This window comes from Seriola dumerili, unplaced genomic scaffold, assembly GCF_002260705.1.
Source record: "Seriola dumerili isolate Sdu_G_001 unplaced genomic scaffold, Sdu_1.0 BDQW01000044.1, whole genome shotgun sequence".
In the NCBI taxonomy this organism is placed as follows: domain Eukaryota; kingdom Metazoa; phylum Chordata; class Actinopteri; order Carangiformes; family Carangidae; genus Seriola; species Seriola dumerili.
This window is the reverse complement of record NW_019174299.1, coordinates 7,310,988-7,380,724: the sequence shown is the minus strand read 5'-3', so window position 1 is coordinate 7,380,724 and position 69,737 is coordinate 7,310,988. Positions and strand designations below refer to the sequence as shown.

Below are 69,737 nucleotides of genomic sequence, written 5' to 3'. Positions count from 1 at the left end.
GTGACAACAGTAACTTTGGAGGCTGAAAAACCAAAACAATGAGCTGAAAGAGATTTAAAAGCTCATTGAACTGAGGGGTACTACTGTCAGTCTGATTGATCCCTTCCACATTAAACACATTACACACAGTAAAAATCTGATGAGGTTGCTCATCAGGGTTGGATCAGATATCGACATTTGCCCTGATTCAGACAGAAAAGCAGCAGCTGCTGAGGACACTACAGTCTCTCCTGGATGCTTACAGTGTACTACACTGACACAGTCTGAGGATACTGAGTTATATAAGCAGTGGATTGTAAAGAGCAGGGATTAAATTGGCTGGGAGTTGCAGTAGCAACAGGGAGGTTTTTGGGGTAGACATAATCCAAACACAAGTTCCAAATCCTCATGCTGCCTGACTGTATAAACTTGTGGTTTGTGGTGGGTCATGAATCATCTGTGCACTGATGTAAACACGCCGGTGACAGCTGGAAAAATCTATTCTGTTTGAATGTATTTACTTACATATATTTATCTATGTATTACACATCCTGTTTCCTGTCTTCTTTTCTGGATTTAATTCACTTCCAGCACATTAAACACATTATGTACAGACAGAACACTGTCATCATATGTTATGCAAATAATTTTAATTTATAAATGATACAAAGTACACAATGAATTTACCATATGTGTAACAACATTTCATGTGATAAATCCACATGTTACAGGCTCATGTGACTTTCAAAACAGTTTCAAATTTGAACCACACATGAAACAACATTTCATATTTGAAAAAAAATTACGATACAAACAAATAATTTAACAAATTTTTACATTTGCTTCTTTTTAAACAACAAAATCTATTAATTGATATAACACTGAATAGATTTATATATCACAGTGTCACAAGTGCTGTTAACCAACAACCACAGAGTTACAGTCTTGTTTTGACCTCTGTTTTGAGCTCTGAGAGGCAATTTTTATACTTGCCTTTCAGAGCTCCTGTACAGGGGAGATAAGAGTGCTAATGGTATAAAGATGTTCCTTTAATTAACATATCTAAATTCTGTAATAAACTCTTACTGTTCGCAGTCCTGCAGCCGGATCAGAGCTGGATTAGACTACTGCTAATGCTAAGACAACATTTTCACCTACAGCTAGTGGTATCGAGCCATTCCAGTAGTTTTTAGTTTAATTTGACCATCTTTGAAAAATTATTTAGAAAAGATTTTATAACAACATGTGTTTCCAGAGACCATGCCCCTGTAACCCTTGATAATCCACAGGGATGCAATGACAAGTCACCAGACCTACTTCCTACTGAGGAAATAGACCCTATGAAAACTGCTAACAGTGAGCTGCAACCCTGTCTCCTAACCACTACATTTATTAAATGTTTTTTTCTAATACATATATCAGGAAACACAATTGCTGTGTGGATTATGTTCACTGAGGAGGAGAAAGAAGGTGTTCTTGTACCTTGAAGATGTCGTAGGGAGGTGGTTGGAGTAGTCACTACACATACTGACTTTTGAACAGTGAGCTTTGACTCATGAGGGAGTATTTTACATTGTGTTATTGTTGCTTTCACATAATGATCTAAATACTTTGAACATTTTCTTCCTATTTTTGCAAACTCTCTGCATAACAAATGATCAAACAGTGATCTTCCATAAGATTTGGGTTATCTTTGTTGTCATGGTTACAATAAGAACAACTTGATTCACTTTGTTGAACGGTCATCATAAAAACAATAGAATCTGCTGGTTCCACATGACTTTGTTTCTCTTTACACTACGTCACCACACTTTTCCCTTTGCTCCTGTCAGAATTACTCCGACCACTAGATGTCGCCTAGCAACAAAACGAAAGTAATGTGGGCTTCATTTTTTATTGGCGGACAGTCTTCGATATATCCACAATGTTCTTCCTTCACAGTGAGTATAAACATGTTTAATACAGTTTCAAATACAGCTCAAAAAACAACAATAATAATGATCAAATCAAATCAGTTCAAAGTGAAAAAAGGTGCTACACCATCACAACAAAAAATGTCCACAGATTTTATAAGAATATCACAGCTGACACAGACAGTGTTCTGTACGTGGGTGCAGTTTGGATTCTCCTGTTTGTTTTACATCTCCTTAAACAGATTTTATGGAACAACAGATTGTTCGTGTTCTGGTAATTAGTGCGTTCAAATGTTTAGTTCAAGGGAACAAATTTAATAACACAAGGAAAATTAGTAATGAAATCATAATTTGAAAGCATGAATTATAAAAACAAATTAGCCCTTATGACCCGAACTTCAGAGACCTCTAAAGAAGGATTGTGCTCCATGCTGACCTGCGGGTATGGATTCCTTCTCCCTTCCCTTATCTTGCAGATGAGTCAACTAGACTCCCTCTGATCCATAATACCTCCACAGACGTGATGGATGGACTCTGGGAGCTGTAATGGCCGGCAGAGATGCAGAGTGGGAAGATTAAATAAGCAGTTAAAGCTTCTGTTTCGCTGCAACGCCAGACGTTGTAAATGAGGATGGAGGATTTATAACGAAGGAGAGACACAGAAAGCCTCCATCTTCTCCATTACAACACACAGAGCTGCAAACAGCACAGACACGGGGTGACGCTGAAGGCAGCAGGTGAGGAAACGTCATCTACAGCATTGATTCCACCCAACGGGTTACATCACAGTAAATGATAAATCTCCAAGTCCAAACCGGCTGTTGCTTCAGTCGGAGAAAGTAGCAAAATGTCAACTAATTTATATGAATACACTCATTGATTATTGATCCAGATGACCCACTTTATAAAGTTCATATTTTCAAAATAAGACAAACGAAGTGATGAACTGTGGCACTGACATTTGGAGATGCTTTTACGGTGTATGATTAACACTAGACCTTTTAATCTTCATTAACAGCTGACATTTAATCAGTGTATTGTTATTATCTCAACTTTAAATTCAATTTTGACAGTTTTTTTTTTAATGTTCAGAGTATAGATAGTAAAAGTGTCAACTGGCTAAAATGAACAATGGGTAGTGAGGCTGTTTCCGAGGCCAAATCTGTCATAAAACCCATGGTGTGTTCAAATCCAGCTTGAATTTTCTTAGTTTACCAGGTTGCAGATTTAAATCATAACGCAATCCAGCCAAGACCTATTGGCACACACATTGATGAAATTCTTTGTGAGTAAAAATCAAGCATTAAATTAATTATTGGTCTGTTTTTGGCCACTTGCCATCAGCTCAGAAGGCCATAAACACAACATGGATATAACTCAAAAAGTTGCTTTGGACAACTTCCTCATCCTGGAGATGTGGAACAACATTAACGTTATTGTGAAGTGGTGTTTGTGTCCCCCTGATGAATCTGTTCCCTCTCGTTTAGCTCTGTTTTTTGGTCTCCACCAGCTCCTGAGGGAAATATCTGGCTCTTTAACCTTCAGATGTTTCGCTTTCTTCACCAGGTAGTCTCAAACTGTGCAGCAGGATTTCTGTCTCTGCCCTGATCATTTTGGCCATTCTTTGTCAGATCTGCTTTTTCTCCATCCAGCTACCAGATGTCCTCTGACTTTCCTCCAATCCCAGTCACCTGTCCTTCCCCATTCACTCACACACCTGTTCCCAGTAGCTGTGTCCCAATTCAGGGGCTGCATCCTTCGTGGGACGCGGCCATCGTAGACTGTGAAAGCCAAACCAAAATGAGACGGTCTGGTCTACGGAGGATTTTCACTATGCGTCACCAACTGTGCCCAGCTGTGTCACAAAAACCTGAGGTTTTAAAGCATTTGTTTAACAGTTGTACCACTGGCTCTTGAACTGAGCTGAAACCCAATACTTGCATTTAAAAGTGTAATCCTCAGGCTCTCTGTCAGCGTTGTTTGCAGCCATATTCATTTCATTACCAGCGGAATGAATCTTGGGTTGTGGCCAGTAATGTTCCACCTGCTGGATCCTTCATTGGCCAGGAAAAGAAGGACGAATTTGAGGGAGTCTTTGAAATGGGACAGTCTAGTTGCGCCACTGTTATGCAATCGGTGTTCAAATGCAGCCTCAGAAGGATGCAGCCCCTGAAATGGGACACAGCTGGTTTCGTCATCATCGCATGATCGCTGTGTCTCCCAAGCTGTAATGCTGTGGGCTCTGTTCTTGCCACTTACCATGTTACCTCAGCCTGTTTACCCACCTGTGTTCCTTACACCAATTGTGACACTGTGTCTGTGTGCTGTTTGGGGCTGAGCAGGGAGTGTGCAGTTGTTTTATCAGAGCTTGTCTGATGCAAACTGCCGCCTGCTGCTACCACAAACATTTCTTTTGAGATGAGAGCTGGCGTGAGTGAACCACAGCAGTAACACTGTGACCCATTAAACCGAAACACTCTCCTGAAAGACACTAAAAATGCTGAAGAAAATCTAAAGCGACCTCTTTCATATTAAAAAATAGTAACTTGCGCAACTGTTAAAATAGAATCGTTAATTAGGAGGCTACAGCTTTGAATAATGACAAACATTAGCATATTTGATGACGTGTGGGTAAAGCTTTAATTGTACTTCTTGCAGTAGCAACTAGTTGATACATGATGTATTTGTACAGCAATGAAATGATGACATGAACCTCTTGTTTGCCACTAAATGAGGTACAGCAGAGTCTCAGTCCTTGGAGAATATATTAGATGCATATTTTTGTGCTGCCCCTGGGCTTAATGGGGCTTGATGATAGTAATACTTCATCTCAAGGTGGACCTGCATTTTTCAGTTGGTACAAACAGGCTCGCTGTGCAGTGTGACCTTCTCTATTAACGACAACACAGTATTAAACAAGAGCTTTTACACACACACACACACACACACACACACGGAGGCGGGGTATACATCACTGAGCATTGTTTGCAGTGACATTACCGGCATGACTAATACAAATAAATTGAACACAGAGGATCTAGGAGAAGGGGAAACAGGTTATCTGTTTGCATCAGGAACAAGGAGGCATTTATAATGATACAATTCATTTCCAATGAGACATCACCAGTGATCAATACCCCTTATTCTCATGAACCCAACTGACCATCCTTCACCCCAGACTCACCTCTTCTCCTCTCTCTGTAGAGGGTGATCGATGCATAACTGTTCTCATTAACTGTGACATTTTATGTATCTGGTGAATGGAGCTGGATGTTTGAAACTGAACGACCACTGTTACAGTCATAGGGAGGGGTTGTTGTTGTTGTTGTTGTTGTTGTTGTTGTTGTTTGATTTCATCTTTCTAAAAACATGGATGACTGCGGATCCACTTCCTCTGAATGTGATTGTTATGATGGAGGGATTCTGTAAAGGAAAACACAGTGATGAGACACACATTGAAAACATGAGATAGCAGTGAGTATCATCATTAAAAGTATTGATTATCAAAATCTCGATACAGATACGACATCAACTTTGACTGGACTCTTTTCTCTCTAACATCTCCTGTTCATTCAAACCGTTCACCTGTGTACACGGGTATAACATGAGCATCAACTCATTTACTGATCTCTACTCCAATAGCATTCATTCATTCATTTGCCATACTGCTTATCCTTTGAGGGTTGCAGCCAACCCCAGCTGACTTTGGGTGAGAGGTGGAGTACACCTCACCAGTTAACCTAACCTGCATGTCTTTGGACTGTGGGAGGAAGCTGTAGTACCCAGAGGAAACCAGGCACTGCACCAGCACGCCGCCCCTATATTATTCCAATGGTATATTTTCTTCATTTTGTAAGTCCTGTGACAATCTGAAATGATCTTAAAATAACTTCTTTGATTACTTATGAATTTGCATTTTGATGCACAAAATGCTCCTTCAGTTTCCTGCTTTACATCAAAGTAATGCCTACAATTTCATGTTCATTTAAAAGCATAATCCTATACTACATGTACCAAGATCACAAAGCAGCAAAATCTCAACTGGTCTTATGCCTTTAAAAGTCGATTGGGAAACACAGTACAGCACTAGCTTTACAGATAGACTTTGTGGTGGATGCGACCTTCCCAACAATTAGCAGGTGCTGGAAATCGGTTGACATGTTTAATTGCAATGATATTGCAAGAGGAGGAAACCCAGGTTAATTTGCATAGCATTACTCAGTGGAAACACAGAACATTCACAAATGTGTTTGTCGAAAACGCTTCTATTTTGCACAAATCTGCAACGGAAACGCAGCTACTGTCACGTTGTTTTCATGTTATTTGATGCTCTGTCAGTGTAAAATATGGGCTGTAGACACTTCAAGGATATGTTCAGGCAGTTGGTTAAAGTTACAAGTTAATTAAATCTAGCTTGAGCTGAAGCAAAGCCATGTAAATGCCTTGTTAAACATTTAGCTCAACAATGAGCAAATGATTTGTCCAGACAGACCAGGCACAAGTGTTTGCTGTCAGAGCCAGTTCTACTATCTGGTGCCAAGAAACAAGATCAAGAAAAACAATATCAAAGATGCCTCAGTAAAATGTTTTACTGCCTGATGTGTCGCAGGTACGCTGAGGCTGCTCCATCAAACATCCCGGAGAGAAAAGAGCAGAGCAGCAGTTTAAGAGAGCTTTGAGACAGTCGTGGTGAGTCCCGGAGGACGATTCAAAGTCAGAGAGCAGCCACGGAGCTTGTTCATTAAAAGTGGGACTTTTTACAAGACCGCTCCTGGTACTTATCAACAGTAAAACATCCCGCTGGGTATGTGGCTTTTATAGGAGAGGAGACAGTTGTATATCACCTCCCTTTAAACTCAAGCTCAGGGACATGCCTTTGGAAAGACTGCGTGTCCCGGTGATTTGTGTCCCTCTCCGCTGTATTGACACCAAGTGTTTGTTTTTTTTTGTTTTTTTTTTGTTTCATGCGTCTTTGTTCTTGTATTACACAACAGGTTGACACAGACGCTGGAGACAGATCCATAAATATCCTCAGCGCTGTTCTCCACCTCAGCAAATAAAGCACTTCAGTGTACTGGTGTATGGAAGAGTGTGTATATAATAAATGGCAAACGTCTGCCTCGTGACCCCCGTCTGTTCATCAACTGACCCCACAGATGATCCCAACCCCAGACGGTGACCGAAAAAGTCTATTTGCCCAACAGTCTGCGCCCTGTAGAGTTCTTAACTGCACTATTACTGTGAAGTTGCATCAGGGAGCGACTCTTTGATGCTCCAAGTGTTGTATCATTTTACCAGAGATGAGTATGACAGGTCAGAAGGGGGGGGGGGGGGGGGGGGGGGGGGGGGGGTGCTACTGGTTTACATGTACCAAAAGAAAGTCTATATCTATAGGTCTTCCTTTCGGGGTTCTCTGGGCACATTCAACAGCCTGGGAACACCTCGGGATCCCCCAGGAGGAGCTGGAAGGTGTGGAGAGAGGGACGTCTGGAGTACGCTGCTTAGCCTGCTAAGTGGAAGAAATTGGATGGATGGTTGGATGGATGGTTGGATGGATGGGTTTGTGTGAAGAGATAAAATGGCAACAGATTCAGACAGATAAAAGATCCATAAAATAGATTCAAAAAGTTACAATAAACTATTTTGGCCACTAGGGGGCAGAAGAACACAGAAACGAGACAGTCTGCGCTGCGGAGTTGGTTATAACTCTCTGTGGGTTCGTCACTATGTGAACTATGTGAACTCTAAGTCCAGATCTAAATATCTGGATCTTTTTGAAGACAGAAATGGGCTAGCTCACTGGTGAACACGTCTTTCTTTCCAGTGATGCACCATTGGTTTGTGTTACATGTAGTTTTCAGATTTAAACATCTATTGGAATTTCAAAATTGATTCAATTCAATTCAACTGAAGACACACCAATGAGATTGGTCGTTAGTGCGTCACCTTTGTTTGGACCAATCTGAGCTTCAGACCTTCAGACTGGGGACATTTATGGAAAGTGATGACATTTTGTTGGGTCCTTATTTCCTCAAAATACAGGGAAAGTTAATGGTTTATGTAAATCAGGATCCTCACAGTCATTAAAGTGCAAAATTGAGAGTGTGTGTGTTCGTTCTGACTGACAAAACAAAGCCAGCTGATTGTGTCAAGCCCCTCAGATGGCCGTCTGTATGCCTGATTGGTGTGTGTGTGTGTGTGTGTGTTTGTGTGTGTTTCTCTACTTGTTTCTATTGGAAACACATGACTATATGCCAAAGTTTACTTAATGAAGAACAAAATAAATAAGAGTAAAGGCAGTTTTTGTGTGTGTGTGTGTCAACGTCAGCTGTCGGAGCAGCTGCCCCACCGTGATATAAAGAGTAATGCCACTGTTAGACCAACACACACATACACATACACACACACACACACACACACACACACACACACAGACCCAGCCATCCATTTTAATTACAGCTCCATTGTTGTGGTGAAGGTTTGGGAATGAAGTGCTTGTGATCAACAGGTTTTTTTTCCAGCGTGTCCCGCTCTTTCTTATTCTCTGCACGTCGCTGCAGGGTGAAGGTGTCACAAACGGATGATTAAAGTAGAACCACACTGATAAACTCACGCCTACATTTTCATTTATGTTTAAGTCAAAAGTGAATCGATTGAAAGTAGCTTGTTTTGATAAACGTCTTTATCATTTATCACCTCTGGTCCCCATCATTCAGTATTGATCGTTTGATACGAGCACCTGCCAATTTCACAGATTCCTGATGTCAACACATCTGTTGTTGAACCAGCTAGCGTAGCGTAGCATTAACCCATTCACTGACAGTTTCAAAAGCCACATGGAGATGCTGAGTAAAACAATATAAATATTAAATTATTGTTATTTACAAATGAAATATGAACATGATATAGCAGAATTTGGTTGTTTTACCACTAATAATAATAAATAACATAATCTAAAAATTCTTTTTAGGTACAGTGTAATCTTATAGTACTTTGTTGCTTTTCTCTGCTGTGTATAAACATGTTTATTTAAATTTCATTTTAATTAACAGTTACCAAATTACCACATTATTGTCTTTAAATAACAAACAAACAAACAATATATATATATATATATATATAAACATGAGATAGAAAACTAAAACACAGATATGAAACAGAAAGCTGCAAGTTGTATTGCAAGGTAACGCAAAACTTACTGGGGGTAAAAAAAATCAGAGTTAGTTGGTTTCATCCTCTGGGGACAATAAATGTCTGTACAAATGTTCACAGCAATGCATCAAATAGATATTTAAGTCTGGACCAAAGTGGTGCTATCCTTACAGCCATGCTGCTAAAACCACATTCCACTTCACACTTATGTGAAGGAGTTTTTCTCACTTCTAATGTTCATCTTTTTGTGTAGGCCTCACTCACACTCTAAGAGTTCATGTCATAACAACCTTCACAATGTTAGACAATGGCTCACTATTTAGCCTCTATTTTGACTGTTGATGTCTAGATGAAGCAGTTTTTATCCCTTGTATCTAGGGAAACCAAGGTCTTATAAATAAGGATGCAGGGAAAAGCATAACTTTGAGAGACCTGCCCAAACACAGTTCTAGTGATGGATTAGCTAAGTGGGGGAAAGGACAAGGCACATATAATATTAATTAGGTAAGGACATGTGACAGTGACCAGGCTTAAGTGACCAGTAGAGTTTTCACACATAAAGGTTTAGACTATAGTTTAGCCTTATTCAGGTAAGGTACGGAGGAGTGTTGCAACCATGTGATACTTAGGAATGTCCTGTACATGCCCTGTCAGACAAGACATCGTCAGAAATGGGTGGGGCACTACTCTGATTCACATGCTGATGTGTACTGCTCATCTCCTTGGGACCAAGCTTACAATAAATACTTGAGACATCTGAACTCCTGGTCATCGTCTTTTTCTCAAGCTCACACAATTTCCACCACAACTCGGTATTTCCATAGAAATTGTTTTGTTGAGTGATATTAGGTGTTAAATTTTACATGTGTGACATATTCCTTCATCACCATGAACACGCACACTAATTTATTTTGACTCAGATTTATGTCTACAATAGGAACTAATAGGCTTCAACCTTAAAGTGTTGAGAGACGAACTGACACATTATTTTTTGGTCTTTTCATTGGATTTTTTTGACAATAACAAAAATATAGTATGACACCAGCTTTATCCTTTATATGATTGACATGTTGGTGTAAATTGCTAATGATAAATATGTTATAGGATGAGATTATTTATTAAATGAAATTAAAATTGTATTCGCACTTCATAAATGCCAGTTGGAAATCACAACAAACATAAAGAAGAATTGAAAACATCATCGAACCAAAACATCAGACCACATTTGCCAAAAACATGGAGCTTGGCTTTTGACTCATCCAAAAACACTGTTTACAAAATTTAAGAATTTATAAAACCTTGATGTATTTTTTAAAGCTGGTGCAACAGGAGGTCGACAGACAAGAAGAGATACCGCTGGACTTTAAGCGAGATGTTGCCAACGTTGTGCAGCTGAACATTCATCAGATCAGCTCTGTATCAGGCTGTGAGGTCTCCTGAGGCTCTGTATGAAATGTCAGTTAAATATCAGGAACATCAGTTCCCACTGACCATAATACTCCCTCAGAGCTCCGTCTCTCATATGAGCAGTAATGAAGCGCAGCAAACTGAGCAAGCAACAGCTGGCGTACAGATATTACGGCGATCGTTTTCCACCCCGGAGAGAAGAAACTGCTGGGCTGAGATATCAGACACCGACACAGCCGGAGAGTCTCTGCATTTTACGGTGAATTATCAGTGTTAAGAAAAGTCAGGGTTTAGCTCAGGAGCACACAGAGACACCAGTTTATGAGGAAGGTAAACAACTTCAACACACACGCACACACACGCACAGACACACGCGCACGCACACACACACACACACACACAGCACGACACAGAGGTAAGGGGGTGGAAAGAACACGTCACACAGACCAGACGGCAAGACAGTAGGGGCACACACACACGAACAACACACACAACACATGTCAGGCAGCACACAACACACAACACACAACAGATGGTTTTTCACACACACACACACACGCATACATATCCATAAATGAGCTTCTACTGACATCTTATGGCAAATTCTCATCATCACACCAACCACTACAAAAAAACTGAAACGCAGACCAGCACTGTGTGTGTTCTGGTCCACTATGTTTATTGGCCTAAAGTGCATCAAGTTCTTAAAGGGCACATACAGTCCTTGTGTCCTTGTGTTGTTTGATTATAAAGCAGGTCTAGGTTCTACATTAATACTGTGAAAGTATTAATGCGCTCATTCCACAGAGAAATGCACACAGCCTGTATTCAGAAACTGAGCCTTAAAACCAGCTGTCAGGACTTCTGGAACTTTGTGATGTCACAACAAAGGAGTCACCGCTCTCAGCATTTATTTATTTAGATAGATAGATAGATAGATAGATAGATAGATAGATAGATAGATAGATAGATAGATAAATGGCATCCGTGTTCAGGGACTAGTCCAGTTTACTGTCCAGGTGCACACCTAGGTATTTATAAGTGTGCACCACCTCAGTGTCCTTCCCTCGAATGTTGACTGGCTGACGGGTGGGCCTAGACCTCTGAAAGTCCATGACCATCTCCTTGGTCTTGGAGGTTTTGTTGCTCCATTCACTGAAGGCCGTCGTCAGATACTTCCTGCCCGTTCCTGATACGCACCACAATAGCTGTGTCATCCGAGTATTTCTGGATGTGGCAGGACTCAGAGTTGTATTTAAAGTCAGCCGAATACAGGTTGAACAGGAACGGAGCCAGAGCAGTCCCCTGTGGCCCCCCAGTGCTGCTCTTCACTGTCCCTGAGACACAGTTACCCAGCCTGACGTACTGTGGTCGTCTGGTCAGGTAATCCACAATCCAGGATGTGAAGCAGGTTTTGATCACTCAGAAAAGAGTCAGCCAATCAGAAGAAAGGCTCAGAACCATTGAGATGTTTACTGGTATTTAAAAGCACAAATATATCTTCTTGGATCAACACTTCAAATAAAACACCAGAAAAGTGTAAAATATGGGACCTTAAAGAATGATATAATTTTTGCTGTTATTTTAAGAAATAAAACTAATTACCATGCATAAATGTTCCACCATTTTAAGACTTGGTCTGAACCTCCAAATGCATGAAAAGAGCTTCAGTGCTCTTGAGATCCAGTTAGGAGTGTGTGTTTAATCCACATGTGCTGCGCTAGTGTGTGTTTACAGCAGCAGGATGGTGTGTGTGGGACTGAGTCACAATAAACTACAATGTATGTGTGTGTGTGTGTGTGTGTGTGTGTGTGTTTGTGTGTGTGTGTGTGTGTGTGTGTGTGTGTGTGTGTGTTTGATGGGACATGTCGGCCAGTGCAACAGTGTGGCTCATTCTGGGGATGGGAATATTAGCTGGTTGGTTCACCACTTTGGCCCAGAGTGAAATATCTCAAAAACCTTTGGATGCATTTCCACTCAGACATTTCTGTTCCACAAAGGATAAACCGTACTGACTTTGCTGACCCAGTGATTTTAGTAGGCCTAGCAACAACATTTGGATGAATTGTCATTTGTAAAGACATTCATGTATTTGTATTTTTTGTCTAGCACCTCATCTGGCTAAAAAGGCTATAACCTATTACCTGCAAAACAGGGGTCAAGAGGTCAGGGGCCCAATGGGCCAGAGCTTTTGTTTAAAGTAACTGTTAACATTTATTGTTGTTAATCAAACAACCACAAAATGACTACAAAGATGCAAAAGATGATTATAAAGAGACTTTCAGTCTGAGGGTCTGAAAATGTTTACAGGCTAACATGCTAAACTGAGACGGCTAACATGATAAATACACCTGATAAACATCAGCATATCAGCATGTGAGCATGTTAGCATGGTGTTAGCATTTAGCTCTATACCACTGTGCCTAAGTACAACCTAAACATCAGCTTATCAGCACTGTCATGGTGAGCAGGTTAGCATGATGATGTTAGGCACAGTGGTGCATAGAGCTAAAGGCTAATTACAGCCTCACATAGGTGCTGCATGGCTGTGGATTCTTGTTGTGGTTTTTGGAAACGATGGAGCTCTATGCCACAGAGTAAGAAGATATCAGGCTTTCATAAACACACAATACTTGTTAGTGGGAAAGAAAAATATAGAATATCACCAAATATATCCTTTAATGAAATGAAAACAATGACAAAAGGTCACTTCAGTACTGAAAAAATCCTGAACAAGGATCAAATTAAAAAATGTGTGTGTTTGCTTTTCTCCATATTAGAACACGTTATTATAACGGATACCAATCTACACTGGAACACTGTTCCTGTTTTATGCAGACTACAAACTTTGCTTTAAATGGGTCTATAAAAATTTTCTCCTGAATCTATAATGATATCTTGCTCTAGCTAAACTTACAGCTGCTTCAATTAAAACTCCAGTTAAAGCTAAAGTTAATCATGCTGTCCGTCATCAGTGAGGAAACTATAAAGTCATTACAACCATCACAGAAGGAGGTTGTTGGTCCTGAAGGTAGATGTAAGATGGAGATCACTTTGAAGCTGCTTGAGTATGAATTACATAGAGGAATCATTTATAGACGTCAGGCTTCTGTGTGCTCCGTGTGCTTTGAAAACTTTAACCAAATTAGTTAAAGTCAACAGTCAGTAGGCCTCTTCTTATCCTATTATGGTTGGGCCTTCTCCACTGGATATTTGGAATTTGAATATCCACACAAGCTTCACTTCATGTTATGTAATGCTGTTTGAAGCAAATTGCTGCGTACTGAATGTTCAGGACCTGCAGTGCTGTAGGCTGCCATATGCATCCTGTTCCCATAGCTGACACCAGATCTTCAAGCTTGTGATATCATTAAAGAAGTCAGGTTGACATCTGTAATTTGAAAGTTAAAAATGTAATCTGCAGCAGAAAAGTCATTGTAAAAGGGAAAACATTTTAACCAAAAAGTTTGTGCATCCTATTCAATCAGTTCTCATTCACCTCAGGTTCAGGTTCTGATATATTCAAGTCGGTCCTGCACACACAGCAGGTTTAAGATACACACACAGATGTACACAGATTTTGTGCAATAGCTGGCAAATGTGTGTTTAGGTGTGCCCAAAACTTTTTAAGTTCACAAAATAAAAAAAAGCTTGTTTTTAATGTCTGTTTGCTGTAGGGGGTGAATTTACTTCTTTCACTTCAACTATAAAAGTGACATAAGAAAATTCACTCCACAGTACAGTTACAATGTGTACAGTATTCGGTTTGGACATCGGTTTGGACAGGTGTTCAGGTGAAACCTCACAGAGTCAGTGGAATCAGATTATAAATCTCCATCACATGCAGATCATTAAAGCGTTCAACATTTAAAAACTGCTCTTTTATTTTGATATATTTGCTCCTCTGTTAATCCCCTGAGTGTTGCAGAAATAATAATGAATCAGCTGCTCCTACTGCAGCTGTTTGACCAGCTGCTCGTCCTCAGAGTCTGAAGGTTTTTGTAGATTCAGCACTTTTTCTCTGCCGAGCTTTACCTTTGGTTTAAAGTCCACAGACAGCAGCTCCCTCTGGATCCTCAGCTCTCTCTGCCTCCTCAACAGAGCCAGGATCTCCCTCCTCTGGTCGGCCATGGCCACGTACCTCTGTCTCTCCTCCTGTCTCTGCCGGAGAGCGTGGACACTCGGCGGCTCCAGGGCGGAGGGTTTAGGTCCAGCGGCAGCGGTGCTGCTGCGCTGCGGCCGGGACACCGGCAGCCTCTGTCGGATATCTGCCGACACCAGCCGGGACTCCAGCGGCGGCAGGAGGGATAGGGAGCTCCACAGCTGCCTGGCATGGGACACGTCCTCCGGAGAAGAGCCGTCAAACACGGTGAAGAATTTATCAAACTCGTCCTGCTCACGACGCTCAGGACTGGAAGACATTTGACTTTTAGGACATAAAACTGTTTACAATGACATTAGGAGTAGAGCAAATTAAGAACAAGTGATGTTTGCTGTGGTAACCATGGAAACGAGACTACTACGACAAGCGAGCAGGAACAAACCCTTTGCGTAATCCTTTCAAAATAAATGTAGATCCATGCATTATTTAAAATTAAGTTATATTTTGTGGAAGATGCCCGCCCTCACGAAAAATTTGTCTTTAGTGAAAAGATACAAAACTATTTGAATATGTTTTCAGTATACACACCATCACTAAATAGCAAAAATAAAATACATTACTTTTTGATTTTAGGCTTTTTCTATCAAGCATTTACGCTGAATACACAAGTTAACTTAAAGAGGTTTAACTTTAAAGAGCTCACACATCAAACAAAAATACATTTCAAAATAAAATAACAAAAAACTCAGTTCTGTTCTGGTCAAAGGGTGAGAGGGTTTATTCTTGTATATTTTAGATGTGAGTGGTTTTTGCAGCGATACAACAAACTTCATTGAAGTCCTGCATTCAAAAAACGAAAAGTAAAAGCACAGCAACATGTACTCAAAGTATGAAAAGTAAAAGTTTTCATAATGAAACTGAATGGCTTCTATATTGGCGTGATGTTATTATATATTAGATATTAAGATATTATTATAGACGCATTAATGTGTAGTATTTTCATGTTATTGGTAAGTGTAGAACTAATCTTCTTTATATACAGTTTATAAAAATATATAATATTTTATAAGATAAAGATTTTTTATGTATCTTAAAATCTTAATCTGAAACTAACAGTAACCACAGCTGTCAGATAAATGTTGTGCAGTGAAAAGTACAATACTGTATAATCACACTCATTCAGTAAAAGTAAAGACACAACCTATTTGCTTATAATTCAAGGCTTTTAATTTGAAGGCAGATGAAGTGAACCTCTTGATTGCTCGCTTTTGAGCTGCTGCCAATTTTGGAAACACGGGTTGCTCCACCCCCAGGTGTTGCAGGCCGCTTTAAATAGTTGTGGAGGAGGAGGAGGGAGGACGACATCACCATCATCATCATCAACATCATCATCACTTCACTTACCTGACATGATATTCTCGTTTCCCTGGAGTTGAGCCTCCATCCATCAGAACTGAAGATTGAAGCTCTGCACAGTGAGTATAAAGAATATTTTATTTGACTCCAAACGGCGGAAATTAAACTCAACAGCATTAATGTAGGACATAGGTGGAGGCTTTTACTACTTCTATGGAAATTACCTGTTAAATTAACTATAAAGTTTAATAATGACATTTAAACCTGCAAGATAACGACTATGCATGTTGAGGAAAAACTGAAAAGTAACTTGTTAAAAGCTAAAACTCCCGTTTCTAAAACATTTCTTTAAACCAAAACCCGTTAAAAGCAAAATATTGTGTTAACATTTGCTGTTAAAGAAATGGAAGACAATTTAGCCAGTGATATTCAAAACTAACATTCTGTATGATCCAAAATCTATTGGCAAAAGCTTAAACCTGTGGAATGGTATTTTAATCTGTTCAGTGACTTATTTTCACTTTGAACATTACATTTCCCAGTAAATATGGCAGAAATCTCAATGGGAGATGGTATATGTTGATTCTTGATCACATACCTGCTCCGTTTTGCCTGTGAGCCGGCAGCCACACATGGATGCACCTTGTGACATGTCACCATTTTGGTGTAAACGGTAAGCTTGGCTGGACACATGAGCTGCACCTTATAAGGTAGTATGCCTGCTAAGTCCCTAGCATCCCTCTTTGGGCTACCAAGCTACCAGGAGCAAAGGGTTAGCCAAACATGGGCATTCCAGCATGGCAGCTCACTTGTTTGATTGCAGGGGTTATCTGTCTGCTGCTTTTCATGTTTTATTACCTGCTGTTCAATGGGAGGTCAAAGCAGCCTTGTGACCTGCATGAAGAGACAAGGATAAGTGAGTAAGTAGCTCCATGCAAACCTATGGAAATGTGCCGTTATCAGCAGTAGTCTGTCAGGCAGTTCACTGAAACCAAATGTTAATGATCCGTCTCATTAAGATGCAAAGGCAGTTTGAGTCATAGAAGGAGGAAGAAAGGGAGAGAAAATATGAGCTAATGCGCCTTTTTTATTGATGCTGGTTTGTCCTCATCACCTCTGAGTTGTCTGTGTGATGAGGCGGAAAGAAAGAGGCTGCTTAGGTATCTGCAGTTAGAAACTTTACAGATCTTAGAGAATGTGGCTGATGTGTGTTTTCTCTGCTTGGTGCTGTTTTGTTTTTTTCACCCACAACTGTTGGCTGATTTAAAATGTGATGTATTTGAGTGTTAAGCTCTTACTATGAGTATGTTTTTAAACGGTATATTTGATTGTTGCATATTTATGCATGAATACTCAATATTACAGAGAAACACTGAGGAATCTGGGGTTACAGTTTGTAACTTACTTTGAGTTGAAAGATTGAGTTTGTTTCACCTCTCACCACAGCCTGTAGTCAGCATCGCTGATGGCTGTGGTCAGAAATGTGCTTCGTTGCACCTGTAACCACACCCAACAGTGATGTCACAGGTTCCTGGAGTGCACCTGTACATCACTGTAGCAAAGAAGGAAGTTGAATATCTGTAGGTCAGCAAAAATTTTCAGGGGGTGTTGAGTTACTCTGTAAGATTTGAAACCAAGTTTTCTTCTTTAAAATGCGTCAAATATACTCATTTAAGTAAAGTTTTACAATGTCACTGAATCTTTCTATAGTATTTCAGACATCCCTAAAGTGGACCATACCATTTCTTAACCTTGATGTTAGTTGAATGTCTCGTCTGCCTGCCTCACTCCCATCAGTGGCTCGCGTCCTCTGTTCTAGTAGTAGCAGTAGCTAACTATCTAGCCTGTTTAATACACTTTACTCTCTTACCCTCAGAATATCTGACTTAGATTGTGTCAAGTATCTACAGATGAACGGTAATGTTAGTTAGCTGAGCCTTGAGTTACAGTTTAGCTAACTAATGTTAGCTAGCTGAGACAACGGAGTATTAGTTGTTGTAGATATGTTTTGACATCAATATAGAGTTTATTATTTCATGTTAATAGTCTTTTGTGTCTGTGGTGGTTTAATTAGTCTTTAATACTAGTCTTTAAACTAGTCTATAATAGACACCTCATTTGTTTTCTCTCAGAACTTCAGGAGTTTTTCCTGGTTGGGTAAATGAACAATATCAAAATCCATGTGTGCTGAACGCTAAATAGTTGTATTAGCAGTGGTGGAAAGTTCTTAAAAAAAATGCTAGTTGTAGTTGTCTGTGAGTATACACTAGATGCACAGGTTTACTATGCAACAGGTGATTCTGGAAGCTTTTCATATCATTTCCAGAGTGTCAACCCACTGGTCCTCATTTTCTGTCTTCACCTCAGCTGTCTGTAATATTTGCATGCATTAATTCAACATGGAGCCTCACTAGCATATGTTGGGAAAAGTTATGTACAGTGTCAGGCTTTGGACGACTCAACTTGTGTTGTACTTCCTATTTTCAGTGTGTGTGATTTCTTCCCTGTGTGTTGTGTCAGCAGGCCGGAGGTCAAAAAGAGGTCAGAGGTCAACTTGACTCCCATCACCACACCGGAGGCTGAACCAGTCGACAGTGACGATTCGGACATCAGTTCAACCACCTCTGAACCACCACAGATCGACTCTGCCACCACTGCCTCCTGCGAACCACAGATCCAACCAGCTCCTAACAGTGACATTTCCAACATGGCTGACCCGGCCGCTGAGGACCAGAAGTACCTGTTTCTGGAAAACGATTTTCGCAACAGCGGCGTGGCACAAGCCGACTGGGCAGCCAAGAAGATGGTGTGGGTCCCGTCAGAGAGGGAGGGCTTTGAGCAGGCCAGCATCAAGGAGGAGAAGGGTGATGAGGTAATGTACTCCTGATAATGTCATTGTTAGTGCAGGTACTTTTAAACAAGTATTTAACCATTTAATACCCAGAACAGAAGAAGCTCTCCTTAGTTTCTTTATTAACTAACAGGAAAAATCTCACGAGCACACAGATTATGAGCTTCTGCTAAACGGTTAATGTGTCCATTTACACTAAAAGTACACTTGACATTCTGAATGTCATCATACTGTATACTGCCGCTGTGCTGCAGGTGCTGGTGGAGCTCTCCAACGGTCACAAAGTGACGGTGAACAAGGACGACATCCAGAAGATGAACCCACCCAAGTTCAGCAAAGTGGAGGACATGGCCGCCCTCACCTTCCTCAACGAAGCCTCCGTCCTCCACAACCTGCGAGAGAGATACTTCTCCAGCCTGATCTATGTGAGACACTCACTCATACATACATGTCTGTGAGGACCATGATCCCCTAAAGCTAACATAAGTCTAAACCCAGAGAAGGACCACACAAAGGGGGACATTTACTGGTGATCTGTGGCCTGTTTAGGTACTAAATATTCAAACTGTGTTTGACATTATTGACTTAAGGATCTCAACAAGGTCTGAGCAAGTAAAATAGAAGGAAACACTTTATGCAAACAATGGGAGGAGGGAGTGGAGGTGTATACAAGTCGTCACTACCATATATGTGTTTAAAGCGAAATTATTTAAAAGCAAGTCAACATCAAACAGAACTGACTAAAAATGATGAATTGTCCTTTTCTATCCTTTGAACATAGAGCTACAGAAAAATCCAGTTAGTGGATTCCAGTCCGAACAAATGAACCGTCAATTCAATGTCAGTAGTTCAAATACAAAGTGAATATTTCATGGTCAGGAAGCATTTTTAAAAGTGCACATTGATCGACTTTGTGTGTTCCTGTCTAAAGGTCTGCCTACCATGGGTTCTGGATAACTCACATGTAAAATAATGAGAGTTAAAGTCAAAGTGACACTGTGATGAACTCAGTGCTCTTCCTTAACAAGAAGAGAACATTTCAAATTTTCTGTGGAAAAAGAAAAACCGCAGCACTTTTACATCAACATGTCAGACTTAATATAAGAACAACTCTACTAAAAAGAAGCTACTTAATCCAAGGTCAGCAGGCCAACTCCACGTTCAGGTGGAAGAGTCCTTGTTTTAAGGACTGTGTTCAGACTCTGCTCTCTACTTAGACTTAGGATGTACTTGGAGGATCAACAGCTTATGTTTGTATTTGTTCAGTCAGTCTTACAAAGTCTAATAAGGTACAGGATGTAAAAATTAAAATCCAAGATTATGCATCTAATACAGACGGCCATGAAGATCACTGCAAGTTAAGACCTCCAGTCCCTCCAGTCCATATATGAGCAGACGGTCTCAGAGCAGCCAAAAAAAAAAAAAAAAATCTCATACGCTGAACTCTGGACATGAGCTGTAACTCTGTGGAGTCCCACAATCTAAAGTTAATATGTTTAATAAGCTAAATCTAGATTTTAAAATCCTCACTCTACATATATATATATACTCTAAATATTCAGAGTCTCCAAGATGACATGAGAAATGATTAATCATAGATCAGAGCGTCATGTGTCTTTTTTTATTCATAGTGATTAATAAAGGCTAAATGTTTCAGTGCAGGGGAACTGACTGATGACCTGACAGCTATCGTCATGTCCAAAGAGTCTCAGTGTTAGAAAGACAGACAGTGTTTCGATTTCATTCTGAGCTGAGGATGAATCCATGATGTGTAGCCTAATATTTGAAGGACAGAGAGCACTGTCTGTGAGTGACTCAGAATTAAAGTGATCTCAGTTTAAAGGTCCCATATTGTATAAATGTAGTGTCCATGTGTTGTTTGATTATAAAGCAGGTCTAAGCTCTATATTAATACTGTGGAAGGATCGTAGCGCTCAGTCCACAGAGAAATGCTCACAGCCTGTATTCAGAAACTGAGCCTTAAAACCAGCCGAGAGGACTTCTGTAACTATGTGATGTCACAACAAAGCAGCCACCACCAGGATTTGGTTTTTAGTATTTACCTGTAATCTGCTATGTTTTTATTAGATCACCCAGAAAACAGTCAACCAATCAGAACCTTTAAGGAAATGAAAACTCAAGAGTTTTCACTAAACCTGCTGTGTCGAATTGGCCCCAGACTTATAGTAGAGAGAGAGGGACAGAGCCATATTGAGAGCAACCTGGCTTATACTAAACAGGTGAGACCACTGTAGCAGACCTGAGGTTATCTGGATGAACCTAGATTACAAGATGATGATCTCTCACACGCGAGGTTTGTGCTAGTGTTGGGATTCCTGGAAAATCATGTAATTTAGACAACAGCATTCCAGGAGAAAACAGTGAATCTGTGAGGTTATAAAATCACCACTGTACAGCAGTGTATTTAACTTCAACAAACCAGATAGAAAGAGCAACTAAAGCTCCTAACTGTTCTAACTTGGTGATGTAAAGTGATGTGGATTTTCAGTGTCCTCTCTCGCCCTCCCACAGACGTACTCTGGTCTCTTTTGTGTGGTGGTGAATCCCTACAAGATGCTGCCCATCTACTCTGAGAAGATCATCGAGATGTACAAGGGCAAGAAACGCCACGAGGTGCCGCCGCACATCTACTCCATCACAGACAACGCCTACAGGAACATGATGCAAGGTAACCACGCACATACACGTGTGTGTGCGTGTGTGTGCGTGTGTGTGTTGTGCCTGCATGTTGTCAATATCAGGCTGTTGTCAGAGGTTTTTCACACCTGATTTCATTATAGAATCAATTAATATTCATGTTTGTTATGGACAGTGGACAGTCAGTTCACCCAAATTAAAAGAAAGAGAAAAGATATTCCTGCAATATTCCTTTTCTGTAGTGTTGTTTTGCCATGCAGGTACTTCTGATTTTATTTGATCTCATATTGGATCATGGAGCTGAATAAAATTTAATTTGTGCTGCTCACAGTATTGAAAAATGACATTCAAAACTTTTATACTTCATTCCTTCATTCCTTCATTCCTTCATTCCTTCCTTCATTCATTCATTCATTCATTCATTCATTCATTCATCCATTCAGTCAGTCAGTCAACTTGTATATATTCATGGTAGTCCCATGACAGCAGCTGCACTCTCTCTTGTGTGGATGTCCTGCGAACACAGGACAGTAAAACAAAATATTACTGGGGGAAAACTTTTAGACAAACACTCTGCAGATAAGAAATAAAGATAAATCGGTAAAAGGATAGAAACAAGCCTTGAATAAGAAGATGGAATCAAGCCAAGTCACATTTAACATATAAACTACAAATCAGAGTTAAAGATAAAATGGTAAAAGAAGATGAGTTTGGACTGAACCAGTAACACATCCATTTGAACAGAAAATGGGATAATGTTAATCTCAGGATCATAGGTGTCAAAGAACTGAGTTCCTGTCAGTTCCTGTTGCGGTTCATTCATGTGAGAGGAGCAGAAGATTTAAAGGCCTTTCACCTTCAGCTCTGCTCTAAATCTGGGAACTTTCAGACTATTGCAGTCAGAAGAGGTTGTAACATTTACAGACTGTTTCCTGCAAGAGATTTGCAGATAAATATTCATATAAAGAATGTGAGAGGGGTGGGGTCAACCTATGCTCCTGTGATGAACCTCAGAGCTTTATGATACACAACATCTAATGACTGATGAGTAGATGGGGGATCATTTAAATAAAATCAGCACAGTCCAGCACAGACAGGAGGTTCGACTGACTGAATAAGAAAAACAGGTTTTATATCTGTGCAGAGAGTTCAGCTTCTGTTTAAATGAAATAAAGGATCCAGTCACGACATAATGTCCTGTTCACAACAGGCTCCTTGTGGCTCCTCTGGGTAATGTAGTTTAGTCACAGCGATCATGAACCCCCCCCCAGCGAGCCTGCACTTCACACGCAAGAGTAAATATCAAAGTGGTACCGGCCCTGACTGGAGGTCAGGTATTTGTATGTAACTATGAGATGTTGATTATATTCCACACAAAAAAACGGTTGTGTTGTGCCGTTGCGTAAATCTGTGGCTCAGTTTTTAGGAAACATAAGAAATTCAGTGAAGGAGACGTGAACCTGTTTTTTTCTTTTTTCTCCTTCTCTACTATGACCTCTACTGTTGCCTTTTTGTTATCACTCATTAGTTTTATCTTTAACTACACATATTTCATGTGTTTAATGTGCCCTGCTGCTGCTATTATACAAATCAGGAGGGAGAAACAGTGGCATTACAGCATAATGTGCCAACAAAGCATAACTGGTCAAAGCTCAGAGTTTTCAGTGCTTTATGAAACAGCAAACACATTGTTACTAACTGAGAGTTAAGCGGCGGCCTCCTGACTGAAGCCTCGGAGCGTGTTCTCTGGAGGCTCCAGTGCTGACCTCAGAACACCTCCATACTTTCCATTCAGCTCCAAAATGGCCATACATGGAGCAGCAAGGCAAGATTACCGCGATGGAGCCTCTGCATCCACCTGCTATTTTTAGACGATATTAGCGATGGAGGCTAATCTCCCTTTAGAGCGAGACCTCCGATTCGTTTGCTCCGGTGTCAGAGGGAAGCGGCCCGCTCCGCCTCAGAGTTCATGTTTGGTCCGTTCAGCTTCAAGTAACGAGTTCAGCTCAGTCAACAGCTCACATTATTTCCCCTATTTTAACATCCCTCTCTCTACCACTCTCTCTCTCTCCCTCTCTTTCTCTCTCTATCTTTCTCTCCACAGACCGTGAGGATCAGTCTATTCTCTGCACGTGAGTCAAACTTTCAATACTTAACCTTTTTCCATCACACTGCACATGCATGTGAGAACACACAAACATGTTTCCATCACTTCTGACTCACACTAACCCTAACTCTAACTACCCCAGGCCTCATGCTAAGTATTAAATTGAATTGAATTAAACCTCAAAGCCTCTCTTCTGATTGGCTGACTGTTTCCTGAGTGATCTAATAAAAATATAGCAGATTTCAGGTAAACACTCAGTAAAACCAAATCCTGCAAGGTTGGATGGTGGACCCACGTGGGCGGGGCTTGGGGCATGGCTGAGAGCACTGACTGCTTTGTTGTGACATCACAAAGTTCATTTTAAGTCTCAGTTTCTGAATACAGGCTTTGCGCATTTCTCTGTGGACTGAGGCTTTGATCCTTTCACAGTATTAATATAGAACCTAGACCTGCTTTATAATCAAACAACACATGGACATCTACCTTTATACTATATGGACCTTTAAGTACCAAGCATTAACCCCGAACTTTAATGATCTACATTGTGGGGAATTTTTTTGAGTCTCCACATGATTTCATGTGACACTATGAAATCATGAAAAATATGTGGCACTATGAATTATGTATCAATATATCTTTTTTTTTTTTTTTAATAATTGATTAATCAATATATCTATAAAGTGTCACGATTTCCTGAATCCCAAGCTTACACACTGAAAAAGAGTTCAGATTCACAAAATACTCACTTCACTATCACAGAAGAAAACCGGCAAATATTCACATCTCAGAAGCTGGGCCTGAAAGTTTTGCTATTTTTGCTTAAAAAACGACTTAAATGATTGATTATTAGAATTCCAGCCTTTTCCACTCTACATGAATTGAATCTTGTCACAGGACAGCAGCTTCAGTTGAAACAAATAATCTGAACAAGTTAACAAGTTATTTTTCCCGTCCCATCTCCATTTCGAACACCCTCTCTTCTCTCCCATCCGTCACCTGTCATAATCTTTCTCCTTTCATCCCCTCTCCTCACCCCTTTCCTTCTCTCACCTTCCACTGTGTCACCCAGTGGTGAGTCTGGAGCAGGAAAGACCGAAAACACCAAGAAGGTGATTCAGTACCTGGCCGTCGTCGCCTCCTCACACAAGGGCAAAAAAGATGTCAACCCAGTGAGTAGAAACATCGTCAGCTTTCAGACAGACTGGATCCTCACAGTCACAGCTAAATATAAAAGAAAAAAAGAAAATAGGATTATTAATTCCATAAAAATGGCAGGTCGCTCTAAACGAAGTCTGCTACGAGCCTGTGATAATTCTACCGTTCATCCATGACTGTTTTGATTTCAAATCTATAAATATTGGACTTTTGTTTTCTGTGAATTAATTAAATCTCTATATGTGAAAATAATCAAGCACAAATCACAATTACAGCTGACCTGAACTTTACCATCACTGTTCAGGTCAGACGCATGATGAAGAAGAAAACTAATATTGATTTTTAGCTAACAGATATATTACATGTGTGTCAAGCTCAGTCTGAATCTGTACATGCTTTACTGGAAAAATTAACTGAGGTTCTGTTTGACGCCGTAATAAATGCTGTTTCACTACGATGGGGGTAGAACAGTGACAGTGACATTTTGATGTTGAAAATAAAATTTGGCATTGAAAACAAAACCTGAACTGAAAAAGGAAACAATGGCATTGAAATAGTTGTATTGGCATTGGAATAAATAATGGGACTGAAAAACGTTTCACTGAAAAATAAAACAACAGCATTAAAAAAAAACTACAATCTTACAATATTATTTTATTTGATTTTGATATTTTTTGTATTATGATGTATTTCAATGTCAATCTTCAGACTTTTTCTTCATGTCTGTCTTTTTTCAGTGACAGTTATTCTTTATGCTGTCACTATTTTTTCAGTGTTACCATTTTGGTTTAGACAGTGGGGGGGCCTTGAGGGGAAGGGAGCAGGGAGCGCTTCATTTATTTACACTCAAACGCCTGACAGCACCGCATGTCTAGGCAATGGTTTACACAAGTTCAACCTTTTTCCAATAGAACTTTTTCAGTGCCATTGTTTCCTTTTGTCAGGTTTTGTTTTCAATGCCAAATTTTATGTTCAATGTCAAAATTTCCCCATATTCCACATTTTAAAGTGAAATGAACTGTTATAGATTTTACTGTGCGACTCTCCAAGGTTGTGAAGAGCAACAAAAATGTATAAATATTAAAGCACACATTGTACTGTACGTGACAGGAATCAGTCGCTGCAGCTGTGGCCAAGGTGAGGATGGATTCTTGTTGTCTGTGCTTCTGTTGCTGCTGCTGCTGCTCGTTTGTGACTGAAAAAAAGGAGGAATCATACATCACAAACTTGAAACATGCTGTTAATAGAGAAGAGCTTTCTTCATATTTTTCCCATAAATCCTCTGTAACACTGATTAAAAGTTCCAGCTGCTTTTTTTCTGAGCTGCATTAAATCAAGCGATGAACTATCTGTGGTGGATTTGTTGCTTGACCTCTGACCCCGCTGTTCTGCTGCGTTTTCAGCTGTCATGTGGGTATTCAGATTTTGGGGGAAATTGCTAAATGCAGCAGTTTAAAAAAAATTAAGACAAAACAGTTTGAGTGTTTACTGGGTTTATAACCAGTCTGTGTTCCTGTTTCTTTTTCTGCAGCAACAGCAGCAGCAGCCAGGATCTCTGGCCTATGTGAGTATAAGATATACATATATACAAAAAAGATGGATGAATGGATGGATAAACAGATGTATAACCTTGTTGTGGGTTGCAGGGGGAGCTTGAGAAGCAGCTGCTACAGGCCAATCCGATCCTGGAGGCATTTGGAAACGCCAAAACCATCAAGAACGACAACTCCTCACGATTTGTAGGCGTTTTAATCTCACAAAAAACATTTAGACTTTTAGTTTCCACTGTTATAAACTGTGTCACGGAGCTGTTGTTGTCATCTCTGTCCACAGGGCAAGTTCATCAAGCTCAACTTTGATGTGACTGGCTACATTGTTGGAGCAAATATTGACACCTGTATCCTTTACGGAGATCAAATGTTGAACTCTGATATATAAAGTTCAAAAATATAATAAACTATATGTCCAGATAATATGACATCAAAAGCCATTTTTGCTTGAAATAATGAAGTCAGAACAGACCTGGTTTTCTGCTTAACCCTCTCCTGACCTGCTCAGACCTCCTGGAGAAGTCTCGTTGTATTCGTCAGGCCAACACTGAGAGAGCTTTTCACATCTTCTACTACATGGTGGCAGGGGCCAAAGACAAGACAAGAGGTGAGCAGCTTAGATATCAACAAGAACAAACATAAACACTGTTCTTTCTTTAAGATTTTATGAGCTTATCTAGTTTAACAAGGCAGTCAGACAGAGCTCAAATATTTAGAGATGACGTGTCTCTACCAGTCGCCACATGGCATCAACAGTAACTGTCTAATTTTTTTTTTTACATTTCTATGTCTAAAACTTTTAAATAAAGAAATATATATAAACACAGTGTAAAAAAAACTGTGTGTGTCTGTGCGTGTGTGTGTGTGTAGAGGAGCTGCTGCTGGAGGGTCTCAACAGCTACCGTTTCCTGAGGGCGGGTCACGTGGAGATCCCTGGTCAGGAGGACGATGAGATGTTTGTTGAGACTCTGGAGGCCATGGAGATCATGGGCTTCACCGAGGAGGAGAGACTGGGTACACACTGCATCACAACACTTACCTTAAAAACACTTAAAGTTTACTTCCTACTTTCATCTTCCTCTTCCTCCTCCGCAGGGATGTTGAAGGTGGTGTCCACCGTGCTCCAGCTGGGCAACATCAAATTTGAGAAGGAGAGGAACAGCGAGCAGGCGACCATGCCCGACAACACCGGTAACCATTTTAAAAAGCACTGAAACCACTACTGTAAATTCACCTCCACCTCACGTCATCTGACCACTTCTGTCTCATTTTATCCCGTCCCATCAACCCCAGCTGCTCAGAAGGTGTGTCACCTGCAGGGCATCAATGTGACCGACTTCACCCGCGCCATCCTCACCCCCCGGATCAAGGTGGGCCGGGAGGTGGTGCAGAAGGCTCAGACCAAGCAGCAGGTAAAGACAAACCAAACTTCTAAACACAGAAAAATAAAAGCCATTGTAGAATATTTTAATCTGAAATGTTCTGAACCTAAAGGATTGGTTGGTATAATGTCGATCCCTTCTGCTGCATCACTTTCCAGAAATTCCCAGAATGAATCATAAGGCTTTAACCTGTCGCCCTCAATCTCTCCATCCTTCACCTCTATCCGCCTCCCCCTCACCCGTCCTCCCCCCACAGGCTGATTTCGCAATAGAGGCTTTGGCTAAAGCCATGTATGAGCGTCTGTTTCGCTGGATCCTGGCGAGGGTCAACAAGACCCTGGACAAGAGTAAGAGACAGTCGTCCTCCTTCCTGGGCATCCTGGACATCGCTGGCTTTGAGATTTTTGAGGTGAGCATTTACTCAAAACAAACATTTAAATACTTGACTGTTAGTTTCATCGTATCCATGTAATTTTCTACTCGCTGATTGTGTCTCTTCATCAGGACAACTCCTTCGAGCAGCTCTGCATCAACTACACCAACGAGCGTCTGCAGCAGCTCTTCAACCACACCATGTTCATCCTGGAGCAGGAGGAGTACAAGAGGGAGGGTATCGAGTGGAACTTCATCGACTTCGGCCTGGACCTGCAGCCCTGCATTGAGCTCATCGAGAGGCCGGTCAGGACGAGCTGCAAAAGCACATACAGCACATGACATGTTTTACTTAAACCAGGAGTTTGATAAATGTATAGATTTTTGATCCAACATACCAAACATCTTGTATCGTATCGTATCGTATCGTATCGTATCGTATCGTATCGTCATACATTCATTTCATTGTGAAGCATATAATAATATCCACAGTCTTAAGATCAGTCTTAAGATAAGTCTCTAAGATTTTAAGAGATCCTGTTAGAGTGCTGATTTGCAGAGGGACATGATAGTCAAGACTCTTCTGACAGTGTTCTAGTTTGAGTGACTTCTCTACATGGTTCTCTGCAGAAGCACAGAGAACATACAGGTTCACAGATCCACACTGAGGAAAAAAAAGAAGAAAACAGAATTTGAATTTAAAAAAATAATACAGAAATAATATAATAGATACAGAAATAAAAAATGCAATTTGGTGTTTCACCCCTTTGGTGTGTGCAGATTAACCCAAGTGACAAAGTGCAGTAGCTTGTAGAGATTTCACCAGCAGGCCATGTACAATTTCCATCTTGATTTACTCCTGCATTTGACTGCAGAGGTGTTTTTGTTCTCTGGTTTTTAGTCACAAACAGCCAAAAGAAAATGTTTTCCATCTGACACAAACTCTCAAAAACACCTTTCATTTTTAATAATAATAATAATAACAATCCTTACTTATAGAGCACTTTTCAAAATCTACTTTACAAAGTGCTTTTCCCTTTTTGGCGCCTCTGAATTTGGATTTGAATGTAACTAGTACCAAAATGCCTGAAGTTAGAACTCTTTTTGTCTCTTATCTGGCAGTGAATTTACTGGACTCTTGTAAAAAAAAAAAGTCTAAACCCACAGGTAGTGGCGTGCACAGTCTCTCGTGAAAAATGAAGTAAGTTCTCTTGGATGCTGGTTTAGGTTCAGAATTAAATTTCTGCCCTCAGACCACCACCAAGCAGAGGAGCATTTGCAGAGGTCTGCGTGGAGATCAAAACAAGACCCAGAACCTGATGCTAACCTGTACCTCTGCTAGTACCTGTCTAAACATCCAAACCTGACTGTGCTCAACAAACTCAACCTGTCAAGTAGAAGAACTTGGTGCTCTTGGACTGACCAGAGTGAGGCGTGGGGGGGTAATTGCAACAGGAAACAATGATAATATATGATCTCAGACGGAGTCCCTGTGTCCTTTTGTGTCCTGCAGAACAACCCTCCAGGTATCCTGGCCCTGCTGGACGAGGAGTGCTGGTTCCCCAAAGCCACCGATGTTTCCTTCGTGGACAAGCTGCTGAACACGCACACCGGTCACGTTAAGTTCTCCAAACCCAAACAACACAAAGATAAACTGATGTTCAGTGTTCTGCACTACGCTGGAAAGGTGAGGACAAAAATCACATCTCCTACAAACCTACTACAAACACATCGTTGGTTTTGGTCTTTTCATGGCATTTGTCGACAATAAAAACTTTTCTTAAGCAATGTCCTGTAAATGTTTTACTAACTTTTTAGTCATTATGATCAACAGAAATATGACTTCTCTTATATTTCGAGGTCGACTATAATGCAGCTAACTGGCTGACAAAGAACATGGATCCTCTGAATGACAACGTGACGGCTCTGCTCAACAACTCCTCCAGCAACTTCATCCAGGACCTGTGGAAAGACGGTCAGTCCTCCGTGAGGGGGCAACATGTCCTCATTCACATCTGAATATTTGACCTCATATCTGAAGTCGGGATAATAACATGAGGTGTAAATCTCATTTGATGCACTTGTCAGTGGATCGAGTGGTGGGTCTGGAGACCATGACCAAGATGTCAGAGAGTTCGGTGCCCACCTCCACAAAATCCAAGAAGGGCATGTTCCGCACTGTGGGCCAGCTGTACAAAGAGTCGCTGGGCAAACTGATGACCACGCTGCACAACACCCAGCCCAACTTTGTCCGCTGCATCATCCCCAACCACGAGAAGAGGGTATGTTGTTTTGCTTAAGCCAAGCTGCAGTCTGTAGGTGACTTGTGACTGTATGTACGGTGCACTCAGTGCTTGTTGGTTGGCTGCAGTCTGGGAAGATGGACTCAAACCTGGTGCTGGAGCAGCTGAGGTGTAACGGGGTGCTGGAGGGCATTCGAATCTGCAGACAGGGATTCCCCAACCGCATCGTGTTCCAGGAGTTCAGACAGAGGTGAGCAGCCGTCTGAGACTTTGTACTGTTATAGAGGACTCAATTATAGTATTCATATCTCTGTACTAATGTTTGCAGTGTCTGATTTCTTCCAGTAAATTATAATATCAGCATTATACTTATACTATGTGTCAGCCATGAATTTAGTTGCAGTGTTGCAGTTCCTGATTGGGACCACCAGGGGGCAGCAAACACACTGAAATCTTTCAAAGTAAAATGGAGTTAATTGGCTGGAAGAACAGAGCATTTCATTGAAGACTATGACTATAAGTAAATAATCAAGTATTAGTCTACAATCAAGTCTGCTTGATCTGCCCATCCCAGAAAAATATTAAATCCTGATGTTACTATTATTTGTAATAATCACAATAGCGATTGTCGTGTTGTACATATTGATATTATTTATCATCACTCCTGTGCCCACAACATTCCACTTTCAATACACGTTCTCAGGACTGACTGACCTTATATGTTCCAGCAGTAAATACTAATCTTGGCAGGAGAGCCTTCAGATATCACGCCCCATTTGTCTGGAATAAGTTGCAGAACAGACGGAAGCTCGACACACTGATACCAGTCCAAACATTTGATTAGAAGTCTTACTGACTTAGAGTGTAATTGTTTTACTTCATCTCTTTTCTAATGTGCAGTTATGAGCGTTAATGTCATCATCTTACTGTTTACCTGGTTGTGCATCTTAAAAAGCATTTAAAAATACACTCTGAACACATGTCCACCTGTTTATATGAACACACATCTGAATGTATATTTAAATCGCTGGAAAATTGTATTTCTGCAATTAATATTTCTTTCTGTTGTTTATTTTACTTTATTTTTCTTTTCTCAATGTGACTTCCTGATTAAATAAAATATATATACATTTGTTGTGGTTACCATTAAGTAGGAGAGTTCAAGCTCTCAAAGTCTGGTATAAATCATAGTTGTAACTCTTTCTAATGATCCCAACTCACCATGTTGGTAGTTTAGTGTTATGGCTTGTGTTATAAAGTATGTTGCATGTTTGTGCGACTCTGTATTGGATGACACTGTTGTTGTGTTGTTTGTAGATATGAGATTCTGGCTGCCAACGCCATCCCTAAAGGCTTCATGGACGGGAAACAGGCGTGTTGTCTGATGGTGAGCTGGATGGAAGTGAACACTTCCTGTGTTACACATCACTGCTGATCCAGTTCACGATCCCAGTGGTGGTCAGACATGATCCGAATCAGACCTGCACACATTCAGTCGTAAAGTGAAAGCTGAGAGGATGAATTTGAATTTAATATAAAGGTGGATCATGAGAATGGAATTGTAAAAAGCAGAAGTTTAACTCCACTGCTTCTTCCTCTCTCCCCCTCCCTTTCAGGTAAAGCACCTGGATCTGGACCCTAACCTGTACCGTATTGGTCAGAGTAAGATGTTCTTCAGGACGGGAGTTTTGGCTCAGCTGGAGGAGGAGAGAGACCTCAAACTCACCGTCGTCATCATCGCCTTCCAGGCACAAGCACGAGGCTTCCTGGCCCGCAAGTAAGAGGAACAGCTCGACTGATATATGAACCACGTAATAGTGGTAAAATTACCTATACTAATTTACACACACGCACAGATATATATACACACGCTTACATCTGAATCTTCTTATTTGTGTGTTTTTAGAGCTTTCAGTAAACGTCAGCAGCAGCTGAGCGCCATGAAGGTCATCCAGAGAAACTGCGCCTGTTACCTGAAACTCAAGAACTGGCAGTGGTGGAGGCTTTTTACTAAGGTTACACACATTCACATTCACACACACACACACTCACCAATGTGCAGTTTGTTAGAGTAACTGATGCTACATGTTACAAAGAGTTTCTTAATTTCTAATTCATCCGACAGTTCATTCTAGTTTTGGTGTGTAATGACTTTTACTCTGAAAATCTTTGTATTCAATATTCAAAAGAAACCAAATTTGAGTTGTGGATGTGTGATGTGTCTGTCCGTGGATCAGGTGAAGCCCCTGCTGCAGGTTACCAGACAAGAGGAGGAAATGGGTCAGAAGGAGGAGGAGCTAAAGGCGGCGAAAGAAGTGGCAGCAAAGACTGAGGCCGAGCTGAAGGAAGTCAGCCACAGACACACCCAGGTGAGACACGTGCAGGTGTTCATCTTGTTTTCTATGTCAAAAACAAAAACGTATTTCCAGAAATGACTGGTGTGGGTTTGTAGCTGATGGAGGAGCGAGCCCAGCTGGAGTCAAAGCTGCAGGCGGAGACGGAGCTGTACGCTGAGGCCGAGGAGATGAGGGTGAGACTGGAGGCCAAGAAGCAGGAGCTGGAGGAGGTGCTGCATGAGATGGAGGCCCGGCTGGAGGAGGAGGAAGACCGCAGCAACTCCCTGCAGCAGGAGAAGAAGGACATGGAGCAGCAGCTACAGGTGGACACTTCTTCCACGCGTCTCTTATACTTGCTGACTTTTAGTGTTTAACCACGGACACGATGTTTGTCTGCAGCTGATGGAGGCCCACATAGCAGAGGAGGAGGACGCTCGGCAGAAGCTGCAGCTGGAGAAAGCGGCTGTGGAGGGAAAAGTCAAGAAGCTGGAGGAGGACATCCTGCTGATGGAGGACCAGAACAACAAACTGCAGAAGGTATGCAGGGGAGCAGGGTTGTGCACTGGTGTGGTTCAGTGTTTCATTCACAGTTTAAACTAAACTCACACACTCTGATGTTTGTAGGAGCGAAAGCTTCTGGAGGAGAGGATGGCTGACATGAGCTCCAACCTGGCCGAGGAGGAGGAGAAGTCCAAGAACCTGACCAAACTCAAGGCCAAGCACGAGTCCATGATCTCTGACCTGGAGGGTCAGTCAGCAGATCTATAATAGAAAAGTTAAAGCGCTAGCCCAGGGGTGGAGCTAAATCTAAATAAATATTTTTTAAAACTCTTTATCATTTTACAGCCTTCAGATTTACTGGGTTGTAAAAGTGGATATTAATATTAATTACAGGAAAACCAAATGAGCTTAATCCTTTGTTTTCCCATAATGCCTCTATAAAACTGAAGATAAGCTTTTGTTTGAAGGGGTTTGTTCTTTATATCCTTTTGTTTGACGTTTCCAGTTCGCTTAAAGAAGGAAGAGAAGGGTCGTCAGGACATGGAGAAGGCCAAGAGGAAGGTGGAGGCGGAGCTGGCCGACCTCCAGGAGCAGTACGCCGACCTCCAGGCCCAGCTAGCTGAGCTGCGAGCCCAGCTAGCCGCCAAGGAAGACGAGCTCCAGGCCACGCAGGCCCGGTAAGAGGGGTCACACCCCACAACACAACACAGTGTTCTACAGTATCACAGGTGTCATGAAAGCTGTTTCACACTCAGAGACATTTCCACACAGACAAGAATGAAACTCCTGAAATTAGATGAGTTAAAAGATTAGAAAATTTATTTGCACTTTTGTGTGTGTGTGTGTGTGTGTGTCCACAGCTTGGAGGAGGAGAGCAATCACCACGGGGCAGCGGTGAAGCGGATTCGGGAGTTGGAGGCTCTGCTCTCAGAGCTGCAGGAGGACTTGGAGGCAGAGAGGACGGCCAGGGGGAAGACTGAGGCGGCGCGCCGGGACCTTGGGGAGGAGCTGAACGCTCTACGCACTGAGCTGGAGGACAGTCTGGACACCACCGCCGCACAGCAGGAGCTTAGGTCTGTATGATCTACAAGTATCCTGACGTGACGTCTGATGGATCCGCAACACTGATGATCATGTTCATTTTCAGCTGTAACGATGACACCACTGTATGTTTGAAAAAGAAAAGGAGAAACCCAACGGCGGAGGAATCACTCTTTCAGCACAGACAAATAGAGTAGATGTTATGTTATACTGTATTTAAATGATGTATATAAATGTGTTGCTATACATAACACAGAAGACATTAAGACAAGATGAAGAAACAAAAGGCAACGTAAAGACAAACTGTATAAACAGGCCGTAAAAGGAGAAGATAACACTAATTTTAGGCCACAAAAGCCTGTGGAAAAAGTCACAAAAAGTTTTTTTTATTTTTAGTCAGGATTTTTCCTGTTGTGTGCCATGTTTGTAATACTTACTTTGGCCACACGAGGCTGTTTAAAGTAGATGGAAATGGAGAATTTAGAAATCATCTGGGAAAAACATTAATGCTTTTAGTCCTATTTAGACTTGGGTAGTGATTTTTAATTTCTCCATGTACCTACTATGTCTTTACCACTGTTCTCTACAGCCTTTTGTGGCCAAAATGAGTATTGCAAAAATAAACACTGGATCCTGACAAAGAAAACTTAAATTATGACAAACTACAAAGCAGATTCAAACAGAAAACTGTATTTAAAAGGCTCATCTTCTGTTGTTTCCTCAGCTGTATAATATGAGGCCTAAAAGACAATAAAAGCAGTGGTGTGATAGTTGCTCAATCTCTGCCTCCGAACTGGAGGTGACAGGTGGAAGGTTTTGGGTTTTTTTCTACAAATTTCTAAACAACATAACTTATTTCATTTGGAACCAATCTTAAATGATTTAGTCTGTGTTGAACAATAATAGAAACCGCCTGTTAATGGCACTAAGCTTCTTTCTGAGAAGATGTATCATCTGCATAACAGCGGAGTTTGTAAGCTGATCGCCAAAATCTGTAAGTCATGTTACTGATGGATGTGTTGTGGTGACCCAATGTGTGTGTGTGTGTGTGTGTGTGTGTGTGTGTGTTGTTGTTTGTGTATGTGGTCAACAGGGCGAAGCGTGAGCAGGAGGTGGCCATGTTGAAGAAAGCCATGGAGGATGAGGGGCGGAGCCACGAGGCTCAAATCCAGGATCTGAGACAGAAACACAGTCAGGCTGTGGAGGAGCTTAGTGAGCAGCTGGAGCAGGCCAAGAGGGTACACAACACACACACACACACACACACACACACACACACACACACACAAACATTTTCTGCATCAAACTAAATGCCATCAAATATATTTAAAAAAATTAGAAAGTGTGTCATTCTCAGCCCCCCTCAACCAATTCAATTCAATTGGTTGACTCTCTCAAACACACCTGTATGTACAGGTGAGGGCTGGTCTGGAGAAAGCCAAGCAGGCTCTGGAGAAGGAGTCGGCAGATCTGAGCGCTGACCTGCGATCCCTCGCCAGCGCCAAACAGGACGTGGAGCACAAGAAGAAGAAGGTGGAGGGTCAGCTGAACGACCTGCACTCACGCTTCAACGAGAGCGAGCGGCAAAGGACTGAGCTGGGAGAGAAAGTCTCCAAGATGACTGTGAGTCCTCAAAATATGAATGCATTGATACTGTCAGACACTGTTTGTATGTTTATTACATTACTCACTGATTTACAAAGGCAAAGCAAAAAGAACTGTGACATAAAGCACAGTTATACAGGATGTTTCCAAAAGATGGAGACTTTAAGAGAGGCAAGATACAGCATCAGGGTTGTAATGAAAGACAGTTGTCAGATGTTTGGAACTGCTGAATGGAGCCAGATCAACAACAACTAAAACAAGTAATTGGAGGAAATCTCAGGCAACATGGCCTAAAGAGAGTGAAAGATAAAACTGTACATCTTTTCTCTGTCTGTCCCTTTCTCTGAATATTTCTTTCAATCCCTCTCCTTCTCTTTCTCTTTCTCTCTGCTAGCTGGAGCTGGACAGTGTGACGGGTCTGTTGAATGAGGCGGAGGGAAAGAACATCAAGCTGAGTAAAGACGTCTCCAGTCTGTCCTCTCAGCTCCAGGACGCACAGGTGAGAGACACAGTAAAGTTACACCAGTTTATTAACCTGAAGTGCAGTGGATTATACAGTTCCTCCACAGGAACTTTAGTCGGGTGTGTAACTTACTTTACCAACCTTCTGAAGTCAGTCCGGATTTGATCTTGTGGGTTTTGGCCCAATAGTGTCAGGGTAAACAGGACCAAGAGTCTACAGCCATGCTAGCAACTCTTCATAGATCATAAACGTTATTGGAGGTTATCCTCTGGGGACACTGAATATGTGTTGTAAATTTCACAGCAGTCCATCCAGTAGTTGTTGAGATATTTCACTCTGAAACACAAATGTCAGCCTCGTGGCGCTAGAAAGTAAACAGGGTTAATCCTCTGGAGACTATGAATGTCTGTAGAAACTCTCACTCATTTTTGAGATATAAGTGTTGGACAAACCGACTGACATCTCCTCCCGTCTCCCCGTCCTTCTCCTCCAGGAGCTGCTGTCAGAGGAGACCCGTCAGAAGCTGAATGTGTCGGGACGTCTCCGTCAGATGGAGGAGGACAGGAACAGCCTGATGGAGCAGCTGGAGGAGGAGACTGAGGCCAAACGGGCTGTGGAGAGGCAGGTCTCCAGCCTCAACATGCAGGTCAGTAACTTCAGACAAGGCTTCAAATAAATCAGTGGTATCACAACTGTGTAGCCTATAACCTTTTGGGACGCCCTGTAGAAACATGACAAACTTTAAGCTCTCACTGTCTCACCCTCTGCCAGCTGTCTGACTACAAGAAGAAGCTGGACGAGACGTTGGGGGCAGTGGAGCTGCTGGAGGAGGGGAAGAAGCGCTTGCAGCGCGAGCTGGAGGCGGTCAACGGCGAGTACGAGGAGAAGGCCTCGGCCTACGACAAGCTGGAGAAGAGCCGGAGCCGGATGCAGCAGGAGCTGGAGGACGTCCTCATGGACCTGGACAGTCAGAGGCAACTCGTATCCAACCTGGAGAAGAAGCAGAAGAAGTTTGATCAGGTCTGACAGATCCAGACATATTTTAGTGTGTGTTTGGCTCTGTGTGCATTCTTACAGTTCTTACAGAAGCTAGACTTAAAGTGGTGTAAGTGCTACAGATGTGTCCATCATCCAATCCACTCCAGGATTTACAATGACAATTCCCACCATAAATGAAATTTGATTTAACCCACATAACTTCAGAGAAGTAATGGTAAAATGGTGTGATACTTTTCTTTCATATTAATTAGTTTATGTGGCAGTAGAGCAATAATTCCTTTTACGGGTACGCTACAGTCCGTCTAAGTGTTACTGGAAGGTTTTTCCAAACACAATTTTGTCATAATTGTCTTGATATTAAAGGTCCCATATAGTATAAAGTTAGATTTGCATGTGTTGATTGATCATAAAGCAGGTCTAGGTTCTACATTAATACTGTGAAAGTATCAAAGCCTCAGTCCACAGAGAAATGCACACAGCCTGTATTCAGAAACTGAGCCTTAAAACCAGCCGTCAGGACACCCACCTGGACCCACAATCCAACCTTGCAGTTTTTCCTGAAATCTGCTATATTTCTATTGGATCACTCAGAAAACAGTCAGCCAATCAGAAGAGTGACTTAGAGCCTCCTCTCTTCTTGACTTGTTGTTACTAGAGCTCCAGAGAGAAGCCTGAGAGAGGAGATGTAAAACTACACTGAGATGGTTTTTGGTTCTTAAAACCACAAATATATCTTCTTATGGATCGACACTAAAAAAACAGGAGAAGAGGAAAATATGGGACCTTTAATTGTTTAGGGCTGCAGAGATGTCCTTTCAGCAGCACATGTTCACCCTCATGTTTGTCATCTGGTCAAACTGTCTTCAGACTGATGAGAGAGAAAGCCAATAAAAAGATTTATTCCTGTCCAAGAGCCACCAGAGCTACAGCAGCTCCAATGGATTAAAGATACAATTGATATTATACAGAAAGTCTGAGACGTATAACTAACTCTAGAAGTTCTTCGCTCTGTTCATTCGACCTGCACTCTGTGATAACCCCGTGATCTCCTTCGTCTTCATGTTGGTCAGATGCTGGCAGAGGAGCGAGCCGTGTCCTGTAAGTTTGCAGAGGAACGTGATCGAGCGGAGGCGGAGGCGAGGGAGAAGGACACTCGGGTGTTAGCTCTGTCCAGAGCTCTGGAGGAGAACCAGGACGCCCTGGAGGAGGCGGAGAAGACCATGAAGGGCCTCCGAGCCGAGATGGAGGACCTCATCAGCTCCAAGGACGACGTGGGAAAGAGTGTAAGAAACAAATTACAAATAGAAACAAATGATTTCCTGTTATTAGAGAGGATGACGTGATGATCTGATCTGATCCCGCCCCCATCCTCCGTCAGGTCCACGACCTGGAGAAGGCGAAGCGTGGTCTGGAGGCCATCATGGAGGAGATGAGGACGCAGATGGAGGAGCTGGAGGACGAGCTGCAGGTCGCTGAGGACGCCAAGTTGCGTCTGGAGGTCAACAGTCAGGCCCTGAAAGCTCAGCATGAGAGGGAGCTGCAGGCCCGCGACGAGATGGGCGAGGAGAAGAGGAAGCAGCTCCTCAAACAGGTGGAGTACAACCTACAGCTGCTACGCCTTTATCTTTAAGGTCCGATCATCTGCAGGAGGTGATGTTTGGTGTTCGTTTCCTCATCACCTTGCTGCCTCCCGCTCCCACCCTGGTGTCACATCAGAAACTATGACTCAGGCCTCATTTGTTCACTAAATGACGAACTGTCCCGTCAGGTGCGTGAGCTGGAGGCGGAGCTGGAGGAGGAGAAGAAGCAGCGAGGTCAAGCGTCGGCCGGGAAGAAGAAGCTGGAGGGGGAGCTGAAGGACATGGAGGACCAGGTGGAGGCCACCAGCAGGGGGCGCGACGAGGCGGTTAAGCAGCTCCGCAAGATCCAGGTCAGTGTCTTTGAGAATTTGTGTCTTTTTTGTTTTCATCAACTTTTAGTTGAAATCGAGAAGAGGAAATCGAAGCTGTAAAGCAGCTAAAGCTGGACTGATGTTCTTGGAAACTGATGATCAGCATCTTGTGTCAGGTGGAGGCATTGTCTCTTAAAGCCTTCTCCTTTATCTTCTTTGTCCAAATAAATAAATGTATATTAAAATGTGGCCAAGTGCCTCCTGTATTGTGAGTCATATACTGTATATTTAAAAAGAAGTTGTAACCCGGCATGACCCCTCCCCTCTCTGTTCCTCACAGGGCCAGGTGAAGGATCTGGGGAGGGACCTGGAGGACTCTCGTGCAGCCCAGAAGGAGGTGCTCGCTTCAGCCAGAGAGTCTGAGCGCAGAACCAAAGTCCTGGAGGCCGACATCGTCCAGCTGCACGAGGTGAGGTCATGTGGTGCATCGCAGCACTTCAGCTGCAGAGTTGTTTCCACATCAATCATGACCATGTGTCGTGTGTGTTTCCTCTGCGATGCCTGAAATTGTCTCTCACTCAACTGCTTTATTTCACCTTTAACTTCCTGTCTGTCTGTACCAGATGTTGGCGGCAGCAGAGAGAGCTCGTAAGCAGGCGGAGACAGAGAGAGACGAGCTGCATGAAGAACTGGCCAGTAACTCCTCTGGGAAGTAGGTGCTGTTCTGCACAAAGGAAGTTTCCATGTTATATGGAACATGAAATAACTCTGTAGAGGAGATTTGTCAGCTGGTGGAAGGAGGCGCGAGCTGATTCGTGACACAACAGTCATGGTTCAGAGCTTTTACTTTACAGCTCTGATGTGAATTAGTGGTTTAGTTGTTAAGATGACTTGTCTTGGATCAAAGTGTGTGAAGAGAATGATTTGGCCTGATGGTGGCACTGGAAGAAAAGTCAGTGGAATCATCATTTAGAGATCATGAACATCCACTGAAAAATCTATGAGATCTAGGCTGAAGCTGATTGAAGAATTTAAGAAGATTAAATAAGTAATTGTAATTTGTATTTTTATCTGGTTGTTATGATGTTAACAGAGTTCAGAACAACATGTTTTTCTAATCAAACTGTGAAAACTCTTTAGAAGGAATTAATTTACTTTTAATTTAACCATTTAAATTTAACCAGTTTTCAATTTTTTCCTGCAGTAATATAAATTCTTCTGAGTGGAAAAGTCTATAAAAAGGTCTTAATGGGCATGTTTACTTTCCAACCTTCCCTTTACCCCATCCTCCTCCTCAGGTCACTGCTGTCTGATGAGAAGCGTCGCCTGGACATTAAGATCAGTCAGCTGGAGGAGGAGCTGGAGGAGGAGCAGGCCAACGTGGAGAGCCTCAACGACCGGCTGAGGAAGAGCCAGCAGCTGGTAGGTCTGGGGTGGAGCAGAGAGGGTGAAGACCGGACCGGAGAAGTCTAAGTAAGTGGTAAGTTAAGAGTCTGGTTCTGGTGCTGTGCAGGTGGAGCAGCTGGGGGCGGAGCTGGCGGCGGAGAGGTCCTCCTCTCAGAGCAGGGAGGGGTCCAGGCAGCAGCTGGAGAGGCAGAACCGAGAGCTGAAGGCCAAGCTGCAGGAGACCGAGGGCCAGGGCCGCTCCAAGCTCAAGTCCTCCATCGCTGCCCTCGAGGGCAAGCTGAGAGAGGCTGAGGAGCAGCTGGAGATTGAGAGCAGGTAATGATGCATGATGGGAAACGGAGTTCAGTTCCAAAGGTTTAATTCCAACTCACAATGTGACAAGTATGAACATTGGCAGAATAAATTCAAGCAAACCAAAGAAAAAGGAGAAAGTTTAGTATGAGAATATGAAAATTATCTTGCATTAGACTCAATATGATGATGATGATGATGATGATGATGATGATGATGATGATGATGATGATGATGATGATGATGATTACTGTGCAGAGAGCGTCAGGCCAACGCCAAGAATCTGCGTCAGAGAGAGAAGAAGCTGAAGGATTTGACGATCCAGATGGAGGATGAGAGGAAGCTGGCGCAGCAATACAAAGACCAGGTAACACTGCTGCGTTCAGGCACCCGCCAAAACATCGTTTATCACACGCTCAGTCATTCACCTGTAAATACAACGGCACGTCCACTCTGTTTCCGCGCTGCACAGGCGGAGAAGGGCAACGTGCGGGTGAAGCAGCTGAAGCATCAGCTGGAGGAGGCGGAGGAGGAGGCGCAGCGCATGGCGGCCGCTCGCAGGAAACTGCAGAGGGAGCTGGACGAGGCGAGCGAGGCCAATGACGCCCTGAACAGAGAGGTGTCGTCGCTCAGGAGCAAACTGAGGTAACAGTGGTCAGACTGAGGGGAGACAGGTGGAGAGGAGTTGGTCATTTTAAACTATTTGACAACAATATTTGTAATTGATTAATTGATTCAATTGTTTTAAAGCTCCATATTTTCCTCTTCTCTGTGTTTTATTTGAAGTGGTGTTCATAAGAAGATATATTTGTGGTTTTAAGAACCAAAAACCATCTCAGTGTAGTTGGACATCACCTCTCCCTGGCTTCTCTGTGGAGCTCTAGTAACAACAGGTCAGTGAGCCAATCAGAGAGGAGGAGGCTCTGAGACTCTCTTCTGATTGGCTCACTGTTTTCTGAGTGATCCAATAAAAATATAGCAGATTTCAAGTAAAACACTCAGAGAGACTAAATCCTGCAAGGTTGGGTGGTGGGTCCAGGTGGGCGGAGCTTGGGGCATGGCTGAGGGCGGTGACTGCTTTGTTGTGACATCACAAAGTTCCAGAAGTCCTGACGGCTGGTTTTAAGGCTCAGTTTCTGAATACAGGCTGTGTGCATTTCTCTGTGGACTGAGGCTTTGATAATTTCACAGTATTAATATAGAACATAGACCTGCTTCATGATCAAACAACACATGGACATCTACCTCTATACTATATGGACCTTTACAAAAAACATGTGGTTCTAGTTTCTCAAACCTGATCACTGAGCCTGTTAACAGGAGAAAACTGAATGGGACTTTGGTTTTGAACATTTTTCATATTTTTTTGGCAACTTATAAAATGATCAATTAAGCAATTAATTCAGTGCTTCTCAAAAATCAGTGCAGCAAATCAAAAACTGAATTATGTAAAAATGAATGTATGTGAGGCAGGACAGTGAGGCAGAGTTTTTCTACTCTTTGGTTTTGAAGTAAAATGTCAAAGTATTTTACACTGATAAAAATCCCACTCAGCCCTGATTCTTTGTACTTACACTGTTAAACTTGAAGATCATTTGTGATTTGAAATTTCCTTTTCCTCCTTTCATGTCTGGCTCCTGTTCCTCTCTTCTCCTCAGACACTGATCTGTGATCTGTCCTCAGAGCTTCTTCCTCAATAGGCTTCTTACTTTGATCTCCTCATCACTGTCCTGATCCTGCAGTTTACACCTCAAACATTTCAGGGGCTTAATTTTTTACTTTTAATTTTTTTTTTAATTCTCGCTTTGCAACCAGCCACCAAGTTCTCTCTGCTCTGTCTTCTTCCTCTGTCTTTCACCTCCCTCTGACCCTCCTCTTCCTCCTCTTTCTCTTCCTCCTGATGTGTCGGGTGTTCCCAGGCGTGGTGGCGGGGAGGCGGTGTTCAGCAGCCCCAGTCCTCGGAGCAGCGGCGGCGGCAGCATCAGGAGCTTCGGGATGGGAGGGAGCATCGGCCGGAGGAGCACCATCAAGGAGAACTCAGTGGAGCTGCAGGAGGAGGAGCCTCGGTCCCCGTCTCCTCCACCCTGCACCCCCCCACTGGATGCCCACGGGGAGGTCTACACCTGCTCCCCCGATGAGTAAAGGGACCACACTTGACATTATGATTAGAATTCACTCAAGTAAAGAAAACAGAAATATTTTTACACTTTAAATTTAAAAATTCAAGTGTCCTTTCACAATAAAAGCCTCAATGTTCCTGAAAACCAAAACACAAGACACAAACAGTAAAGATTTATGATTTACACAAACAATCTGAGGGAAAGAGACACACGACAAAAACAATCTCACATCACAACAGCACTGAAGGAAACAACACAACATAGTGTAAAGATCTGGAGGCCAAACAAAGTTTCCCACTGTCTCTACCACAATAAAGCTAACATGCCACTGATCATACATGTTTATATTTTAGGATTTGATGTTTTTTGTCATATGAAGGTGAACTGAACTTCACACTGTCGCTCAGTTAAAACCAGAAGTTTGAACACCTGACTCTGGGAAATTCCACATTTCCCATCTTTCTCACATTTTATTGACAAAATAATCAACCAGGTTTATAACAATTGATGAGGATATAAAAGAAAAAAATAGCAAGTTTGAATCATGGACAAAAATTTTAAAAAGTAATTTAAAATATTTTTTTTCTTTAGGTTTGATTGCTGATCCTTTGTTTTGTTAAATATGCACTTTCCTCTAAGTCAGTGGTTCTCAAAGTGGGGTCCAGGAACCTCCAGGGGTCCTTGAGGAGGTCCCCAGCAAAAAGGGGAATTAATTTATTTTGACCATAATTGGGTCCATAAGTAACACAATGACAGAATATATGAGTTTTTTGGTCTTGGGTTTCAATCACTGTCTGTTATAAAACATCTAAAAGCAAAAATCTTCTCAGGTGGGGGTCTGTGGTCTAATTTGTGTCACTATATGTTCTTGAAGTGAAAAAACTTTGAGAACCACTGAACTAAGTAAATTTTGTTGTTAAATTTAAAACAGCTTTTTGGTCCTTTATTAATGAGCATGCTTCAAAATTAGGATTCATTTAAGTTTTTATGTGAAATTGCTCCAGTACCCATGAGCCTCAGTGGCTGTTGCTGTGCAAACGTTTTAAACTGATTCTAATTTCTATATTTATCAATGTCTACAGAGCTCAGTGACTTCTGGGATTTTAAGTTTCAAAACAAAATGTCACGTATCAGTTTCATACCTGTCCAAGTGGAAGAAACGACCAGGCCTCGCTACATGTTTTCCTTCACTAAACCTGTTGCTGATGAACCAAACTTTTCTCTGTCCCATGATTTCTTCCCTTCTCTTTGTAGCTCCATTAAGTAACGAATCACTCACCTGTGTTTTTATCTGCCCTTCTCAGATATAAATAAATATATATGTTATACAAAACACAGTTCAGGAGAACCGTTTGAACCTGATCAGTGCAAATATTTTAGTCATGGTGACAGAAGAATGAAAAAAGAAATGTCAAACAACTGTTAAAACGTCACATGAGTTAGTCCAATACTGGATTTACCAGCATTTGTTATTACACAGACTGATTCAAAATTGTTTAACTTGATTTGGGGAAATAAACCTGTTATTGAATGAGCACAATAGAGGAGGTGTGAACACCGTAGATTTCAACTCCTCAAAGTTTACAAAGTAAAAAAGAAAATTATCTCCAAGGTAAACAAAGTGCCTGTGATCTGATTCTGATTTGAAGTGAAGCTAAGAACTTGTCACTAATATTTTCAATGTTTGTGGATTAACATATTATTTATATGATTATATTTATTTATATTCCAGGTAGATTCCCACACAAAAAGTCAGTCTCTTGTTTATGACCCATGACAGCTGAGCTGATTCAGATTCTGTTTAACTACTTTGTTTTTTTTCCAGAAACCTCAAAGACTCTTTTTAACCATCTGGGTGAAAAAAATATTTCCTCTCCAGGGAGCCTGAACATAATCATATAACTAAAAATACAATCTGGCATTTTGATTCAGGTTGCTCATATTGTGCAGAGACACTGTCATTTCCATCTAAGTCTTTGTTGGGATTGCAAAATAAGAGTTGCAACCTAAACCCTTTAACCTGTCTCTTGTGCATTGGATGAAATATCTTTTCTTCTAAATTGTGTGAAGAGACTTTAAGGATTCTGGACATGTTATATCTGTTAAATTAATTTATTAACAGGTATTTATGTTTCTGAAAATCAGCTGCTCAGTTCTGTGTCTCACCACCTGGAGCTGACTTTACTCTTCATGCACATCCTCAGAGGGTTTTAATATTTAGAAAGAAACTCTTAGTTTGGAAACTGAATGTAAAACTATATTTGTAAACCAACTGTTGTATATTCATTCCTGATTAGGCAGTGTGATTAAAACCTCACAGATTCACAATATACAATTATATAATTATAATGAAGGTGATTTGTACAACAGACTTTCTGCTTTCTGTGAACCAGTGCTATTAAAACTGTTACTAAACTCATCTGGTGTCTCGCTTCTTCCAGTTTCTACAATAAGTAAAATCAGTGACATTTTATTTTCATTTCAAGTTTTATTGCTTTTTGAGAAGCATTATAAGCAGCACTGAAGGTAAAAACAACAAACAACAGAACAGGTCTGAGCACTTCATATATGAGTAAGTACTTTGAGATCACATAAGGCAAAAAATAAAAAATAAAAAAATCCAACCATTTTCCACCTGTTTCCACACACTGACCTTTACTTTGAAGGTCCTGTCTGTTACACCTGAGCATCTACTTGTCAGTCAGTCCTGTCCACAGACTCAAGCAACTGAACCACAACCTACAGATATTCAACCTACATTAGTAACCCTACAGCAGAGGTACATTTTATAACACTATGAGTCAATCTATTACATACTTTTCTCTTTTTAACATAAAACACAAGTAGCCTTCACTGAAGTTTCATATCTCCTCATTAACAGGAGTTTAGCAGTTTCACTCCTGGAAAGACAGATGCAGAGCTCTGCAGAGTCTCCAGTCTGAAGCGGAGCTCTGCAGAGTCTCCAGTCTGAAGCAGAGCTCTGCAGAGTCTCCAGTCTGAAGCAGAGCTCTGCAGAGTCTCCAGTCTGAAGTGGAGCTCTGCAGAATGTTTCCAGTCTGAAGCGGAGCTCTGCAGAGTCTCCAGTCTGAAGCGGAGCTCTGAAGTGTGCCGGTTACATATTTAATCATCGCTGTTGATCTTCTCCTGATAACGTTTTAATTGTTTTTACTATGTGCACTGAGCATCATTTTACTTTTGGGATGAATTAAGCTTCATCTTGTCTCATTTTCAGGTTGTAGCTTGAGTGAACTGAACACCTGTGTAATTTAGGTACATTTAAATATCAGTTTGGACTCAGTATCCAAAAATACTCAATATTAAAAAACTTGGATCACGATTGGGGCCAAATAACCCAAATGACAACTTCACTGCAAACTGGGAAAAAGCTAAAATGTTGACAATCTGTAGTAAAAATCCTGTTTCCATCAGGCACATGGAAGAAAACATGAACCATAGACAGTTATAAAAACATTAAATACGGCAGCTTTAAGATGCAGAACCACTGATGACCACCAGGTTCAGAAAATCTTTCAACAGTTTCTCTTTTGAAATCCAAAATAAAAGTTTTCCACACAACATTATTCCCATAAATAACCAACTGAACGTCTGCCACAGATATAAAAACAGTGTTCCATTAAAACATTAAGGCTTACAGAGAGGTACAGTTAGTCTTGGCCAATCACATTCAGCCACGGTGTTTGTTACTTTCTTGTCCCAGGTGAGCTCAACACGTCCTTTTCCCTTAGATCATATTAGAGTTTTCTTCCCTCGGAAGCTGCAAAGGAAGCTGCGAGCAGTGAATCCAGGCTCCACACTTCAAATCAGAAATTTAGGTGACAACACAGATTCAGAGTCTGCATTCTTCTGCAGCCTACGGTTTGGAAACTAATTAATCTGTAAAAAAAAACATTTGATTTATAATGTTTCCTGGACTAAAACATTAGCTTAAAAAAGACTGTCATTCTCTTTTTCAATCTCTCAAGGACTCATCACACTTTGTTGTTGGTGGAGTTTCATCAGCAACTCATTCAACAAATGTGACTGTGGAGGCATAACAGCATAAATTATATGGACAAAAAGTTTTAAAGTATTCAAACGACATCTGACGTAGATAAAAGTGCCCCTCCAGTATTTATTTCTCAAACGCCTTCAAGGTTGTTCAGACTGAACGAAAAGCTCATTTCACTTTTACTTTAATTGTGCAGGTTTGTTTTAGCAAACTGAGTCTAACAATCAATAGACAACAGGACCAATGTGTGTGTGTGTGTGTGTGTGTGTGTGTGTGTGTGTGTGTGTGTGTGTGTGTGTGTGTGGTGTGATGTGATGTGATGTGATGTGATGTGATGCGATGCTACAGCTCAGCTAGGAAGTCTGGAGGAAAATAAAAGAAACAATCAGACTCACTGACCCCATTTACACGTAAGATGCCTTCAGATCGTGTGATAACAAAGATGGTACAGGTTTACTGTCGGTCACACTGTGTGGGCTTGTATTAAAATCCAACTGAGGCATGTCACATTGTGCACTGAATGCCTCTTGAATCGTAGCACTGCGGTGTAAATAGAAAAAAAAAAAGCAAGATAGCAGAGGCACGTCATCACCTGCTCCACTCTCACGTTTTGAAAATGAAGCAAATCCATAAACAAGATTTGTCCACTGTCCACCAACAGTCTCTCCATTCAGAGGGCATGAGGGGTCACTGATGGTTTGATTAGTGTGACAATTATGTGACCTTCACAGTCACCACATCTCAACCAAGCTGAACACCTATGGGAGATTTCTGCTAAGCAGCACAGATTTATGATGACCAACCATTTTCAGTTTGAGTGGATGGATCTTTGTCTCTTTGCCAAGAGCAAACCTGCATCTGTTTGAGTCTTTTCATCAACTCTGTTTGTCTCTGAAACTCACTTTGCATTCAGTCTGAACACACCTTCAGAGGGACACAAAAAAAGCGCAAAGTACTTGTCAAATCCAAACAGGTGACATGCAGCACCAGTCCAGTGAGTTAGTTCAAGCTAAGTGCGAGTGCTGAAAAGATCTGAGCTGGTCACAGAAATCCCAGAGTATCCACATTAACAAATCCATCCATTTCATCACTGCAGCTTCCTATCAGAGCGGTCCGTGTCCTGAAGAGACAGCAGGTGGTGTGAAACCACCTGCCTGATGTGCAAAACACAGTACCGTTAAATGTTTGAGAGGTCCGGGCCGGATGGACAGGAAGGGGCCGAGCAGCTCAGAGGATTAAAGATCGAGGCAGACGATGGTTTCGCCTTCACAGCAGCAGCTTGGGTCCCGCTCCGAAGTCTAACCTCTTCACCAGCCTGTGAAGACACACACACACACACACACCCACACCCACACACACACACACACACGCACGCACACACACACACAAAATTAGAGAGCTGCTTCTTCTTCTATAACCAAAAATTGGTTATATAACATTACCATTACTTCACTAATCTCAACATGAGAGCTGCTTGTTGTAAACCTGCTGCCCCGTGCAGGACAGACCACCTCACCCCTTGTTGCAGAGGCCGTTGGTAGGATGGGTCTCTGAGGAGTTGTTCTGGCCTGCCGGCGCCCCCTGTCCGCCAGCGTGACCTCTGCGATGAGCTGCCTGCTCGTTGACGTAGTCTCGACACGATGCCAGTTTGGACTCCAGGTTCTACGAGTGATGAGGAAAGAAAAAAATTTTTTAATTCTTCTGTAAATATATTCAGCTTCAGATCATTGATCGACCACAGCAACAACACTATGTTTAATGTTCAGAGATCGATGTGTCTGTTATGATGAGAGAAATCTAATCTGGAACAGGACCCCCTAAGAGTCACACCAGCAGCTCTGAGACTGAAATATTTGTTTATAGGGAAAAAAAAACTAAAGTGTAAATGCATAAAACTTGAGGTTAAGATCTTTAGCAGCTGTGAGGATGTAAATACAATGATCATAGAGGTTTATTATTATTTGTGTGAGGCTGGTGTGAGCAGAGAGATCAATATGTGAAGAGTTTCCACACAAGAAAAACAGTCTTTCGAGACATTTACACATAAACTACTTACAGTCTGTCTGGAACTGCTTGTAATCTCTCTACATTTTAAGTGTTTTAGTCATTTGTTTGTTTGTTGTTTGTTTGTGCTACATGAAAAATCATTAACATTCATCCTCTGAGGACCATGAATGTCTGTATAAAATGTCATGGCGATCCATCCAGTGGTTGTAGAGATGTTTGATCAAATACCAAAAATGTGACTTTTTCTCTAGTGACACCAACAGTCAGTCAGTGGATCATTAGAGTAAGTGGGTTCCATCCTCTGGTGAACATGAATGTCTTTGCAGTATTTCCTGGCAGCAGTTGTCTGGATTAAATCGGTGGATAAAACGACCAACGATCAACATCATTAGCCAATAACATGTCCGTCCTATTGGTTTCTGTGTTTATGGGAGGGTTTTGATTGTTTGTTTTTTTTTTTGTTTTGTGAATATTTGGTTTAAGTTTATTAGGTGTATGTTGTTTGAAAAAGGTATTGAAATATAAATACAATGACAGTGGATGAAGTGCAGATGTTTCAACCCCTGAAAACCATTATCAGTGAATGTTTCCCTACAGTCTGGGCGCAGACCGTGTTTGTCCACATTCAAAAATCTCTATAATTATTGACTGTGCTTTCTATGCTTGTTCTAAAAAAAAATAAATCAGTTAATTCTTGAGCTCAGGGGAAGAAGCTGTTTGTGTGCTGTTTACTAAACCACAGTGAGTGTAAGCAGAAGCACCCTGCAGCGTCACATGATGATAAGTTACCATTTGATAAAGAACACAGAGGGTGAACAGGTTGATTCGTTACCATTCATTAAACATTCTTAACAGAAACCATAAGAGTGGTTCTTACCCCGACTTTCCTCAGCAGCTCTCCGACGATATTCAAAGCAGAGATTCTGGCCGAGGTGGTGAGAGGAGTCCCTGAGAGGCTTTCAGCTGCAGAGACAAACCCACTGATGAGTCCAGAGTTCAGTTACAATGATGTAACACAGAGAACAAATAATAACCTGCAAATCCCCAGTGAGAAGAAGCTGAAACCAGAGTGTTTGAGACTTACACAATTACTCAATTATCAGAATAAAATTCTGTCGAACGACAAATTGATTACATGCAACTCCCGTGCCTTCATCTTTTCTATGAATACCAAATCATTTAATTATTTGATTAGAGCCTATGATAAAATGCCGTCCTTAAGTCTGGATTTAAAAAAAACTGGAAGATAAAAATACAAACAGCAGCTCAGTTCTACTGTTTGTTGTTTCTTATGACACTTCGAGGGACGCTGGTATCTGCAGCACAATCAGCAGCTCTTTGACTTGTTCTCTTTGCTTTAGATCAGGGGATCCAAAGGCAAAAAAAGTCATGTTGACAAAGGTCCCAGAATTATGTTCTTTCAACGTTCAAGATCATCTGAATCTGAGCGCATGGAGGACGAGAAAATGAAAAATCATATCTGAGAGGCGAAGTGAATTTTTATGTATGAGTAGGTTTTATATTGGGTTTTTATATTGAAGTATTTCACTAATACCAGGAGGCCAAAAATAAATTTCATGTACTGCTAAACGCTAAAAGGTCATGGTGACTGGTTACCTCAGGTTTAGATCTATATTTTATAGTGTACATTATTATTGGGGCACGACAGAGAGTAATGAGGAGAAATGCAGCACAGACTGCAACAGGTTCAAGGTTACTACTGTAAAAAAAAATGCTCAATTAAGATCTATATTATTATTATCATTACTAACCCTGAAGGGATAGAATTAAGGCTCGAAAAAGTAATTTTCAAAAGGCCACGTCCCTCACACCTTTGGTCTGACTGACTTGAAATTTGACACACAAGTACAGCTCAATGTGCTCTACCAAAAAGCCTCTTGGACTTGGATTATGGATGATGGACTTTTAACTAAGTTACGTAATTAGCTAGAATTGGGCTGCTTCTCTTTGTTGAGTGCAAAGGGGTTAGAACTTGCTTGCAGCTATAATTATCATTATTATTATTATTATGATTCAGTTTTATTGGCTGAGTCACAGGTGATGTTTCCTTGCATCCTGAGAGCAAGTGATCAAGGACCAGTACCAGTCCACGGCTCAGAGGGTGAGTGTGAAGATTTTATTCTGGTGTAACAAACGCACATGAAGCACAAACTGGTTTCTGATCAGCTGATGAACTGACCTCTGCTGATGGAGGGGGGCGGGGTGGTGAGAGACTCAGCGGGGGCTGGAGGTCTGGACGGTGTGGTGGTGGAGGGGACGGGCTGGTTAGTGGACGAAGACGTGGTTTTCTCCTCGTTTCTTTTATCTGGAGGGGTGAGAGGTGGGGTGGGCAGCCCAGCCGAGGAGGAGGAGGAAGATGATGAAGGGTCTTTGACGACACTGCTGAGGGACGGCTTCCTGTCCTGTACCTGCTGTTTCTGCTGCACCGCCAGTTCCTGCCTCAAGTCTAACACACACACACACATACATACACACAGATATTAATCAGCTGTCAGACACAAAACTAAACATTCTGTCAGACATACTCTCAGATGATAAAATGACATTACCTCTTCACCTCCCTTTTTTCTGACACATTAATTTATATCTACTGAACATAAACAGCTCCCTACGCTCTATTTTCTTTCTATTTTGTCTGAGTTAATTTATAAATATTATATATATTTTATTCTTCCCCTGGAAACTATGGTTACTCATCTTTTTCTTTAATAGGTCACTATATGCCTGTTTATTAGACTGTTTTCAATATAAAAAATAAAAAACAAAACCCAAACATTAAATCAGCTGATTGAACATAAAATTTGGAAATCATGATCATCTCCGCTACACAAACCCTCATTTTCAGGACCGGATCCAAGGTACAAGTCCCTGCTTTAACTGGAGGAAGGAACTATACAGTGATTTAACCAAAGAAAGCAGGTATTGTTGTACTGTTATTTTATTTTATATAGAACTATATTCCATGCAGTTTTAACTAATTATCATTGCATATTTTTGCCTTTGCATCCTTCTCCTTTTCCCCACTGCCCAGCAGAAAATCATTTTTGTTTCTTTGCTGCCATGAAAGTTTTTTTGTTGTTGATATTTTACTAATTACACTATGTCTTATTTTATTCTGCAGGGTCAACCCAGTGAAGCCCAGGTGGCCAGTTCATCTTCAACAGACCCAGAGACGTCATCTCCTCCCCAGAAAAGAAATCACACCACACAGGAGGACATCGCCTCATACAAGGCCACAGGCTGCATCACTGTGGATGCAGTTTGCACGTGGTTACCTACATCTGTACCAAGTGAGAGAGTTTTCTCTACAGCAGGACAGTGTTACTGCAGATAGATCTCATCTCAGATCACACAAGCTCTACCTCTGGCTTCGTCCTTCAGTCTCTGGACGGACTCTAAGAGATTTTCCTTCTCGTCCAGCTCGCTCTCTAGGAAGGCATTTCTCTCTATGACCTGGTTCATCCTCTGCTCAAAGTCCTCCAGTGACATGATGGTCGCCCTGAAACATACGAGACAAACAAAGGGAAACATCAGTGGATGTGTGCATGACATTTTCATACATATGAGAGCAGCAGTCTGCATGTGTTTAATGCCCGATTTATCAAGGCTGCAGCTCATTTCACTGTCCACTCCTGAACTGAGCCTCCACACACATTGTGCAGCTGAAGGAGAGTTCATAGGTGCAGTTCAGTTGTTGGATTTCTGAGCTAATACGCAAATACAAATCTAAATAGAATCTTTTTTCCTTTTTCTTTTTTTTTTAATTAAAAACTGAAGCAAATCTAAATAAAATCTTATCTGAAAAAAGGAAAATTAGAGGCAAATCTAAATAAAATCTCATTTTTAAAAAATGAGGCTAATCTAATTAAATTCTTATTTAAAAAAAGGCTCAAAATAAACACAAGCCACCACACATGGTGGAAAGAGATTGAGGAGTCAGGTCGAGCAGCAAAATGCATCAAATTTAAAAACTTTAGTTAATCCGACACTCACAGTTTCTGTTTTCTTGTTAGGAGGCAAAAGCCTTTATTTACCTCATCTGAATCTACAGTGAGCACATTTTTTATTTATGGCAGTAAATACTAATCCATGTTGATCTCTTATTCATTAACACTTGATTGTATAATTATCTCTCAGAGGACTGTCTGCAGTCTTGTTGGCTGTGCTACTTGTACTGTGAACAGGCAGACGATGGTGGAGCAGATAGTGACCCTCACAGTTAGAGATTACACAGTAAGATCTGTTGAACATCAAGGCTCATTTCTCTTTTTTTTTTTAGTTTTACAATCATGACTAAATTTTGGTTCATCTTGTGAAAGCCACATGGTTTTTGTTCAGTACATAAGAGAGTTAATTTGTTTTAGTACAGCTGCACAATCACAGTTTTTTCTTCAAGTTCTCTAATGTGTTCAGTGGCCATCCACCACGTCTGACCTCTTGGTTCTCTCCAGGTCATCGTTGGCTTGCTCCAGCTCTCTGATGTATTTGTGAAGATGGTCTCTGATGGCCGTGGTCTCAGCCAGGTCCCCCTCCAGGCTGGAGATCTGCCGGCAGGCCTCAGAGTGCTGCGTCTCATACTTGTCCTGGCAGGAGGCCGGCAGCAGTGTCAGGGGAAGAAAAAAAAAAAAAAAGGCACAATATGAAGTGTGGAGGACAGCAGAGGAGGGAGAAAGTCACTGAGTAAATACTGAGCTACTGAGCTGAAACTGCCCCAAAAAAAGGATACATTTCAACTTCAAAGCATAACTCCTAAATGTCCCAAAACAATTTGTTAAACCAAAGGTCACAGAACATGATCTTTGATTAACAGAAGCTGATGAAAGCTGTTACATTAGCTCCTCTAAAGACTTGATATCTGGTAGCTCCTTCACAGAAACAAAATCCTCTGGTGGAGGACAACAGAGCAAGAACTGACGACAAGGATTAATACTGGAGAGGCTCAATGTCATAAGCAGAAACTATGGAATTAATACCACTTTCTTTTAACAAAAGCTGGAGCTCTGCACAATTGTCCTCATTTGTCTTACAGTGGTAAATATTCTTTGTTCTGAGCTTAAAGGAGACACTGAGACTCACAGGAGCATGTATCACACAACACAACGCTGTTTCAAGCTTCAGCATGTTTGAACTAAATACCATGAAGTCCCTGCATACTGGACATAAATGGTGTCTGAGATAAAACCCTTTCACTGCTCTGACAGGGAGTACAGGCTCTGCCAGCTCCAGCTGTGAGTTTCTCATTCACTTTTTACATGTATCTGAACTGAATTTTAACATTAAGTATTTTTTCGTCTAATTTTTAGAACAGGCCTCCGTTAGACCTGAAGCCAAAACTAATGAGTAACTATATAAAATATTATATTTACTCATCTTTCATAAACTTTTTGTTGTGGAATCACTGAGGGGCTCTTAGATCTCAAGTGTCAGGCTGTGTTTACTTTGGCTAACATGCCCCTCTACACCAATACAATTATTATTACTCATCATTATTATTATTACACTCAGTTGCCAGTTAAACCAAGCCATAAATAGGTCAGTCTGACACTACACTCTTGCAATAAATCCTACCATTATGAAGGTAATTAGGCTTTTCTTGAAGGTGTTTTATTTTATTTACATACATGTAGCCTCCAAAATGACCATACAGTTGAATCAAAACCAGTATGAAGAAAAGCTGGACTGTTGTATTAGACCACATTAGTTTTAGCTAAGTGTACCTAATAAACTGGCAAATGAGTGTTATTATCATGAATGTCATTGTCGTTGTTATTTTTATAATCATTATTGTGAGACCACCTTCCAAGCTCCTGTTGAATCTGTTTATTTATTTTCCCAATTACCAACGATTCCTTCACTTTCCTTCTTTTTCAAACTACACTGGTACATATGTGCTGCACACTGTCAGTGTGAGGTAAATACTATGACTGAAGCCTTGTAATGTGTATTAAAAGGTCTCATATTTTACACTTTTCTTGTGTTTTCAATAAGAAGATATATTTGTGTTTCATCTCAATATAGTTTCCTCTCTCAGGCTTCTCTCTGGAGCTCCAGTAACAACAGGTCTTTTCTGAGTGATCAAATAAAATATAGCAGATTTCAAGCAAATCTTTCCTGCGTTCCTCCAAGGAATTTCATCTGGCGTTGCCATCCCTGCACACAAGACAATCTCAGTCCAGACCGTTCTGGTCTGTGATTCCCCCGGTGGTGGAACAAGCTTCCAAATCAGAGGAGGGGCGTCCCTCTATCTTCAAGAATGTCCTGAAAAATCATCTCTTCCACGATCACCTCCTTTCCGAAAACCGTAACATGGCTAACTAGCACTTACTATGTACTTTTACTGCACTTCCTTATACAATCTCCTTGCATTTATTGAATAGGTGTAGTACTTAATACTTACACCAAAGTTCCCACTGAACTGAAGCTTACCGATGTCCTTCACTTGTAAGTCACTTTAGATAAAAGCATCTGCTGAATGAGTAAATGTAAATGTAAATGTAAATGTAAATGTAAATGTAAACACTCAGAGAAACAAAATCCTGCAAGGTTGGATGGTGGATCCAGGTGGGCGGAGCTTGGAGCGGTGACTGCTTTGTTATGACATCACAAAGTTCCAGAAGTCCTGAGGGCTGGTTTTAAGGCTCAGTTTCTGAATACAGGCTCTGTGCATTTCTCTGTGGACTGAGGCTCTGATACTTTATTATTAGTATTAATATAGAACCTAGACCTGCTTTATAATCAAACAATACTTATATAGGTTTGGAAACAGTTTCAGTGCTTCTAAATACCATGCAAACTACTACAAAACATCTTAATTTTCCTACAGTGTGACTAATTCTGTCCTGAAAACTGAATCAAAGTTAACCTCAAGCCTCACAGCCTCCCATCGGGAACGCTGCCTTGAGAATAAACAAGGCTCCAGGAGTGGAACACGTAGCGATCAGTTCTTCTATCGCCACTAGATATTTTTGTTTTAAGTACATTTTTTTTAAGCTTTGTTTTTATGTTTTTTTTTTTTACTGAGCCACCATCCTTCAAAATGCTTGATATCATCCATATTCTCAGAAGAAGGATAAACATTTTCTTCGAAGAGAAAATGGGGCGAGTGAACTGTGACATTACTGGAATGAGTCTTATGGGAAGTACTGCCATCCCCTCCAGACACGGACCAGGCAGGAGGCATCAGCTGCCTGTTTCCATCCTGAATCAGTCCTCTGTGACAGTGTGCATGTGTGTGTGTTCAGACAAGAGCGCCAATGAAGCCTATTCACCACAGGCAAACAGGAGCCATAAAATGCAACTGCTTTTAGCTGATAATTATGGAAATCCCCAGTCAAATCCACTTTAGTGAGCATTCAGTTGGTCAACTGTTATTCAAAATAACCTTTCAACCCTGGACAAGCCTGACACAGCAGCTTTATGTAGTGTCAGTGTAGGCTACAAAAGCATGTTGAGACAGTGACTTGTATTACAGATGCTTCTCAAAGCCTTCAGGGAGGGTCAGGAGGATATATTACATGAGTAGTACATCTAGTGGTGCACTGCTTTATTTACCAATTATTGAACCATCCACAGTTCAAGTGCCTCATCGCAGAGTTTAAACTTTCTCTGAATATTATTTCTAAACCACCTTCAAGGGTAGTGTCTTTGTTTTCAGTGCCTTGGTGTTAGTTTGTAAAGCTGGGACGTGGGATATTAACATTTTTGATAGTGTATGAAAAGTACTGTAAGAACTGATAACATCCTCTGTACCTTGTAGTTTTCCAGTTCCATGCGAAGGCGGTTGTTTGCAGATAGGAGCTCACGATTTCGCGCCTCACATTGTTTCAGCTCCGTCTCCAGCTCCCCCTCGTAGTCCCGGCTCATCTGCTGAAATTCCTGCAGCTCCTCCTGAGCTTCCTCCGCACTGAACACACACATACACAAAGAATTAATGTCATATGTTACATTATTTTTAACAGTAATTCAGTTTGTCTGATGGAATTTCAATTGTCTGGTTTTAAAAAAAACACAGTTCTCACTTAAATCTGGGGTAGAACAAGACACGGTCTAAGAAGAAAGTTCTAGTTCTAAGTTCTAAGCAAGAATTGTTCTAAACCAGACCCATTTGGACAAACAACTTAACTTGATCATTTTCCCACCAAACCACAAGAAGTTCTGGGTATTATGGATTAAACACAAAAGTCTAAACATCACAGAAATGTGTTTAATAGGAAAACACCTAAAGGTTCACAATAGTTTTTCTTGCAGGAGTGCCTACAGACTCACATTTCTACAAACTGAACTGGAGAGCAATGAAAAGTCATTGATTATTTTTGAGAATTTACAACAGAGCCCATGAAATCATGAAAGATTCAATGTTATGCCCACTATTTATTATCTTGTTGTCACAAGATGTTAACTTGTTCAAACGAAATGTTAAATTATATAACAGGATTAAAAAATATCATCTTTCAGGGCTTTAAGGGCTCCATATTTTATTCATGGAGGTTATTAAAACATTTTCTGATTGAGTGCCTGGAAGGTAAAGAACACACATACAGAAATATGGGAAATAAGGTCATCTAAAGATACAAAAACTTGGATTGTCCTAAAAGCAAGGACAACACTGCAGGCAAATTAACGAAAAAGTGTATTCTCATATCACAATGTAATGTAAATATATACCCCAGCTTTATTAAGTGTACACAGTTAAACACTTTTTTTTTTTTTTTTTACACATTTTTTAAGCCGAGAAACCACGAAAAGAAGGACTGAAAACATTTTCTCGTCTGTCAAAAACAACAAGAACAGGGGGGACACACCTCTGTTGGTGCTTGGCAGCCTGCTCCTTCCAGTACTCCAGCTCCTCCTTCAGGGACCCAAACTCTGGAGGCTCTGGATCCCCCATCTCCAGGACAGGTGGAGAGCTGACTCTCCTGCCACACACCAACACTCGTCTGTGGTGCCAATAAAACAAGACATTTGGACAAGTTCCGGTGGGGGGAAATTCCGTTTAGAAAACGGGCAATTTATTGTCATCATCACACCCGTTAATGGAACATTATTATTTATTACAGGACATGATTTCAAACGATTCATTGTGATTTTCAGATCAATTCGGCAGGTGAGTGAACCAACAAATAACTAATCTGTTTCAGATAAAATCTCAGTTTCTAGAGTTTGGTTGTTACTGCCACCGCCGTGTAACATTGAGCTTAGTTAGGAAAGATAACGGGGAAATCCGAAGAATAAGTAACAACCTACAATAAATAATATATCTTTGAATATCGAGTTCATGCCGAATTGAAGAATAGATCCTAAGGATTCATAAAACATCTTTAACGTTAATCACATTCAATAAAATGCAACTCAAGCCACCCCTGAAGTAAATTAGTTTCAAGACTTAAATGGAGTCTGGCCACAACAAGCTAAACTAAAAACGGGAACCTAACGCAAAGATAACGGGGAACTTGTACCTTCATGCGGTTTATAAGAAAAACACCTGCTTTTAAAAACATTAGCTCCGATTATTAACTACAAAACTTTAACAACTCCGTATAAGAAAGTTAGAAGAATTTTCTTAGCTTGTAATTGCAAATAAATTAGCCGGTTCAGCTAACGGAGTTTAGCGTTAACCGTTTAAATCCCAGCTCAGATGAATATACTACAGCTGTAACTTACGTTCAGCAGTTAGCTTCTTTCGACGCAATGTTAACCAATTTTTTCTTTCTCTAAATCCTCTTCATGTGCTGATACAACAACGACAAACTTTATCGGTTAAATTTATGGTCGAAACGGTGTAAGAAAACTGTTTAAAGACTTGCCGGAGTTGGACACCACAAAGTTGCTGCTGCCTTGAGAAGACGTTGAACAATACATGTTGCCGTTCATATTGTCCAGACCAATTCACCAATCTCGAGTCAGATGACAGCCGTGTTCCCTGTTGTTATTAGTCAATTGTCTGTCAATCAAATGTTGATAGGCGGGATCAGGATTATTGTCCAATCAGAGGAGTGATATCAGTGTCAGAGGAGTATCTGCATAATCTGCACAGTCTAGACGTTTTGATGGATTACCAGAGGCTGGTGATGCCTTCGGGTGGTGTCGGAAACATCAGCAGCATGAGGGCTGGAAGGCTTTTACCGTGAGATCCAGAGATCGAGCAACCGGGCAGCGGCTTGAGAGATGATTTTTGTTTTTTTTTGAAAGAGTCAGATAAAAACACAAAGTTGTCACAAATACATGCAAAACAATCCCAAAGAGACACAAAACAACCATAAAGAGATGGACAACAATTACAGAGATGCAGGGCGACCACACAGGCACAAAACAACCACAGTTAGACACAAAACAACAAAAAGTCTCAAAATGACTAGCAAATACAAAATGACCAAAGAAAAACACAAAACAACTACAAAGAGACACCAAGCAACCAATTCGTCCCCTTTCCTGTCGTAAATGGGCCTCCACTGACATCCACATCCATAAATATGAAATTTAATTTTTTTTTCTGTGTTGTGTTCTGATGATAGACTCCTGGGAAAACCCAATTCTCAACACTAAATACTAATAGTAAAAAAAATAGTCTTCTGAGTTTTACACTCATCAAAATACCAATTTCTTTATATAAAGCAGGTTTGTTAATGTTGCAATGTAAACATAAAAGTAAACTGTAAAATTTCTGAATTATGTTGCCATTGCTGACATTATTCATTTTTAATTTATTGCAAAGAATTTAATTAAAAATAAATGTAAAACTTTTAGTGATGTTCAAAGAAATTAATATATTTTTATTCATGTCATCTTACATGCACTTCTATTTAGTTTTAAATACTTTTTCTCATAAGCAATGATCCATTCATAACAGTTAACTGAATAAAAACTATATCTCCATGTAAAAAAAGAACTAGACTTAGACTACAGTTGTATTTAAAGAAGGTCAGAAACAACACAAAAACTGCCCTGCAGTGCATGGCTTAACATTCAAACAATAGAAAAGAGCTTAAACAAAACATCACTGTTTTATTCACAAGTTATTAACAGCGGAAAGGAAACAAACAGGATATACATTGCATTAACTCATCTCTAACATTTTATTCCTGCTTTCTATCCAATTCTTATTAATAATTATTCTCAGTTATTAGACCTGAATGCATGAAAGTGCACTGAATTTTAAGTGCTTTGCTCCTCCTGCTCTGCATCTGGCCTCTTACATCATGCATAGTATGGTGGTTATGTTTCAGAGGTTAAAGAGAGTGTGTTAAATGGCACCTGACTCTTTCCTTGGCTCTGATTGGGGAATTTCACTTCCTGTTGGTGGGGTCAGAGGTCGCATTGGGTCAACTCTGTCCTTTTCAGAGGGATTAACCGGGCCTATCCGATCCTGGTTAATCCACACGCACCATCATTAGAGCATAAAGCTGTAACACACACATACACACATACACACACACACACACGCACACGTACACACGTATCTGCAGGCACACACACATACACACACAAACTCCAATCCACTCTGTCCTTGCTTCATATCTGGGCAACATGTTTTCAGATAGTCTTGTCCACCCTGACAGCAGATTACAAACGTGTGTCTGCGACCTTTAGTGACATTAGAGGGAATTACTAAAAGGAATAGTTGACTATTTTGAGAAATGTGCTTATTTGCCTTCTTTTCAAGAGTGTGTTCTCCTCCGGATTAATTGAATAACTTGAGGGCCTTTAACTTTCCATCTAGCGCCATCATGAGCTCAAAATTTAATTTTCCTAATACTTTGGTTTGGGACCAAATACCAGCAGACTAATGACATTTTCATCATGAACATGGTAAATACACCTGCAAGCATTTAGCTATATGCAGCAGTGTGCCTGAGTACAGCCTCACAGAGCTGCTGGCACACTCTTATTCAAATTGCCTGATTTCACTTGTCTCATTGTTTCCATCAGTCTTAATCTGCTCCAGGAGCTGGTTCAACAAATTACCAGTGCTTAAGGCTGGATTAACCTCTTAGGGGGGCAAAAATGTTGTCTTGGGTCCCTATTGACCTCTACTATACGTGGCAGTTTCATTGGGAGTCAGTTTCATTGGACTAACAGTCTCATTGTTCATGGCTTAACGCTGACACAATTTCCCTTCAAATCCCATTAAAATTAGTGTCTTAACATCACATCTACTCAACAGAACAGGAGAGAGCTGTTTGATTCTGGTTTATTCATGTCAGGTTTACTGTCCGACCCCTTGTCAACTGGACACACAAGTGTTCACACAACAAAGAAGCATCCCATTTCTGAAAATATCACAGTACTAATGCAACAAAATAATTGAGATGGACTTTCATACTCTGTTCTGAACAACATTTAACATTCTTTGAGGTTTTAGCTTTGTTCCATACATGGACAAACAGAATTTCTATCTTGTTATCCAGTTAATCTACAGAAGGGTTGTGTCAAACTGCTACAAATGTGATTCTCCCTAAAGGTAAATCCATATATTTTATCCATAAAAGTCAAATATTATGTACAATGCAGACTGAGTTTTTCGCTGCTGTACATTACTGTAAGCAACAAAATATCCAAATGTCTTGGATAAATAGTAATACAAGTCACATATCTTGTATATATAGTCTATAACTTCACTAAAATATCATTAAAATCTAAATAAGAGTAAATGATGGGTCTGTTTTAGGTAACTGGATGTGATGCATGATAAGGTATCTGGGCTGATGGCAACCTATGGGAAGTTTCAAGTAAGAGGACAGGATTGAGATAGTGTAGTTTCACAGGTCAAACTAGGACATACGACACAAGTGGGATGCACTGATACATATCCTTTTGTAATAATGAGCTCCTTTGATGGGTAGAAGGCTAATAAGCTTTGCATCATTGTTATCCTTAAGGATAAAATTCAACATTTTGGGAAATATGTCTACTCACTTTCTTACTTACAGCTATATAAATGATATAAATGAAGTTGAGTTGAATTAGAGAAGAAGATCAATACCACTCTCATCTTTGTATGCTAAAATTGATCTACAGCTAGCCCGTAGGTGGTTAGCTTAGCCTAGCACAAAGACCGGAAGCTGTAGAAACTACTGCTAATTTACTGGAGCTAGCTGCTGAATAGGTGAATTTCATACTTTTTGACAGAGCCCCTCTGTTTGCAGAGTTTATGCTAAAGTAAGCTAATTGCCTGCTGACTAACTTCATATTTAGCATACAGTGGTATTGAACTAGCAGCAAGGAAGCAAACAAGATAATTTCTCAATAAATCAAACTATTCCTTTAACATCTGTACGTCTATTATATTGATATCCTCAAAATTATTTGTCAGATTGTCATTACATTGCTAAGAATCTTCATTGTCCCCATAGGATGCTTCTATGGGAACAATAATTCTCAAAATTATTTGAGTGACTTCCTGACTTTTCTGCTAGCACCAGCATCACTTCCAATTTTCTCTATGTCAGTCAAAAACTAATGGCCATGCTTCCATAATAACTCCTCTAACTATTCACAATGCCCTAAATGTTTTCTGACCTTTCCTCTAACACCACCACCAGATATCTTTAAAATGTATTGGACAGATTACTGTAACATTCACTGATTACATTCTTGCCTCCCACATAAAGAACCTGTTTGATTTTGGACACTTGATGAGCTTTCAGACCTCATACTCCTGAAGCCTATTGTCTAATGTAAGCTATCAGCCTGATACATCAGTGCATCCCAAGATAAATGCAGAAATTTAAAAATGTATTGTAATGTATATATATATATGTATATACATATCTCAGTGCATTAATTATTATTAGTGACCATCACCAGTCAGCCAAACACTGCCAGCCTGTAGAACAGTAGTCAGGGCAGTCACCAAGAGAAGGCACGACTGGTGTAGAGCAGGAATATCGAGCCCTTAAATCTGATCTCAGGAGCTTCCCTGCACTGTAGGCTCACATCAAACCAGTGCCACCAACACAACAACCAGCCACGGTCCCTCATCACAGCACAACTGCCCTTTAAAGTAAAAAGTCCTTAGGTCCAGGCAGGTGAGGCAAGATCATCTGCAACTGTAAACAATGTGTGTCAGCCTTTAGCACTTAGACCTCATATCCTATAACTGAATTCCACTTTGTTCATATTTTTGCCACACAAGTGGCAGGTCTTGACGATGACATTATTTCATCCTTCACTTTGTCCAGAGAACTAGTGGCCGGATTTAAGAAAAAATACTGTGGATATTCATAATCCCCTGAGAAGGAATCTTAATAATTTGGTGACCCTCTGCCTTTTACTCTAGGGCCTCCACGAGGGCAGAACCTCCACCTGTATACAGGAAATATCCAGGTCTATCTTGCTATCAATTTATTGAGCACCTTCAAGCTCCCCTGAGGATGAGCCCTTTTGATTTTATTGACTCAATGACTCTATTCCAGCACTGGTAACGCTCTGTCAGTGGAGGAACTGTCTGTCAATTTGTTGCTGATTTCAACACCTTAGTATCGTCGACTGTACTGAACACTGCAGCCACTTTATCTGGCAGCTTGAACCCGCCACACTTGTATTTGCGCCCTTGTTGCTTAGAAATTGTGTTTTTCATAGAACTAATTTGTTTTGAAGAAAACCTAATTGCTGCCTGGATTACATACATTGGCAAAGTTTTTGATAAACAAAGAGTGAGGAGTTGGTCACCAGAGGCTGGAGTTTGCATCCTGAGTCCTATCTGTGGTTAGGATCAGGGAAGAAATCCCTTCGGTCAGGAAAGGATTGTGATTTTGAATAATTATTCAAAAGGTTAACATATTCTGTCTGCTTCAAGTCAGCATTGACTTTTCCAACATTTAACCAAGACTGGGATTTTTCCCTGACTTTACCAAATGCCCCATTTAACATTTTGCTCTTAAATCCAGTATGAACACTTTGGGACTTTGCAAATGTGTTCAAGAGAAACATTTACTCCTAATTACAGTTTCCCTATTTGCCATTGCAGATTAGTATATAAGCAGTTTTTTAGGAGACAGGGTTTGTTGTCTTACTCTCATGTTGCTATGCCAGTGCTTAAAGGGGCAAAAGCAATTTAGTACTGTGCTTCCAGGATAGTAGTATTATTACTACAACATCGGCCTTCAAAATTCACATCAAACTGAATGTACTCAGTGACACTTTTCTTATAAACCAGATGCTCTTCATCTCGTCAGCTCCCCACGCTGCTTCCATTTCATGGATGCTGGTTTAGCAAAAGTGAAAACGCTCTCTGTCCTCTTGTCGAAGCCCAAAGGCCTGGGTGACAGACGTAGTGTCCCCGTCCTCCTCCCTTCAGTTTTCCCTCTGAGCCTTTTGCCTTTTCCGGGCGAGCCGGGCCTCACGCATCTCCTCCAGAGTTTTACGGGGGTCCATGACGAAGGCCAGAGCCACGCCGGCAGTGCCATCGCCGTTCTGCCGAGAGAAGCACAGGAAGGTGGCCCAGAGGAAGGCGCAGCAGCCCATGAAGGCTGTTCGCATGTACAGCGGCATCAGGACAAAGTTCAGAAACTAGGAAGAGGCGGCGAGATGAGAGGATGGAGAATAGGACAGGGAAATGGTCAGCAGACATTATTCAGCAGGGACATAATTCTCTTCCAATATTGACTTAGGATCTTTCAAAGTTAAGAAGTTCACTATTGTGGGCTCACTTATGCTTCCTTTATGTATGAAAATAGATATGTTCATTTCAAACAATGTAACCGGGCCCTGGCATGGACGTTGAGCAGTACATCCACTAGAGGGAAGCTCAGAGTCATAAGTTTCCGACAACAACAAACATGGCGACAGTGGAGGAGGTCGTAATAGAGTGCTGCAGGAATGAGTCCTAAAACCCAGATATTAGTTGCATTTTTGCACTTCCGATTCGCTTGTCCTGAAGTCTATGGGATATTTAATTGGGTTTTTGGTTAGATGCTTGAAATGAGGTCTGTGGTTAACAGAAGCTCACAACATTTTCATGCTTTATTCTACGACATCTAAGACATCAGTAACTATCTCACTGATGCTTTTGAAGCATCTTAAAAAAGGTGGTTGCTAACATTTCGCTTTATGACGCTGCAGAGGTTGTCTGGGGAGTTAAAAGTCACCATGAGTAAATGCAGTTTGACCATGAGTGATGCTGAGTGCAGAATTGGTGACCTGCTTCACAATGTGCATGCAGATTGCAGAGTAACTCAACTTTGAAACTGAATTGGTCATTAACCCATGATATTAGAGTAAACCTGTCAACGAAAATGTGTAATAGTGAATTCTGATATAAGGTCACTTTAAGAAAAAGAAAATTACCAATTACAGATTAACCTAGAAAGTGCGCTCATTAGAGTGCACAGCTCCACAAAGGCCAATGCCAAACAACATACACCAGACTCCAGAAGAAAAAATTCAAATTTATAGTAAAATGCTCCGGGTCTGCACCGAAATTTAATGGGTTCTTCCCTGATCCACGTCCCATCCCTCCACCAAGTTCAGTGCAAAATGGTTCAGTGACAAACACACAAACCAACAGACAGGGGTGATTACATAACCTCCTTGGGGGAAGTAATAAATAGTTTGCCTGACTCCCTTTATATGATTTACCTTGGCTGACGGGGGAGACACCAGACACTATCAAATGTGACATTTACTCAGATTTGTCACAGGTATTCAGGAAAACTGTACTCTTACATCGAGTATCAGCATCAAGCATTTTGGTCTTCTAACTACCATCATCTTTTTTTTTTTATTTACAACAAAAACCACAAGACAGATATCAATGTCCACAAAACAATGAAATTGTGTTCAAGTTTACCTGCATGAACGGCCAGTACATGAGTCCGGTCTGAAAGAGAAAACAGGACATAATGAGTGTTTTGAATGGCTCAACAGAATCTCTGTTTTGGATCATCAACGTTGAGCTTTTAGCTGCAGTGAAGATAATTACAGTTTAGACTGGAAGTGTTGAGCTTGGGAACCTTCTTATCCATCTAAAGTCCTACGTCCTAAGGACTGTGTACTCCCTCTTTAAATAAAGGAGCATGACACAATATCATAACTGCTTGATGCCAGACCTCCAGCCTCTCATTAGTTGCATTTCATATGTGTTTTTACGTTGGACTGATAACATTGATTACTTGGGCTGAGCATGATTTTATTTTTTTATTTGATAGGGACAATGCATGTTAATGAACATCAGTACAAAATACATGATGTAAACATGCCGGATTGTAGCAAACATGCTAATGGCATGCAGGTAACACAAAACAAATAACATTACAAGTCACAATACACCAGTACAAATATTGAATACACAAATAAAAAGACGAATAACTGTTAATAATGATCACATTTCTCATGTCAGTATCAGTGAACTGTATAGTCATCTGTCTTAACAATAATTTCATCTCCAATTCAGACTTCAGACTCATTTTACATTTAAAGAAAAGTTCAGAGATTTCATCAGTTTTCCTTGTCAGAAATGAGTAAAGAGCATCTAAAAACAAGACAGGATAAAAGAAAATGGAAATACTTGAATCTGAAATGATATGCACTTGCAGTATTTGAGTAAATGTACTTTCAGCTACTGAGAAATTGATAATTGGACAAAATTCTTGAAACAAGATGGATTGCAATGGTGATCTCCTTTTCCAGCCCTGTTCCTGTCAGATAGCTGTAGGTTTACCAGGATCATGAAGCATTACACCACAGTTAAAGCTTGCATGACACTGTTCTTTACACTTGGCAGGATTTCAACTCCCAAACGTCCTGAAACTCGCTGACTTTTTTATCCTCTGGCACTAGTCACGACTGAATTACCCCGCTTGCTTCCGGGAGTCGTGCCCACTGCGCTAAAGCAGCAGTGTCACAATCTAGGTTAATCTGGCTGTTAGCTCGCAGCAGCAGCAGCAGCAGCGGCGGCGGCGGCGACAGCAGCAGAGGAAGGGAAGGTGACTTTCCTTCGCCTGAAGCAGCCGAGGCCTTCCTTACCTTCCAGGTGTTGAAGAACTTCTCCCTCCAGTCTTCAAAGATATCCTCTTTACCCTCCAGGAAGCTCACTCCTGCAGGACAGCGGAGACATTTACGCAGTTTGAGGGGCGATAAGCATTTGTGCGCCATTACGCACTAATTTAAAAACGTGTAATTACTCCTCACCTTGGCCCACATGATGTTTGACCGAGAGAGAACCTTAATAGGAAGCCTCATGAAGCCTCACTGCTGAGTTTAATGCCTTTATATCGCAGCCATATCTTAACCCTGTCTTTCTGTGCTGTGAAGGTTTATTAACGATTTTCTCGGGGCCATGAATCTCAACACAGAAACAGTGCCTTGCATTCACCAAACACTAAAGTGTGTGTGTGTGTGTGTGTGTGTGTGTGTGTGTGTGTGTGTGTGTGTGTGTGTGTGTGCGTGTGTGTGTGTTTGCGTTAGACGTGAAGTCAGACCATCTCACCTGTGTAGAAGACACTGGTGGCCAAAGGCGACGCGAAGCTTTGGTCCAGCAGGAGTTTGCGGAAAACCATCCCGGCAGACTTTCCAGGGAACCGCCTCTCCAGGGCTCGTAGCCAGAAGTAATTAAAGTTTCCATGGAAACTGATTGCCACGATGGCCACGTTGCGAGTGTGCTTCCAGTCCATGCGCTCCTTTTGAGCCATGAGCTGATGGACCAGGTCACCGCCGGCGAATAAGCACCCGTACAGAGTGACATTGGCCAGCCAGGGGAAACGTTTGGCGGCTTCTTTCAACACAACTCTCCTCATTCTGGCACCGGGAGGAGAGGCCGCTGACAATATGATGAATATGATGAACTGCCTCAAGTGGCTTCAATTCAACAATCAAGACGCAAGCATAGCGGTTAAATGACTTTGACTAGGCCCTGATGTCAACCGGATGGCGGACACGACACAATCCATCTGTAAGCGGTAATCAGGAGGGGATTAGACGTTTTCACCGGCAGCAGGAATAACACACATTATCAGTTCTCAGATGACTAATGAGGAAAGTGACTCCGCCAAAAAAGTTTCCCAAACACTCTAATCGGCATATTTGCCTTCTGCGTAAAATTTGCCATAGCTCCAATTTGGCCACTTGGAGAGGGCTCCTCTAAAAGTATTCCGTCCTGGAGTCATGTGCGCAAAATGCATCCGATGATGATGTAGGTGTAAAAGACGGGGATAGGCTTGTGGAACGGGCTCCACTGGAACCTCAAACCGAATCTAGATCATTCTGTCTGTTCTGCGTCGGCGTGTCGCTCCCGGTGAATCAGGTGCCTCTCCGGCAAATCCTGCGGGTCAAGCGCTAATCTGAGGGATTGTCCCGGGCAACTCAGACGTGCCTCCGCGTCGAACTGCGTCACTGACATCAACAACGGCGGTTTGCTGCGCAGAGCTCGGTCCTAACGCGCTCTCAGCCAGTCCATGCACTGTCAGATCAGTGGCGCACAAACCCGCAGTGCGCGCAGTCACTGCTCCGTCTCTCTCATTCAACTTTGCTTTAACATACACAATATTCAAAGTAGTTGTGAACGATTACAATGTAAGAATAATAATTATAGTTCATAGTCATTTTGTGTCTACTTTTTATTTTAGTCGTCCCTTTTGAGCTTTATTTTAAAAGAGATAATTTCCCCAGGAAGATTTAATGTGCGCCAGGGGTCTGAATCAGCGCCTCATTCCCCTCTTCACAATCAAACAGGTCCGGACCACAAGGACCATATGGATTCACTGGTTCATATTTATAAACAACAGTTAAATAAAACTTTAATATAGATCTACAGTCCAACAACAAGAATATGTAAAGAGGCTAATCGATAATAGAGCATATTAATACCAAAGCATGATGATCATCTGACATAGATAGATAGATAGATAGATAGATAGATAGATAGATAGATAGATAGATAGATAGATACTTTATTTATGCCCTATGGGAAATTCATGTATGACATAGTTGCCAACACGTCCAGAGAAGGGACAAGGTGGAGAACCACAAAAACCACTCCACAGAGCTCCAACTGGTCTGGACCACTATCTTCAGCGCCCCTAGTGGTAGTGACCAGCGGTCTGTTTTAGCGACCACGGCAAGTGGACAGACAGACCCTTTTAAAGAACAGAAGACTTGTAGTTCTCATGAGAGATTATGGGACACTGGGTGTTAAAAAAGACATTATTTATGTAATTTAGTTTGAATGTTATTGTTGGATATATATGTATGATTTTCCATCAGGTAGTTACTATAATAATAATTGTTATAGAGTGGCTATTGCATGCTTATTAAGTTTCAAGGCCTATAGAGGGCGCCCCTGTATTTTGCATCTGGGGATTATGCAGTGTGTGTATAGGAGAGTCACACATGATGGTACTGACAGGTTGTGTCGTGTTATGATGGGTCCTGCAAATAAAGTCAGCGCCCTAAAGATATGTTCTACTTCTATTAATTGATATCCGACGATATCACAATAATGACGTGATATTTTAGCAATAATTCTCATGTATCTCACCTTGTACATGGTCACATAGTTCTGTATTTAATGCTACACACCAGGATCCGTTGAACCCTGGTTAGATGTTCTGCTGGTCGATGAGCCCATGATGAGCCCTGGGAACCCGACGATGACTTTTAAATACCACATCGGGAGAAAACCTCCGTTTCGAATAAAAACAATGAGGTCGTCAGGTACGCCCGTTCACGTCTTTGTGTGGCTGCTGATTGGTCGACTGAAAGTGCTACCGCTCTGTCCCGCCCACTGAACACCGGAGCCACATCAGATCTTCACATTACTCCTCACAGGAGAGCAGATAAAGTCTGTCCAGAAAGTCTCCAGATATGTCACTACCTGCTTTTATGAA

The 69,737-nt window shown here is 41.2% G+C and overlaps 4 protein-coding genes across 5 annotated transcripts; 1 reads left to right on the top strand and 3 right to left on the bottom strand.

The window, feature by feature from the left end:
* Nucleotides 1–13,819: 13,819 nt before the first annotated feature.
* cunh11orf88 (chromosome unknown C11orf88 homolog) lies at nucleotides 13,820–14,888 on the bottom strand. Of its 2 annotated transcripts, XM_022739577.1 has the most exons (2): nucleotides 14,487–14,888; nucleotides 13,820–13,842 (listed from the first exon to the last, which is right to left on the bottom strand). In XM_022739577.1, exons 1-2 carry the CDS (start codon nucleotides 14,871–14,873, stop codon nucleotides 13,831–13,833), a joined length of 399 nt encoding a protein of 132 aa, XP_022595298.1. In that variant the 5' UTR covers nucleotides 14,874–14,888; the 3' UTR covers nucleotides 13,820–13,830. The 2 variants fall into 2 exon arrangements, with proteins under 2 accessions (XP_022595298.1, XP_022595297.1); XM_022739576.1 differs by lacking the exon at nucleotides 13,820–13,842 and having other exon boundaries at nucleotides 14,230–14,888.
* Nucleotides 14,889–15,932: 1,044 nt separating this feature from the next.
* Nucleotides 15,933–43,456, top strand: LOC111217621 (myosin-11-like). Its single transcript, XM_022739578.1, has 44 exons — nucleotides 15,933–16,028; nucleotides 18,430–18,781; nucleotides 19,015–19,185; nucleotides 21,293–21,449; nucleotides 23,523–23,550; nucleotides 24,595–24,694; nucleotides 25,791–25,817; nucleotides 26,212–26,244; nucleotides 26,327–26,419; nucleotides 26,514–26,577; nucleotides 26,739–26,837; nucleotides 27,101–27,244; nucleotides 27,326–27,421; nucleotides 27,524–27,642; nucleotides 27,869–28,021; nucleotides 28,117–28,290; nucleotides 29,498–29,671; nucleotides 29,845–29,959; nucleotides 30,073–30,266; nucleotides 30,356–30,477; nucleotides 31,545–31,614; nucleotides 31,844–32,004; nucleotides 32,134–32,242; nucleotides 32,465–32,596; nucleotides 32,680–32,886; nucleotides 32,963–33,100; nucleotides 33,188–33,311; nucleotides 33,570–33,741; nucleotides 33,925–34,137; nucleotides 35,199–35,343; nucleotides 35,522–35,728; nucleotides 36,105–36,209; nucleotides 36,667–36,819; nucleotides 36,945–37,193; nucleotides 38,243–38,455; nucleotides 38,551–38,763; nucleotides 38,941–39,102; nucleotides 39,404–39,532; nucleotides 39,687–39,775; nucleotides 40,362–40,485; nucleotides 40,577–40,785; nucleotides 41,020–41,128; nucleotides 41,234–41,406; nucleotides 42,681–43,456. The coding sequence occupies exons 2-44, from the start codon at nucleotides 18,617–18,619 to the stop codon at nucleotides 42,901–42,903; spliced, it is 6,057 nt and encodes a 2,018-aa protein (XP_022595299.1). The 5' UTR covers nucleotides 15,933–16,028; nucleotides 18,430–18,616; the 3' UTR covers nucleotides 42,904–43,456.
* Nucleotides 43,457–45,394: 1,938 nt separating this feature from the next.
* On the bottom strand, nucleotides 45,395–58,700 carry LOC111217619 (nuclear distribution protein nudE homolog 1-like). The gene is made up of 9 exons (XM_022739575.1): nucleotides 58,579–58,700; nucleotides 57,720–57,854; nucleotides 56,668–56,821; nucleotides 53,353–53,501; nucleotides 52,281–52,417; nucleotides 51,098–51,364; nucleotides 49,775–49,860; nucleotides 48,407–48,552; nucleotides 45,395–48,205 (listed from the first exon to the last, which is right to left on the bottom strand). Exons 2-9 carry the CDS (start codon nucleotides 57,803–57,805, stop codon nucleotides 48,157–48,159), a joined length of 1,074 nt encoding a protein of 357 aa, XP_022595296.1. The 5' UTR covers nucleotides 57,806–57,854; nucleotides 58,579–58,700; the 3' UTR covers nucleotides 45,395–48,156.
* Nucleotides 58,701–64,158: 5,458 nt separating this feature from the next.
* Nucleotides 64,159–67,649, bottom strand: LOC111217735 (mpv17-like protein). Its single transcript, XM_022739721.1, has 4 exons — nucleotides 67,343–67,649; nucleotides 66,880–66,950; nucleotides 65,705–65,734; nucleotides 64,159–64,425 (listed from the first exon to the last, which is right to left on the bottom strand). Exons 1-4 carry the CDS (start codon nucleotides 67,647–67,649, stop codon nucleotides 64,210–64,212), a joined length of 624 nt encoding a protein of 207 aa, XP_022595442.1. The 3' UTR covers nucleotides 64,159–64,209.
* Nucleotides 67,650–69,737: the final 2,088 nt, after the last annotated feature.

Bases quoted from the DNA above. Each gene is read 5' to 3' on its own strand.
- cunh11orf88 (XM_022739576.1), bottom strand. From the start codon at position 14,873: ATGTCTTCCAGTCCTGAGCGTCGTGAGCAGGACGAGTTTGATAAATTC.
- LOC111217621 (XM_022739578.1), top strand. From the start codon at position 18,617: ATGGCTGACCCGGCCGCTGAGGACCAGAAGTACCTGTTTCTGGAAAAC. The intron at 33,101-33,187 runs GTATGCAGGGGA...TGATGTTTGTAG, and splicing joins AGAACAACAAACTGCAGAAG to GAGCGAAAGCTTCTGGAGGA. The intron at 39,533-39,686 runs GTGAGGTCATGT...TGTCTGTACCAG, and splicing joins ACATCGTCCAGCTGCACGAG to ATGTTGGCGGCAGCAGAGAG.
- LOC111217619 (XM_022739575.1), bottom strand. From the start codon at position 57,805: ATGGGGGATCCAGAGCCTCCAGAGTTTGGGTCCCTGAAGGAGGAGCTG. The intron at 48,553-49,774 runs GTAAGAACCACT...CATCACTCGTAG, and splicing joins AGCTGCTGAGGAAAGTCGGG to AACCTGGAGTCCAAACTGGC. The intron at 48,206-48,406 runs GTGAGGTGGTCT...GTGTCTTCACAG, and splicing joins AACGGCCTCTGCAACAAGGG to GCTGGTGAAGAGGTTAGACT.
- LOC111217735 (XM_022739721.1), bottom strand. From the start codon at position 67,649: ATGAGGAGAGTTGTGTTGAAAGAAGCCGCCAAACGTTTCCCCTGGCTG. The intron at 66,951-67,342 runs GTGAGATGGTCT...GCTGTCCTGCAG, and splicing joins CACCAGTGTCTTCTACACAG to GAGTGAGCTTCCTGGAGGGT. The intron at 64,426-65,704 runs GTAAACTTGAAC...GCCTCTTCCTAG, and splicing joins TGTACTGGCCGTTCATGCAG to TTTCTGAACTTTGTCCTGAT.